Raw genomic sequence first — 72,089 nt, 5'->3', positions numbered from 1 at the left:
TAGAGGAAAAGGTTAGAGCATGAGAGGGCTCTTAATTGGTCTAAGCCCCCAGCTCTTCTAAGGGCTAGTTTTAGGCCAAATGATAATGTGGCGAATACCTCTGGCACACCATCTCTTCTCTCCTTTCTATGCTCAAATCCCTACCTTCTAGGCAACCAAGGCCCTCATTCTTTATCTGGCTTCCCAGGACCTCATTCTTTATTTACCAAAACCTGTGCAGTTAGCTAACATGATGATTTAGTCAATTAATATGATAAAGTAGTGCTAAGTGCAAACACCACTTGCGGTTTTTTTGAAAGATTCTTTGGAGTTACACAAACTATTTTGGAACTTTTTCAAGGAGAAAGATGGTCAATTGGTAATAGTAACCAAAAATATGTTCAGCATTTACTATGTTTAAGTGGTGAACTACTTGTCTTAGATCATCTTATTAAAGCATTACAACAACAAAAACAAAACTGTTAGGTAATCATTATATATATTAAAATTACATATGTAAAAATATATATTTTAGTACAAGAGGAGGCTGAGGTTTAAATATAAGTAATATTTCAGAAGATCCCTAACTGATACCTGTTGGAGCAGGGACCAAGTGCAGGTTGGTGTGAGTTCAAAGTCTGTCATTATGCTGATCTATGTGGTTATTCTTCAGGGGGATTTGCTTGAGTAAAGGAGATCATGACAGAAGTCCCAGAGAGTGCTCTCAAAATTCACATATATGAACGAAAATCTCCTGACTCATGTCATTGGTGCGACAGTCATGTATGTCACAAAAATTTCCTGGAGGATTTAAATACACACTCTGATTGAGGACACACATTCATGGGGTTATTGGTATGTGAAGACATGGGTGAACACTAGTGTCCTTTAATGCAGACTTTTTTTTTTTTCACAAACGAAAGAATAACTGGATTACAAATCTTCCAGTTCAAGTACATGCCTCCCGCCAGCAGGTTCAAGTTCATCACAGGCAGTGCTGGAAACTTTTGGGAGTTTCTCTGGATAAATTTCAGTTGTAGCAGGGGAGAAGCCCTTCAGGACCCATTTGGGACAGAATTTTGAGTAGGGATGAAAAACCCTGTGCCCCAGAGTGATTTGAACCTGTCTTTCACTTTCCAGACCCAATGTTTCCATCATAATTCTTTCTTAGCAGCACCTGCCAGCCACATTGTTCTTTAAGATGGGTGCTGAAGTGGGAAATCTGGTTCTCAATCTTGCCCACCCTTGATGCTCCCCCTTCTTCACCTTCTCCTTCTCCTTCACCTTCTCCCTCTTGCCTCCCCCTCCCCTTCTTCCCCTCCTTCTCTCCCTTCCCTCCTCCTCCCCCCTCTTCCTCCCTCTCCCTCTCTTCCTCCTCCTCCTCCTTCTCTTCTTCTTCTTCTTTTCTTCTTCTTTTCTTCTTCTTTTCTTCTTCTTCTCCTTCTTCTTCTTCCTCCTCCTCCTCTTCTTCTTCTTCTTCTTCTTCTTCTTCTTCTTCTTCTTCTTCTTCTTCTTCTTCTGTCTTACTGTCTTTCCATTTGAACAGCGACTGGGGCTCTGGGGTTCTGTTCTGGAAGGCTATATCAAAACAGCCATAACTAGAGCTGTGAGACACTCCAATTTGCAGAGTCTTTGAGAAGTTTCCCTTGCTCAGGACTCCAGCTCTATTTCCCTGGGTATCCAACAAAATATGTCCTCATTTTTGTTATTTTCTAGTTGGGTTATAATTGCAGTTTTGTAATTATGGTTGCCTTTCTGATATCAAGTGAGCGCTGTTGCTGGTTCCCTTAGATTTTGACCAGTGTGATTTATTAGTTCCTTGGACACAACTATGAGGAGCAGTGCCAAGAGTAGTGGGAAGTACAATGAAGTCTTCTGTTCCAGGCTAGTTATGGAGCAGCAAAAAGCCTTAGTGCCAATTGATTTAGGCTCCAGAGAAGGCCTCTCTGCCCCCTTACCTCCTTAGGGACACCCAGTCTCATGGAATGGCAGGGACTTAGCCCATGTCTTCAAATCTTCTTAAGTGCCTTCTGAGCATCGACATGCACTTCAGACTGCTGTAGACCTTCTTCCAGAGCTGCAAATGAGGGTACAAAACAGATACCATTCAAAGTACTAAAGAATATTCAATCATAATGTCATAGCTCATATTTGTATGTTGCATCCAACCACAACAATAATGGATTGAGTTTGTAGGAATAACGTTTTAAGACATTTGTCTATCTTTTACACTCCACTCTTTTCCAAGTTGTTCCTTTTCCTTTGCTTATTCAGGCATGAGGGGCCAAGACGGTGAGGGTGTGAAAGATGCAGAAGCGCCTACTTCCCTCTAGACTGCCCAAATGTGAGTCAAAGCTTAAGGGTCTAAGCTGTGTTTGCCATTGCTCAGCACTTTGGGGGAGAAGCAAATGTTTCCAAACACCTGAGGGCACTAGAGATTTAGACAATTGGGAAAAGATTTTTGGGCCATAAAATAAGAATACTTCATTAGTTGACCATTCAGGATCAGATGATAGAATGTTGACTACAGATGATGACAGAGTGGATAAGAAACAAACGCAGGCCCCATGTCCTTCTGCCCATTTCTTACATTCTGTATTTTCACAGGAAATCCTCAGTAAAGACTGATGAAAACTTAACTGGCTGATGAAAAGTTACCAAGAGCCAGTGACATAAAAGAAATTAGTTAAATTATACACTATTACATAGAGTTACATCTCATACACACTTGTTTTTCAGACTGGGATTGTTATTAGGAGACTGCTGTTGATGTTAGTAATGACATCACTCAAAAGAGATATACTATACCACATGCACTAAGACTGGATAGGTGGCAGTGATGAGCTTAAACTGCATGTAAGTTAGCGTCCAATAAGCTCTTTGGAGTCTGGGAATAACTTGAATATTATCCAGGAATCTTTGCCACCATGTTTGTTTGCTGCTAAAAAATTTTCCATTAGGACAATATCATCCAGGATTTTCATGTTTGCAATTAAAAAACTTTCAATATAATGTATTGTCATACTTCAGAATTAAAATTATTTTAAAATAATTATTTCATGTGGATTATATTTGTGTAAAGGAATAATTCATTTTCTAACATTTATGTATAAGGTGTGAACAAATATGCAAACACAATAAGTATAATTTATGAAAGTCAACTCATTATTTATGCTTAAAATGCAGAAGTAGACTACAGAGAAGAAATATGAATGAAAATTTGAGTTACTTAGAAGATGGTGATTTAAATTACAAAATGACTCTGTTACAGGAAGTTTGGTTTAATTATTTAAGAAATAGGTCACCGTTCTATTTCTTATTGTGGTATTATTCCTCATAAATGACTGAATGATTTTTTCATTTTTTTTTCATATTATTTTGTGTGACTGGCTTTTATTGACTATTCATAAAATACACTTAATAACTTCAGATATATTACAGATTCCTAGTTAATTAAATATGTACAATATAAATGGACTAGGAATATAAATATATCCTTCCAATTTTATTTTAGATTACCACCCTCATGGTATTATAAACATATTTTTCTTAATGAATAAATAAGGCAGGATGATATACTGACTTGAAGAACACATTAGGAACTTTTCCTTATCTTGATCTGTGATAAAATATCTGGGTAAAAAAGAGAAGTTATTTACATGTTTCCGATTGATATTTAAAGTACTCTATTATGTTATCTTCAATGTCTTATCTGTCCATCACATTGCATTAATTAGCTAGTTTCTCTAAAATATGGGTCACCTTTTACTTACATTGGAATTGCCAGCATCCATAACAGTGCCTGGAACATAGCAGGTATGCAATTATAACTATTTTCTTCATGAGCCTCAATGTCTTATCTTTGTCATTGAAATAACAATTATGATACATTGCATCACCATGTATTATCAGAAGGAATAAATAAAGTAATATACTAATTTAAAAACTTTTAACTTATAAAACAATACTAATCTTACTAGATTTCATTATGTAGATTCTATTTATCCTTTAAGATGCACCTGAAAACATTTATTCTCTCTGAAGTTGTTCTGATTACCTAATTTTACAATTATTCCCTTCTTTCCCACACTCCAATTTTCTTTTTGTTTTTTTAGGTAATAAATTTAAAATAGGGTAATGCCATTTTAGAAACAAGAGAGACCTTAGTCCAAAATATACATTATGTGGAAGAAGAGGCTGAAGCTCAGAGAAACACAGTGGGAAGAAATGGAATCTTTCGACTTGGGTGACTGCTCTTTCTATGATTGTTCATGATGAGGAACTGATTGACAGGTCGTGTTAAAAACATCTCAATCTCTTTATCTGTAAAATCAAACGACATTAAAAGAGACTGTCTAGAGAATGTTGTGTTTCAGGACTGATCACAATATGTATGCCATATTGATTCTGCAACACAATTGTTCATTCCTAAAGATGTTACAAATAAATTATACACCAGGGGAAACTGCCTTCAGAAAAAGGCATCTATATTAGCAGATGGCATTCTTCCATTTCATAAGGAAAATGAAGCTATCACGCATGACCAGCTTTAACCCTACTCCCTCAAGAAAAGAAACATCAGTACGTTTTCTTATGATACTAAGGTAAGGGGGAAAATCTGTATGTCTGTTCCAGACACAGTTTTCTTTCTCAGTGTTTAACCAAATCCTCCTCTGTCTTGTCTGGTACTTTGATCCATAAATTATTCCCACTTTCTTTTTTCTTTTTCTTTTCTTTTATTATGTTATGTTAATCACCATACATTACATCATTAGTTTCTGATGTAGTGTTCCATGATTCATTGTTTGTGTATAACACCTATTACCATATTTCCCATAAACATACTTCTGTTTTCTAAATAAGACTTCTTGATCCATGATCACCTATTGCTAGCATCATCTCTCCCTCTTCTTGCCTCTTGAAAAGGTGTCTTTTTTTTTTCTTTTCCCCAACTTGATGCTTACTATCTAACCCACTGCTTTTAGGCAATGTATCCAGGTTTGGCAGGATGTGATCATTGATTTTATGTGTCAACCTGATTGGATGTCAGGTGCCCAAATATTTGGCTAAATATTATTTTGGGGTATGTCTGTAAGGTGTTTTCAGACAGAATTAGCATTTGGATTGGTGAACTCAGTAAACTGGTTTACCCTCCCCAAGGTAGTGGGCATCATCCAATCCTTTGAGGACCTGAATGGAACAAAAATGTGGAGGCAGAAAGAATTCAACCTTTCCTGTCTGATACATCTGTCTTCTACTGTTCTTGAGGCTCTTGGTTATCAGCCTTTCATATCTGAACTGGAATCTACATCATTAGTTCCCCTGGTTCTTAGGTCTTTGAACTAGGACTTAATTACATTATAGGCTCTCCTGGGTCTCCAGTTTGCAGACAGCAGATGGTGGACTTCTCAGCCTCCATAATTGTGCAAACCAATTTCTTATAATACATATCTTTATACACACACACACACACACACACACAATCTCTATTGTTTCTGTTTCCCTAGAGAGCTCAACTGATATGCTGAAATTCAGGGTCTGAAATTTATATGCAGTTGTAGATCTTTAAAATCCAAGCTTCAGTGGCTTCATGATAAATCTGCCATTGCCTCCAAGCTTATTTCTCTTTTCACCAACTATCAAGAATGCTCTCATTAGGGTCACCAAATACTTGTCGGTGTTAAGAGAGAGGGCACACTTGAAAACTTGTGTGGATGAATTTCTAATTATATATTCAAAATACCTATCCCACAGGGCTTCAAAGGTGTTGCTTCTTCGTCATCTAGTGTCCAGTACTAATGCAGCATGACAGCATCTGATTTTCATTCCATGGAAAGTAACCTTTTTTCCTGCTCACCCAAAACTTTCCTAGGGTTTTGGCTACTTTTGTGTATGTTCATTATCCTGAAATTCAGAGAGAATGATCTCAGCGTGGGTCTGTGTGTATACATAATGCTCTATAGTTGGTGACTTCTTACCATACAAACATTCAGAAGTATATCTAGCTCTTGGCAATGTTCTTCTATTTCACCTTGAGTTTTTTCTTAAAATTTGGAAACAATATGAGGCATTTTATAAATACATATACATGTGCATGTATATGTGTGTATACAAAATTATTTATATAGATTTATTAAATATATCAATAAATGAGACAAAAACAATTAACCATGGTTATTTGGGGAGATTTGTATGAATGAGGAAAAGAATAAAGGGAAATGTTTACTTTCAGTTTTTTCTTAAACAGCTTGTTTAAGAAATAGATTGAAATAGAGTATACTGGACATATTTAAACTGTACACTTAGGTAAGTTTTGACACATGTACAACCATGAAGCCATCATCACAAACAAGATAATGAACATATCCATTACTGCTAGAAGTTTCCTCCTGCCTCTTTTTAATGTCTCCCTCGTTTTCTTCCCCAACCGCTTCCATTCCAAGGTTATTACTAAACTGTCTCCATCTATTAGTTTGTATTTTCCAGAATTTTATGTAAATGGAATCATAGAATATATATTCTTTTCTGTCTGGCTTCTTCCATGTCATTTAATTATTTTGAGATTCACCATGTTATACTAATAGTTAACAGTTCATTAGGTACTCTGCTGAAATTTTGATTAACTTTGCCTGTAATATATATATACAGATCAATTTTGAGAGATTTGTCATCTTAACAATATTGAGACATCCGACCAATTCTCATATTTAAGCCTCCTTTAAAATTTTAATGGCAATGGGGCACCTGGGTGTCTCAGGTGGTTGAGTCTGACTCTTGATTTCAGCTCAGGTCATGATCTCAGAGTCCTGAGATCCAGTCCCTCCTCATAGGGCTCCACATTCAACAGGGAGTTGGCTTGAGATTCTCTCTCCTCCTTCTGCCCCTGCCCCTGCTTGCGTGAGCTCTCTCTCTTTCATGAATAAATAAATAAATAAATAAATAAATAAATAAAATCTTTAAAATTCTAATGGTAATGATTTTTAGTTTTCAGTAAATAAGCTGGACACATCTTTTGCCAGACTTATCCCTAATTATTTCCTGTTTTTAATGTTATTTAAGTAGCATTACTTTGTATTTCAGTTTCTGATTATTCTTTGATAGTAAATTGAAGTTTAATTTTTTTATGTATATTGATCTTATATCCTGTAACTTGTTAAACTTCCTTATTATTTTTGGTAACTTTTAGGTTCCATTGTATTTTCTGCATGTATGAACATGTAGTCTTCAAATAAAGATAATTCCTGTAAAACCTGGATGAATTCTATTTTCCTTTTTTACCTTATTTAACTGGCTGCAATCTCCAGTACAGTGTTGAAAAAAGATAGTGAAATCAGATACGCTTTTTTTGTTTCTGATTTTACAATAAAAACATTCATTTATTCACAATTACATTTTTTTCGTGAAAGCCTTTTATCAGGATGAAAGATCTCCATTCTGTCTCTTAATTTCCAGAAAATATTAACAGGAGTCAATGTTAACTTTTGTGACACACTTTTTCTGCTTCTATTGAGATGATTATTTCTGAAATTATAATTTGTTAATATGGAGAATGATTGCTTTCTGAATGTTAAACCAACTGTACTTTTCTCCACTTGATTATAATATATTATCATTTTTATTATTGTTGGGTTTGATTTGCTAACATTCAGTTTAAAATTTTTGCATCATGAGGAGTCTTCACCTATAGTTTCTTTTGCTCCCTTTGTCTTCGTTTAGTAACAGAATGATTCTGGCTTCACAGAATAAGTTGGGAAGTATTTTCTTCTCTTACCATCTCTGGAAGAGTTTGTTCAGAATTGCTATTTCTTCTTTTAATGTTTGATTGAATTTTCCAGTAAAACCAATTAGCTCTGAATTTTTCCTCTTGGAAAATTTTTAATAAACTCAATTACTTTACTGATATTAATTATTAAAAGTATCTATTTCTTTTTGGCATTGCTTTGGTGGTTTGTTTCTTTTAAGAAATTTATCCATTTATTCCACATTGTCATATTTGTTGGCATAAAATTATTTACAATACTCATCTATTAACTTTAATAACTGCAGTCTTAGTTATATTATTTCTCTAATTCTTGCTGTTGATAATATGAGTCTTCTCTATTTTTTTCCTGATTCTTCTGATTTAAGCATTATAAATTTATTGATCTTCTCAGGGAATCAATTTGGTTTCATTTTTTCCTATTGTTAAACCATTTTCCATATAATTGATTTTTGTTCTATTTATTTTCTTTCTTCTTATTTTGGGTTTAACTTCTTTTTCTCATTCCTTGTGATTCAGGCTGAAGTAATTACCTTTCTTATTTCCTAATATAGGCTGTTAGTGCTATAAATCATCCCTCTAAGTATTGCTTTTGATACGTTGTGTTTTCATTTACATTCAGTTCAAATTTCTTATAATTCCCCTTTTGATTACCTCTTTAATCTGTGGATGATTTAAAAGTGTGTTATTTAGTTTCTAATATTTGCACATTTTCCAGAGATCTTTCTGGTATTGACTTCTAATTAATTACACTATAGTCAGAGAATATATTTTGTATTACTTGAATGCTCTCAGATTTATTGAAACTTATTTTATTGTGCAAATACAGTCTAAGTCCCTCTTAATTATACAGGTTAACCCTCAATAAGAGAGTGGGCTCATAAGGGCATGGCTATCAACGTGTGTATTGGCAATCATAACTGTTTATTATGTACTAGTCCTCATGCAACTGGGAACCCAACATGCTCTCATGGAACTTACACTGTATTCATGCAGGGGCCCTAAAATAAAAACATACATTAATAAGTGAACAAATGAACTGTAGATTATATTAATTACTATGAAACACGTAAGCAGGATATGGTGGTAAAACAAATGGGCTAGATGGTGCTGTTTTACTAAGGATAACCAGACTGTCTACAGAAGGACAACTGAGTCCTGAGGGTGGAACAAATCAGCCATTAAATAGCTGAAGAAGAAAATACCTTTTCTTTAAGCAGAGGGAATATTAGAAAGCAGAGAGAATACTAGAAAGAGCTTGGTGTTGGAGCATCAAAAGTGTGGATTAGAAAAGATGATATAACTTAAAGGAATATGGCATGTGCTTGTAGAAGCCAATAGAAACCATATGATTAATTATTTCAATCTTTTCCCAAGTGAACTAAAAAGTGAAAGAGTGACATAAACTTATTTACTGTAAAAAAAGAAAAAAAATAATCTGTCTGTTATTTGGAGGATTGGAGCCTAGGGTAAAGTAGGGATAATAGATATTTTGCTGATCAGAATAGAAGTTGACACAAAGATACCAGTTGGAGGCTACACAATTTTCTAAGAAGACTAGGCTGCTAGAAGTGAATTAGAGAGGTGGATAGATAGTAAATATATTTTTCGGAGGTGTAGAACCAACTGGATTTGCTGATGGGTTGGATATGGTGGGTGGAAGAAAAGGCAAATGAATCTCAAAACCATATGCTAAGTGAAAAAAGTCAAACACAGAAGACTACATTCTGTATGGTCCATTCATATGCATTTATAGAAAAGGCAAAAGTCTAGTGACATAGAGCCAATCAGTAACTATCTAGGGCTGGAGGTCAGAGAAGGGGTGAATTCGAAAGCGTCAGGGAAATGTTTAGGGTGATTGGATTTTTCTATATCTTGATTGTGATGAAGATTACATGACCATGTACGATTACTCAAATTCATATAACTATACGCCTACACTGTGGGAATATTAATGTATGCAAATTATGCCACAATACAACTATTAAAATAGTCAAATATAAATTGGGACCTATTTTCATCTAACATTATAGATAAGGAAATTACTTTAAGATACAAAAAACAGGTATAGAATTTTAGTATGCCAAAATGCTCCAAAAACACATCTTCTAGGAATATAAAATATTATAAAAATAGACTAAACATATAAGAACATGAGAATTACCAAAAGAAATTAAAATGGTCAAAACATAGAAAAGTAGTCTTCTGGTTTCAGTTATTATATGTAAAGTGACTGGAAGTCTTTGCTCTTTTCCTTACAACATGAACAGCCTGGACAAGAAAAACTAAAATCAATGCATTTTCTTAGACCTACCAGAGAATTTGGGTCACAGAGCAAACTATCTTGAAATCTGGAGGTATACCCAGGGAAATAGAGTACCTGAAATCAGCTCTCCTGGAGCAGAAATCATTAGACTCTGTAAAACAGTAGAAGAGCTTAAATAGTATTTTTTACATACTCCTGGGGGCTGAGTAGGGATTACTGTGTGAATAAAAAGCTCCTGAGGCCACAGGGAATAATACAAAGTATTTTCTTAGAGCATAGAACAATTAAAAACTAGAAATCAATAAAAAAGAAGTAGCTTAAAAATACCCAACTATTTGGAAATTAAATAATACATTTCTTAATAACATGTGGGTAAAAGAAGAAGCCTCAGGAAATTCAAAAAATATTTTGAACTAAATGAAAATAAATCTACAACTTACAAAATTTGTGGGATGTGTCAAAAGTAGTCCTTAAGTGGAAATATATAACATTAAATAATTAAATATATATATATATATTATATATACACATATATACAGAAGACTATATATGTATACATATGTAATTTATATAATTATATATATGTAATATTATATATATGTACATAATATCATACCTTAGAAAACTAGGCAAAGAAAACCAGAGCAAAGGCAATGATAGATTTTAAGCAAAGATCAATGTTATTGGAATTAGGAAAGTGATAGAGAACATCTCTGAAACCAAAATTTAGTCCCTGGAAAAAATCACTAAAATTAATAAAATTCTTGCCATGTAGACCAAGAAAAAAAAAAAAAAAAAGACAGAACTAAAAGAGAGGTTTTCACTCCTAATTCCATTGACATTAAGAGATAATAAGGTAATACTTTAAACATTATCCTATATTTTGATCTCTTAGATGATAAGGACTAATTCATTGAAAGATACAAACTATAGAAATTCACTCAAGGACAACTAGATAACTGTTGACAAAATGGTATTAATTGCCAAAAAAAAAAAAAATTCAAAACCCAAAAATACCAGGCCCAGATGTTTTCAACATGAATTACACCAAAGGTGTAAGGAAGAAATAATATCAAATTAACACAAAGTTCTTTCAGAAAACAGTGGAGGAAGAAACAGTTCCCAATTAATTCAAGAGACCGAGACCAGCATTATTCTATTACCAAATCTATATATTACAAAAAAGAAAACTACAGACTCATATAGTCTCATACCCATAGACACAAGAATCCTTAAAACATATTAGCAAATTCAATTCAGCAACATATATAAATATAATATATCATCACCAAATGTTACTCATTGGAATGCAAGGCTGGTTCAACATTTGCATATCATTATAGTCCCTCATATTAACAAAACAAATATGATTATATCTATAGATGCAGAAAAAGTGTTTTATAAAGTTCAACAAGCATTCATCATAAAAATTCTCAAAAAAGTAAACATAGAAGGAAAATTCTAATTAGTGTTTTTATATGAGAAACTGACAAGAAATATCACACTTAATGAGAGACTGAACACTTTCCATCTAAAATCAGAAACAAGGTAAATATGTCCTCTTTCACCACCTCCTGTTCAACCTCATACTGGACATCTTACTACTGCACTAATAGAAGAAAAAAAAAGACATATCATTGGAAAGGAAGAAATAAAAAGGTATTTATTTGTAGATGAAATGATTGCCAATGTAGAGAATGACAAAGAATATACCAAAAAAAAATCTTGTAACTAATAAGTGAGTATATAGCAAAGTCTCAAAATACAAAAGTCAATTGCCTTCCTATATCCTAGCAATAAACAGTAAGAAGTTGAAATGAAAGAAATACATTTATAACAGCATCCAAAACATATTCAGTGTTCTGCATCTGGCTAACTACAAAACCTGATAAAAGAAATAAATAAAATCTAAACAAATTAAGAGATATTATGTATTCCGTGGATTGAAAGACTCAATATTTTTACAATATCAATTCTTTTTAATTTGATCTATATTCAGTGCAATCCCAACCCAGCATTTCTTAATAGATATTGACAAACTGATTCTAAAATTTATATGGAAATGCAAATGATCTAGCATGGCCCAAATAATACTGAAGAAGAACAAAGTTGAAGGAATCATAGTATCTGATATCAATAATTACTATAAAGGTACATTAATCAAGATAACATGGAATTATGAAAGAATAGACACATAAATGAAACAAAATTGAGTACCCAGAATAGATCCACACAATATAGTACTACACAGCTATTAGAATGTCTAAAATCCAAACAACTGGTCAGAGTCAGTTCTGGTAAAAATATGGTGCAACAGGAGCTCTCTTTCAGTCCTGCTGAGGAGGCAAATGATAGAATCACTTTGAAAGACAGCTTTTCAATCTTTTATAAAGCCAGACCTAAATTAACATATGACACAGCAGTCATACTCCAGGTATTTGCCTAACTGACTTAAAAACATATTTCCATGCAAAAACTTGCATGTAAAAATTTATATCATCTTTATTCATAATCACCAAAAACTAGAATCAACCAAGACGCTCTTTAATTGGCGAATTCATGTATGAATGAGCTGAGGTACACCAATACTATGGAATGCTGTTCAACAATCCAAAATAACAAGCTATTATTTCACACAGTAACACGGATGAATTTTAAAGGCATATGTCTAAGTATAGAATCCAGTCTGAGAGGGTTATAGCTTGTGTAATTCCATTTACATGACATTTTGGAAGAGGCGGAACTCTAAGAGATAGAGAACAGATTAATGGTTGCTAGGAGTTTTGGAAAGGGGAAGCATTACTCTGGTGATGCACAGGGGATTTTGGGGATGGTGAAACTATTCTGTAATGGTAAATATATGACACCATTTGTTTCTAAAAACCCATATCACTTTGTAGCATGAGTGAACCTTAAAGTTTGTAAATTAAAAACAAATCTACTAGGAGGGTGGGGGATTTCTGGATGGGTTTTAGACTTTAGCAAAATTATCTGTCTTGCAAATACACAACACAACCACACTGAAGGTGGTAGGAAGAAGGGCGTTGACCTCAGTAACTAAAAAGAACTAGAAACTGTAATGCTAATGACAAAAGGAACTATATATAGCACAATAGTCTAGTTAGTAAAGTCGTTTCTCATGGGGGTATGAGTTAGCAAATTTGAAACTGCTGTACATAGATACTAGAAACAATCAAGTGAATGAATGGATGGTGGATGTCAGGAACCATACATGTATATTATGAATGTGTGTATATGTATACATATGTACTAAATATATGTGTATGTGTGCCCACATGTGTATGCATATAGACTAAAATTGTAGAGTTTTATAGATAGAGATATCAGGGAATTAATATTAGCCAAGTTTCAAAATATCATAACTCTTCTGAGTTTTACAGTAAGGATGGATCATTAGTCTATAGTATTTATTTCTTCGCTGCGATTGATGTTCCCAGTCTTGTTTAATAGCTGTAGTGATAGACTTTATGTTGTTATATGCTGAGCTCATTTTGAGAGGTTCGGCAGGGAAGTTATTTTGCACAGGCTGGTAATTAGGTTTAGTGACAGGCAATACAACAAAATGGATCTTTAACCAAATAATGCAGCGCACGGTGTGTTAATTCCAAATGATTCCTTTTGAATGCTAATTTGCTTCTGATTTTATTATTATTACCAGTTTGGGGTGTTGAGATTTTTTTAAGACAATTTTGAATAGCTTTAGGATCATGGCAAAACTGAAAGTAAGACACAGAGATTTCCCACATATCCTTTGCCTCACAAATGCACTGCCTTCTGCATTATAAATATCATCCACCAGAGTGGTACATTTGTTATAATTAATGAACCTACATTTTCACATTATAATTGCTCAAAGTCCATAGTTAACCGTAGGGTTCACTCTCAGTGATGTACATTCTATAGGTTTGGACAGATGTATAGTGACATGTATCCATCATTATAGTATCATATAGAGTATTTTCACTGCTCCTAAAAACTATTTGTACTCCACCTATTCATTCATGTTGGGTTTTATTTTGTTTTGTTTTACTGACTCTGCAAATTAATATATTTATAACTTATAAACCTTAATATGATGATCTCCTAGGAGTTTTTCTTCCACCAGACTGAAATCAAATTTACTTGCATCATTTTCAAATCCTTCTGGATATGGTTAATACCCGAGGAGTCATGTGGCTCACACCCAGCAGTATACATATAAAGCAAGAAAGAGAACAAACAGCCTCTGATTGAGAATAAGCAGATTTCATCTCTAAATCTGTGGTCTGGATTCCTGGTTTCTGGATTTCTTCAATTTGCAAACATCTATGTTTACTTCTTTCAGTACGTATATTTTAGCTTTTTTCTTTGTGCTACATGATGGCCCTAAGTCATTCCCAATTTGAATATCTTTCAGAATACAAAATACATTTGTTGATTTATCCAAAAGTTTAGGTTTTAGACTTGACCTAGAATATGGGACTTTGAGGAGTTCCAACTTCCTGACTTTATACTAGACTTTCTTGACTTGCAATGATCTATCTAAACGATAGTCTAAAATGGTAACATCTCTTTGATTTTGTAAACCAAACTGAAATCACAATATAGAAATTGACCTAGATTTTAATATGTCTCTCAGAAATGAATGGGGAGTTGAATCAAGTATTTTACTTGCGCCTTTTCATCTGATCTTACTCTGCTTCTAAAATATAACTGCAATGATAATTATGCATCATAAATTATGTTTTGTGTTTCATATGCTTGAGAAGTTTCCCTGCTTTGAGTTATTCTATAGCAATATCTATCTTAAATTGTGTCTTGTAAGAAGCTTAGAACCATGTCTCCTTACTTGATTGTATTCATTAAATCATGAAATATGTATTGTGTTTAAAGAATGATTCTAGATGTTAGGAATAAAATAATGAGCAGGAAAGACATAATTATTGCCTCACAGGTCCGATCAGTTGGAAAGACAGATCCTATGAATTGTCATGATAGAAAATTTCAAGGTTTAGGAATCCATTTTTGCACAGTACTTTGCAAAAGCATTACCAAAAATAGGGGTTACATAAAACAGATGCTGTAATCAAACAATAACCTAGATCATAAGCTGTCTTTAAAAAATCAGTTTGTAAATGTCAAGCCAAACTGAATTTATTAGACAGAATTGGAAGTTGAGTAAAAATGAACCTGAACATATATTATCTGTAATTAAAATTTATTCACTTTTAAAGATTAAAATATTTCCATCAAATCAAATCCCAAGTGAGTCTCAAAACACTCTAGTTTTCCTTAGTCACCTGTATCTTGTCACCCATGTATATATGAGAAATACCTGGCCTACTGTATCTATATTTTAGCCTTTAGAATCTCTTGGAAGTAATGCCTTTCATTGTATTGTTACCTTTTGTGTGAAATAGTGTTTGAATTTATTTTTCCTAGATTTATGTGTGTGAAACAGTAATTGCACTGATTTAGCATAAATTTATCAAGGGAATGATTCCCTTTGTACTGCTAACTTTTTTACTTGGCCCATATCCATTTTATCAGGGTTACACATTAAATAGAATTTATAAATATATAAATTTATAAAATACCTTAAGCACCAATTAGGTACTGTAGTAGATAATGTGGGATAAAAATAAAAATAACACACTGAGTTCCTATTTCACAGAACATTGAGCTTCATTTTGTTGGGTAGGGGGCTCTAAGTCAGACTTCATACAAATAATTAGACAAGTAGCTATATAATTGTGACAAGCAATATGAAGGATGAGTAAAAAATGTTATCAAAGTGGAAATAGAAATGTGTAAATCAATAAGGGGTGTCATAGAAATGATCTCTAAGTAGAGGAAATTGAATCTAAGACAAGAAATGTGAACAGATGTTGAGAGGACTGATTTGGGTGCAGGTGGTAGGAAGGGAATTGGATAGAATGGAACAACAGGTGGAGGTAATAATAAGGACTTGAACCTGAAAGGATTGGGTGCTGTCCAGAAACTCAAAGAACTCAACATCCTTGCAATGAAAGAGCAAATGAACAGAAAAATGTCTGCAACAATAGGTTAGATCAATCTGGACTTTGCAGGTTGTGCTCAGTATATTAATTTACTTCAAGAAACCTGGATTTTTAAGGGGTGGAGCTACATTCATTGATCATGTTTTCTTATCCTTTCTCTCTTTTTTTTCCTAAGTAATCTCTACATCCAACATGGGGCTTGAAATCATGACCCCGAGATCAAGAGTCGTGGGCTCTACTGAGTCAGGCAGGCACCCCAATTATGTTTTTTTAAATGTTAATTTTACTGCTGTTCTAGCAGACTGTTGGAGAGAGACAGGGATAGAACAAGACATCAATTAGAAGGCTTTTAAAATAGTTCAAATAACTTGTAATAAGAGAAAAGAAGGGGGCATTTGAATAGAAATTCATGTAAGTGGGGATGGACTAAGGTGGGTGACTAGAGAATGGTTTCTAGAACATATCCCAGATTTCAGCTGTGAGCACTGGATGTGTAGTGCAGTCCATCACTCACATGAGGAAGACAGAGAGAGAAATATGCTTGAGGGATGATGTTGAGGGTTTCACATGTTTGTGGCATTTACCAGACACCGGAATGATGATCTCAGATAGACAGATATGCATTGCAGAGCTCAGAAGTCAGGATTAAAATGATTGAGTCATCTGCATATTTATCATGTGTGGAGTTAGGGTAGTGGACAGTAACCAAAGGAGAGAGTATAGAGTGAGAAGGAAAGTGGCCTCATATGGAGTCCCAGGGAATGGAAACTTGAATTCAAGTTGAGGGAAAAATGACAATAAACATGTTAATAGACAGACCAGAGAGTTGAGCAAAACACCAGGAGAGTTTTGTGTCTCAGAAATGAAGTAGAATGTTTCCAAGATAGAATGATAAATTGTGCCAAATGTTACTGAGAAATCCAGATATTTTAAATATAATAATAAACTCTATTGCCCCCATTCACATTCACATTCATATTCTCCCACTATTTTTCCCTAACCTAGTCCAATTCTAAAACAAGATTTAAAACACCCAAAATATTTTTTTAAAGATTTTATTTATTTATTTGAGAGGGAGAGAAAGAGAGAGCATGAGCATGAGCAGGGAGAGGGGCAGAGGAATAAGCAGACTCCCTGCTGAGCAGGGAGCCTGATGCCGGACTCCATCCCAGGACCCTGGGATCCTGACCTGAGTCAAAGGCAGATGCTTAACCAGCTGAGCCACCCAAGTGCCCCAAACCAAAACATTTCTTGATCATTTTCATTTTGTGTTGTTTCAGGAAGGTTATTCAAGTTTCCAAATTGTTTGTTTGGACCTTTAGATTTTGATCCATTAGCTTAAAATATATTCACCTTAAGAAATATATATTTTTCACCATATTACAAAGATATTTCTATTTTAATACTTTAATACTTTTGTTTGTTAACTGTTAAATTCTTGGGAATCCAAATTCTTGAGAATCTAATCTAATTCTTGAGATGATTTACTGGAATCATCCGGTAATTTTGTTTGTTTGCTTCCAAAAATATGATGACGTCTGGTCCTCATTTTCAACTGCTAATTTGTATCAATCTACATTAAGATCTTATTATCCTTTATACTTCTTTAGAACATATATTAGTTTTGGCCCTCATTTATCCTATCAATTTTTTTTCTCCTTTTCTTTCACTGGACTTTTGTCTGTCTTTCAGAAATTTGTCAAAATCTTTATTCCGCTTATATCCATCCTTACCATCTGCAAATACACGTGGAAAATGTATTTATTCTGTCTGTTTTGTACCTATTATTCCAAAGCTTTCAGGAGATAACAGAGACAAATTTATATACTCAATCTTTCTGGAACTAAGAAGTTTTCCATTGGATTGGCAACATGGGCTGTCCGAGGGGGTTTAGGTACTAATGCTGGTGGGAATGTTTGAGTCCTGAGCAAGTGAGCTACTGAAGATGCAGGAGAAGGGTAAGCACAGAAGTGGGTATTGATCAGGAAGGAAATTACATGATACAGAGCACAGCCAGACAGAAATCGCTTTTTCCTTTGAAGTTTTCAGCTTTGAAGTTTCCCCTCATTTCTTAGGAAATTTTAGATGCTTGGAGATTTGGAGGTTCCACATAAATGTAGGCTTTCAGTATAGTGAAATGCAGAAGAGTATTGTTAGTAATTCTCTAAATAGCTTGCTTAATGATGGTGGGTATTTGTTATATTTAAATACAATAATCCCTCTTTTCTGTTGTCTTGGAAGGTATGGTTTATCACAATTCTAAGGTCATTAATCTATGTAAAATAAAAAAAAAAAAAAACTTCCAAGCTGAACATCTTCTGCCTACAATTTAGATTTTTTTCTAAGTCAACTGCCCCAATTTAAAATTAATTTGCCATTTGTAAGCCAAGTTACAAAATAATCCTGAGATCATTTAGCTCCAGCAAGACTTTGCATTATGCAGAAAAGTCTTCTACAAACTTTGAGATTCCCTTATGCATTTTTCCTCTAAATCATTTATAAAAATGTTAAATAAGGCATATGCTAGCACTGGTCCCTAAGGAGCATTGCTGTTTACACTTCTTTATTTAGAAAAGTGCCTACTTATTCCCAACCTTCCCTCTTGTCTCTAAGCTAGTTTTGTATCCATGACAAAACAGTTCCCTAGATCCCATGTATTTTAAATTTTTTAATACATTTTGGTACATAATTTTATCAATGAATTTTTTAAAAAGTCCCAGTAGTTATTATTTTTATTGACATGCTTTTGCGCTTTTTTTCCCTCCCCTTAAAAGCTTTTGTGATTTACCTTTTATGGCTTATTTACATATCCTTTTTTATGGGACCCATTAACTATTATACTAATACATTTTGTTTGCTCTCTTTACTAGATAATCTACTAGTTTTTTTGGAATGTCATTGGACTCTATTGTGTATTTTAGAACATCTTATTCCAGAGGAATGAGAAACCAATCACCTCAGTCATCTATAATAACGTTTTCTTTTCTTTCTTTTTCCTTTTTTCTTTTTTTCTTTTTTTTACTTCTCAGATATTTCCCTACAGCTCAGACAGAGCTAGACATGTCCAAAGTGTTTACAACATTATTTCACGGACTATTCCATATTTTTTATAGGTCCCATGCAAGGTATTTCCTTTTTTGACCTACCCTAAAAGCAGAAAATCCCCATTGAGAATTGTTGGAGACTGAGACAGATTATTTGGCATATCCTTAGCCCCTTATTCACTAGTCAACCCACTTGAGGAGGGATTGTCAGATAATTTCAACAGAAATGTAGTAAGTCTCACAATATCAAGCCCACGGATACATTTTGTCATATAATGCATATTACAAACCTACAGAGTAAGCAAAAAATAGTTGCACGTAATCCATTTCACACAATGTCCTTGATTCTCAAAAACAAAGCTAAACTGTTTTTATCATGCAGTTAAAGGAAACAGACTTGGGTGTTTGATATGCTCCTTTGTCTGATACTCTCACCAAGGGATTACACAACGTGGCTCATTACAGGTAAATTGTTCAGATTCTGGTTCCTTTAACCTCTCCCACAAGCTGCACGAGCTGCTTCACCACCTATCCCTTCTGCTTTGTGACACCCAAATTTTATGGGAACAGTAATCCATTTATGAAAATGAAATGTAATGAGAATATCTAGCCATTTAAAAATTAACAAATTTGGCTCATTAAAAATTAATAAATGCAGTAGAGAGATACTAAGTGAAGAGCGAGGTCTTAAGAGAACGGGCAAAGCAAAACTCGCTTTCCATCAGTTCTGCAGAATGGGGTTCCTCAAATGACTGCAAGCAAGCCAGCACTAGTTACCAACATGGAATGGCAATTCAGGCTTATATAATCTTATAAATAATGAAAGCCCTTCCTAGATTCTGGTTGCAGTTTGGCTTCTTCTATTGAGAGTCAGTTAAAGGTTACATATGTTTTTGAGTCTAAGTATTTTAAGGATATTTTGGGATCCTGAGAAATGATATTGAGCCAGAAAACTGAATGTGTGATTTTTGACATAGAACTTGAAGGATACCTAAAATTTCAACCAGGCAGAGATGGGAGATGAGTGAGGACATTTGAGGTAAAGAAAGCAGTGTGTGCAGAGGAGTAAAAAACAAGTAATGTTAGGAAGAAAATAGCTAGTTCTGTTTGAATGCAACATAGACTATAGATGGGCACTAATGGGAAATCAGGATAAAAATGGGGCTGCCATTTAAAAAGTGCATTGTGGGGGCTCCTGGGTGGCTCAGTCGTTAAACGTCTGCCTTCAGCTCGGGTCCTGATCCTGGGATCGAGTCCCGCATCGAGCTCCCAGCTCCACAGGAAGCCAGCTTCTCCCTCTCCCACTCCCCCTGCTTGTGTTCCCTCTCTCGTTGTGTCTCTCTTTTAAAATCTTTAAAAAAATAATAAAAAAAATAAGAAGTGCATTGTGAAGATTGGGGGTGTGTGTGTGAGTGGTGACAACAGGAAGCCATTAGAGGTTTTGAGAACAAAACTGATGATCAGAGGTGGGCCTTGGAAGTCCAAATATGATTTACTGTATGTTATGACAGTTGGAGCACAGAAAGGCTGGAGGCAGGTCATTCATGAGATCAAATATCGGCCTTGCTAAGAGGTTATGAAATACATAAAAGAATGATGTTTTGGAGGAAAAAATAGTCAATTGAGTTTTATTTCCTGTAGATCTTTTTACCCTGTAGGTTTCCACCTATTGACTATATGCCATGTATTGCTTCAGAGGGCAAACAGGTACGATCTAGTTAGAACAAAGAAGTCATTGCTCAACTTCGGGTTTCAAATTATAAATATTTTTCAGATGCAGTTTAGAGTTATAGGTACTTTTGTTCATTTTCTCTGAGAATTGATTGGGCAGCTAGCAGCCATAAATAATGTGGGTATGCATGCTCATCAGATTTCCTAAGGATGTGTGTCTACAGGACAAACTTTAGCAACGGTAGCCCTATGTATCTTTTAAAGAAGACTGTGATCTTTCTTTTGTTTTTCTATTCCAAATCTGATATTTTCTTTCAAAGGAAGTTTGTATTGGCTCACTCTCACCTTGTTATTTAGAAACAGAACTTCTGAGAACTACGCTCCCCAGAGAGTGATAGATCAATGTGGGAGCTCACATTTGTTTGAATGTATGTCAGGTAATCATCGTACAGCCCTTGACTATTGACTGAGCAAAGAGAAAGTGAAAAATTCTGATATTTTCTACTGGAATCACAAATTCTAAGGATATTTCTGAAATAAAATGAAAAGGTGAGTTTTTTGCTTATGTTCAAAAAACAACTTGTTAATCCATGACCCATAAAAATAAATTGTGTTTTGGATGACCGTTATACCTGAAAGGCTTTATTTAACATTGTACTACTTTATTTCTGTATTGTAATTTTCCCATGGGTAGCTAAAATTACTATTTAATATTGCTCATTTCTATGCTGCCAACTTCTCTAAATATGCATTACTTAAATATTTTGATATATACTAACACTACTGCTTTCGTGTTTATATATATATCCCAAAATGGAAACCTAAAAGATGACTAATAATAGACCATAAAAAACAGAGTGAAGTTATTAAAACATGAGATTTTGTGCTCTTTCTGATTCCCAAGGCCAAGTGTAAAGGCTCAATTATCAGTCAGTTGGTTTCCCTTTGATATGAGACAATTATTAGTAATATTTAACTAAGACTTGAATAATGCTTTGTAACTTTTAAAACACTTTCAAATGAGGCATAATACCCTCATGATAGCCCTTTGCACTATCCTTTGTTCATTGTTCCGTCAGTTCATTGAGCCCCAGTGGGATTAAGTTACTTTTCCATGATGACAATTAGAAACGAGGAGCTGGAACACGTTTCCTTCTTTAGCTGTGTCTGGGTTCTTTCCCTAATAAGACCTCCATGCTCCCTCTCTCTGTCCCTCACCCCATAGCATCACATGTTCTGGGCTTTTCTCCAATCAGCTGCATCATAATCACATCTCCTGGGCACAAATGAGCCGATAGGTGGGGATCAGTAAAGAGGAAATATCTAACAGCACATTTTTTTTCTTTCTTTTTTTTTTTTTTAGCAAGTCAGTAACATCATCTTTGTGGATAGCCTCCTGCCTGCGTATTTGTTTCATGAGTGAAAGCATCTCTTCAGCTTTCATGCAAAATGAAAGGATCATTATGAACACCAATTTAAATTAGAGTAGGCAGAGTAAATCTGTAAAAGACAAAAAAAAATTAATCACCTGTGGCAACTGTCATTTGAAGTTATCCTTCCCTCATTCCACTCCAGCTCATCCACATAAACACAAAGAGAGATCATATTGTTTACTGGTATCAAACTGCAGAATTTGGCTTGCCTTAGGCATTGCTCTAGCCCAGAATCCAAGCCGCCACAAATATCAATGTGGAATGCAGCTTCAGCTCTAGCGGAAAAGCTGTCACGGGCAAGTCTGAAATACTGCGAGTGCTGAGCTACTGACATTGCTAAAGATGATCATGAAGACATTTAACCAGCCTTTCCTGCCTCCCCTTTGCCCAACCCTTCAGAAGCTTGTGTCAAGTGTGACAGGCGAGGTGATGAATGGGTAGAAATTTGACAGGTGACGACAGGCAGCTGAGTAAGTGAGATCCTCTATCGTTAATTCTTGTGATTTTACCTTTCTGACACAATGAACTGATATTAGAATGTGTGACTAAATAAACCACACTGAGAAAAGTCATTCACTAAAAAATAGAGTCCAGAACAGAAAGCCATGCTCTCCGTTCGGTCAGGCTTCTTGACTGCTGGACTTTGGGAATACACTACATAATCAAGTCCACATTATTTAGAGTTAAGTGGGATGATTAGCTGTGTTGTTTTCCCAGGAATATATATCCAGCATACTTAGCTCAAAGTCATGAGTCAGAAAAATCCCATTTCTCATAAATCTCTTCTAGACTAGACTAAAAAAGAAATCAGCTCATTGGAATTCTGATTAATGAGAAAAGGAGAAAGGTTTCAGGGTGAGTGCTTTGTTCCATTGATGTCCATGAAATGTTGGTGACTGCCTGACACATCCCAGTCCAAAGCAATTGAAAATCATTTTAACTTTGCTTTGTTTTGAGAGGCTTAGGGGTTATTGAATTGAGAGAAATTGGACTGAAACAAGTAATTTTTTTGACACAGGCCACTAAACAGCTTGGAGACCAAGAGCCTTAAGGCCCCAAGCAGGTCATTTAGTACAGAGTAGTGCCTTTCTCAGGGGGTGCTTTCTCATATAAAAACACTGAGAAACAGAAGTATTGGTGATCTTCCAAATTCCTTTGTATGTCTTTATATTTGCAATTAGCAATTAATGGCAATGAAGTTTTTGCCTCTACCTCTCCGTCACAATTGGGGTCAGTATGGACAGAGGAGACGATAAAGTTATAACCCCTCTTTAGAGTAGGGAGCATAATTTCAGGATTCAAGTTCAAAAACATAAATTTCTATTCTAGATAACATATCATCCCTTTTGAGGACCCAAAGGAATTACATTTGCCAGGATTTTTAAATATAGTAATACTGGAGTAGAGACTAAAAACAATTCTTACATTTCTTCTCTACTTTTTAAACGCAGTTTTATGACCTTAGTGTTTTGTTTTATGCATTCTTTTATTTGAAAATTCTCATTCTATTTAAAATACATATTTCTACTACTAAAATAAAAGTGCCCTAATAAAACCAATTTTCAACTCTTTTCCTCTTTTTCCTGAAATTATGATACTATGACTTACATGCTGATTCTTATTGATTTAGGACATTTTATTTTTTTTAAATCCCTTAAATATTTTATTGCAGTTATATTGATAATCTATATATGCGATGTTTCCTATTTTGGGGGCTCCTGGAATGCTCCTTCTTGCAAAGTATATTTTGCAATATCTTTAGTCCTTATAGATTCACACCTTTTATAGTTAAAAATTTTTATGTCCGTTATCTGTTTTTCCTTTCTGTACCATCTTCTTGGGAAAATTATATTTCTTATTATATATGTTCCAATAATTAATTAATACTTTAATACTTTAAAAAATACTTTATACTTTAATAAATTACAGTATAATTTGTGATGGTGAGATATCTTATATATGGCTTTATAAACAAATTCATTTGTACTCACTGGATTTTTGTTATTACTTTTTTATATACCTAAACTTATTTTATGCTTATTTTAAACTTTGACTTTTTAAATTTTGTTATTTGCAAATCCTCATTGTTCTCCTGTTGAGGCAAAGTAGAATTTAAAGAATTACTCATCTTATGCTTTCTTGTATCTTAGAGGAATTTTATGATTTTATGATTCTCTTTATTCAAAGTCAAATCCTTACCCATGATGTCATAAACAGGTTCTAGATCTTAGAGTTTGGCCAAGAAAATAAATGACTCAGAACCTCAAGTTCCTTCTGGAAAATTAGCTTAATAATTATCTATAGTGAGTCTTAAATAACATGAAATATATCCAGTGCTTAAGAAATAGCATAGTAAGCCCTCACTAAAGAGAAATTTTTACTTTTACTCTAGATTCTAGGGATGATTTACAGACTAAAAAAGGAAATGTCTCTTCTCAGCTTAGTTTAAATAGTTTTATTGTGAACCAATTTTGTTTGGGGCATTCTGCACGGCACTGTGGATAGTAAGGAAAACCAGGAATTGTTTCTACTCTCAAGGAAACTTCAGACTACAGAAGAGAGAGGACACATTCTAATGAATAATATATCAATGTGAGGTGTACTTTATAAAAACATGTAGCATAAAGAAGTGTATAGGAGAAGGAGTGACCCACCACTATTGGGGGAGAGGAAAGTTGGAGGAACAAGCCACTTATCATGAGCAAGTTTGAGAAGAATGGATATTGTTTACCAGCTATCAAGGTGTGAAGAGGGGGAAGAAAACTCCAGGTGAAGTAACATCATTTAGATAGCATACATATAAAGCCATATAATATAACGATTTTATATGTAAGAGAGCATTATAAATATTACAATAAATCTTAGTCAAATGTGTTGGATATATGTTAAATATTAACAAAGACATTTCATTGGTTTATCATGCATTTTCATTATCTAAGAGATATACAGGCTGACAGTAAAACATGTAAAATCTGCACAGAAGAGCATAAAGTGTAAAATTAAGGTCACCTTTCACCATCAAAATATTGATCTCTGTTAAGAATGTTTCATGCAGCCTCCTAGAAGTATCCCATGAATATGGATGTCTATATCAGGATTCACCCACAGGCAGTTTGAGGCAAATTGTTCTTGGTTTTGTATGGACAATATGGTAATTTAAAAATTTAAAACTAAATTTGAATTCATTTAAGTGTGAAATTCATCCTACATCCTACCACTACTTCTTATTCTTTTACTTAGCTACAACAGATTCTGATAATACTTCCTGAGTCTTTGAAAGATGGCTGTGGAATTGAGATCCTGAAGCAAACATGCAAGATTAGAGTGTGAGTGTGTGTGTTCTGTGTGTGTGTTTTTATGTAAAGAATCAGGTTACACTTCTGGCTTCCACCTTGCTGTTTTTATTCATATTACCTCATATCAACATGTATACATTTACATTATGCTTTTAAAATAATTATATAGTATCTTTTTTTAAGGTTACATCATAATTTATTTGAACAGTCCCTGAATAATAAACATTGTTTTCTTTTGCCTTGTTATTACAACAGTGTTGGAAGCAAGATTCTATACATATAAATTCAGGCATTTATATGAATGGATCTATAGATAAACGTATAGAAAGGGATTTAATTGGAAGTATTTGGGATATCAACCATTTGTCCCTTCAGTGTGTTTTAACTCATGGTAAAGAGAAACACAGAGGAAAAGGAAAATAAAAAGAAGTGTTTATTAATGATGGGATATGCCCCAAATTCCACAAATTTGGGGTTCACTGGCAAAGCTATATTGAAGCACACAGCTAGAATCTGAAGCCAAATAGTCATCTTCCTTTGCCCATTACTGTCTAGACATCACACCAATCCATGAGAGAGTTTGGTCTTGCCAACTTGGACAAGCAATTAGCCAGATGCATGGTGGATGGCAAGTCCGTTGCACATACCCCACCCACCTTTTGTCTCTGGCCCTAGATGATGATCACATAAAAACAGGAGATTTGAACGAGAGCCAGCTAGGCCTGCTGACACACCAACGAACAGGCAGGCACTGGGAACTAGTGGAGTATGCTTCTAAGGGAAAATTTCTTACCTACTAATGAAGAGATTGCATGTTTCTTTTTTATTTGGATAGTAACCAATGAATTTCTTTCAAAAAGTTTATAGCAATTTAGGCTCAACTAAAAATCCTCAGGAATATCTGGTATTACTTAACAGTTACCAATCTAATAGGCAAAGGAGGCTTCCCTAATTGTTTAAAATCACATCACTTTGGGGGCGCCTGAGTGGCTCAGATGGTTGGATGTCTGCCTTTGGCTTGGGTTGTGGTCCCAGGGTCCTGGGATCGGGTCCCGTGTCAGGCTCCCTGCTCCTTGGGAGCCTGCTTCTCCCTCTGCCTCTCTCTGTCTCTGTCTCTCATGAATGAATGAATAAAATCTTAAAAAAAAAAAGAAAAGGAGATAGGAATTAAGGATACTCTGAACATTAGAGCATGATTGACTAGATGTAGAGATATATTAAAAAAAATAAAATAAAATCACATCACATCACTTTGAATATGAATAAAGTTGAGGAGTTTTTTTGCCTTAAGTTTATTAACCATTTATATTTTTCACCTCTATTAAACTTTTATATACATAAGTTACCCATTTCTAGGGAGTTAATATTTATTAAAGCAGCCATTAAAAATGGATGAGATCTTGCCATTTTCAACAACATGGATGGACCCAAAGGGTATCCTGCTAAGTGAGGTAAGTCGGACAAAAACAAATACCATATGATTTCACTGATATGTGGAAAAACCAAAAAAAAAAAAAAAATGAGTACATAGACAAACAAACAAAACCAGAATCAGACCTATGAATTCAGAGAACTGATGATTGCCAGAGGTGAGGGGTAGGAGAATGGGCAAAATAGATGAAGGAAAGTTGGAGATACAAGCTCCCAATTATGGAATGAATAAGTCATGGGAATAAAAGCGACAGCACAGAGAGTATGGTCAGTCATTCTGTAACAGTGTTTCTGGTGACAGATGGTACATACACTTGTGGTGAGCACGGCATAATGTATAGAGTGGTCAAGTCACTATGTTGTACACCTGCAACTAGTGAAACATTGTGTATCAACTACACTCAAATAAAGAACAATAAGTAAGTGGATCATCAAGAATAAAACACAGACTAGACAGATAATTGTATTGGGTCTTGAGTTTTCCTGCAAAACATTGGCCAAAATGAAATTTCACTATATATTCCATAGGGAAAAGAATGTCAGAGAAAAATGTCACACACTCCTTAGTTCACTGGTATTGAGTAAAATCTTCAGATCTTTCTAAATCTATTTTTATAAAATTGAATTTCATAAACATGGATGTTTGGAGTAAAAGGAATGAAATGGAGAAAACTTCAAAAAAAATCCGTGCTCCATTTCAAATATTGTTTATTATAAGGAAAATTATATTGTTTTCTGGCTATTCAGTTTTCCCAATATTGTGATGAATAATCCAAAAATTTTCCACTGATTGAAATACAATCTTTATGAGATACTAAATTCCCATATAAATTTGGAGACCCTTCTTTTTAAAAAAATATTGACTTTTCTGGTTATTTCTCTCTCTGTACCATACTCTTTGTAATAATGTAACTTTATTTTTTAATTTTTTAATTTATTTAATTTTAATTTTTTATTTTTTAATAATGTATTTTTATTTTTTAAAATGTAGATTCTGTTACATTGTTGTTTTCAGTATATTTCACAAAGAATAGTAAGGTAAATATGGTTCTACTTACCCAATTTTTACTAGACCTGCAGTATCAATTTTACTTCTCTATGTGTTATTGAGTTTATTTCTTGTCTCTCTCATGGTTGTATGTGTTTTATTTATTTTTTAAAAGATTTTATTTATTTATTTGAGAGAGAGAGAGAATCTGCACAAGAAAGGGAGAGGGGTAGAGGGAGAGGGAGAAGCAGGCTCCCTGCTGAGCAGAGAGCCCCACATGGGGCTTGATCCCAGGAACCTGGGATCCTGACCTGAACCAAAGGCAGATGCTTAACCGACTGAGCCATCCAGGCGCCCCAAGTTGTAGTATTTTAAACACTAGTTGTGGCTTTATTTTGTTGTTGGTGGTGTAATATGACTTAAATTCTTTTCTATGTCTGGTCCTAGGTTACTTTTCTTTTTTACGCATCAGTGCTCTTAAAGTTGCCATGATTTTTCTCATGAAGACCTCTGGAGATGTCACATAGGAAAATCGGGGAACTGCCTTGACATTCAAATAGCTCTTTTTATTTATTTATTCTGCACTCATTTAGAATGAATATATCTTAATCGTGTTTTCATATTTTAGTCTCTCATCTGCTGATATGACATTCTATAAAATATTCAGGGTTACATTTAATATAAAAGCATTCTAACACTAATACTAAAGTACTTTCGTGAACTTTAGGTGAGAAGATTGCTAATAAACTATCCTACATTTTTCCTTTCATATTACATGATTTTACAATAAGGCACATTTAATTATCTTGTTCTTTCTATAGAATAACCTCTCCTGAGCTCATCCAACAGTAAAAATAAGTGAACTGGCGAACAATTTGGGTGTCATATACTTTTAAAGGAAGATAATCCAAAGTATAAGGTGAAAAGTAATGTAGTTTGACGTATAAGATGAAGTCAGTACTAAAGTACATGGAACCGATAGGATTGTCTATTTTGGAACCAAGAGCACCTTCTACACAGAGTACACAGAGGGCTGGGAGCTATGCAACATCTTCAGGACTGTAGAAGTGTAGACTGCCACCTTTTCTTAGAGGATTTGTTGCAGTCAGCTTGTCCTATCAGGTCATAAGCCAGTCATAGGAGAGGAGGGAAGACAAGCAGCCTTTGGAAAGGATAATGAACATCTTTTAAAGCAGGGTTAGTAAACAGGCCAACCTCAGTGACCAAGCAAACAGGTTACTTGCTGAGTAGTGTACATTTACTCTGTGTATCATAAATACACACACACACACACACACACACACACACACAACTGTAGTTATGCAGTGGACTGAACTTCTTAGACATTTAAAAATTTACACTCTGTTAAGATAACATTGACCACCAATAATAATTTGTTTTGCTTCATATTCCCACAGGACTTTGCTGTCTATCCATTTAAGCCTGTTTCATGTTTCGGAATTATCTTTTAAAATTTCTGTCTCTTGGCCATGATCTCCTGTATAACTTTAGCACATAGGTGAGACTCTGAAATTGTAAAGCTCTAGAATTTTTCAGTTTTTCACTGGTGAGCTTTTAATGTCATTGGAAAACGTTTCTTGTGGAACATGTTAGACTTTGAGCCATAGTGACTGACCTGCTAACTTAAAGCTAATTTACACTGGATTTATTCTTGTAATGATGCTTAAAAGTGTGAGAGATGGCATCAGTCTGCCACACCTTAGGAGGGGGTCTTAAGACTCCCTTCCTAAGGGAATGGCTCGAGGTGCAGACATCCTGTACACTAAAAGATGCCATGGCATACCCAAGATAGAATTGCCCTGCTAGATATATGTAAAATTTATATACTTTATAGGTATTGAAGATTTAGAAATTTAACTATAATATTACTCTTTGCAGAAAATTCCCTTTGCACTATGAATAATTTTCTGTTCTAACTTCTTTGAACTCAATTGTAGACTTATATACTAATTTTGCACTCTACCCTGATCCCAGATGAAGTTAAACAAAAAAAATACCAAAACTGATCACTAAACTGTAATTTTAGTTGAGTGTAATTTTATGTCAGTTCTAAAAGATTTAGTAATTAAGAATGAGTTTGATTTCAACTTCATTCTTCATTTGCTCTTAATTGTTATAGCAATTTAATTCCAAAAATAGCATCTTTTCCTGATACACCTGCAAATTTTTTGATGTCTGTTCAACGTTTAGATAGATTAAGAAATAAAGGAGGAAATACCAGACAAAAATCATGATGTATTAGAAGACTACATTTCTGGCTCTAAAATACTGAGTTTATTCATTCCTGAAAAGTTGTATCAATATGAAACTGATCTATTCAAATGTCTGATCTTGTATCAAATAGGAAAACTGCCCCTGAAAGTAGGAAAAAATGTATAGTCATATTATTTTCAATTTATAAAATATCCCAGTTGCCCACAGCAGATACTTATCATAAGTAATTATTTCTATTAATATTAAATATATATAGATTTAAAGTGTTTTTTCAAACATATCCTTTTGTTCTGAAATCATATATCACTGCAAGAAAGGTTTATTATCTCCATGTTAGAAATGAGGCAATTAAAACACCAAGAGTTGAACTAATCAAGGAAACAGGGTTATTACATAAATTGATATTACAATCCACTTATTCTACTGCTTTCTCCACTGTGCTCTACTGTAATCTGCATGACATTTGGAATGTTAATTAAACCTTAAAATGTTCCAGACATATAAACAAATAAATGCAATAGTTTATTTAAAAAGTAATAGATTTTCCTAACAACTCTTTTTAAATTATTTGAGACTAAGATCTAACATTAGACCATAAAGAAAGAATTGCACAAGATGTTAATTAAGTATAAACAATAATAACTGTGCTAACTAGGGTTGTTACATAAACAACATTTAAAAGCTATTATATAAAATGAACTTTTGGTATTAAAGGAAATGGCAAAAACCTGGGGCTTAAAAAATGTATAAAAAATAAGTGGGTTACTTAGGGACTAGATAGAGCCAGTAGTTTTACCTGAAATGACCAGAAAACGTGATCAAATATCCTACATCTCTCCTATTAATTTTATTTTAGTAAAATACATACTATTTTAAATGATTAAAAAGAGACACACCAAATAAAAAATCATTTTATGGTAAAAATGCAACATGACTCATTAAGTAATAGTTGTCTCGATTAGAAAATACTTTTAAAACATTCTTTAAAGGATATTTTATTTTTTCTAAGAAAAATATTTTTCATTATTTTTACTTTTGTTTCCCTTGCTCAGGAGATATATCTAGAAAAAATTGCTACAGCTGATATCAAAGAAGTTACTGCCTGTGTTTTCTTATAGGATTTTTATGGTTTCAGGTCTCACATTTAGGTCTTTAATCCATTTTGAATTTATTTTTGTGTATGGTGTAAGAAAGTGGTCCAGTTTCATTCTTCTGCATGTGGCTGTCCAGTTTTCCCAACAGCATTTGTGGAAGAGACTGTCTTTTTCCCATTGGATATTCTTTCCAGCTTTGTCAAAGATTAACTGACCATATAATTGTGTGTTTATGTCTGGGTTTTCTATCCTGTTCTATTGTTTTCTATTCTGTGTCTATTTTTGTGCCAATACCCTACTGTCTTGATTGCTACACCATTGTAATATAACTTGAAGTCTGGAATTGTGATGCGTCCATTTTGCTTTTCTTTTTCAAGATTGCTTTAGCTATTCAGGGTCTTCTGTGGTTCCATACAAATTTTAGGATGTTTGGTCTAGTTGCGTGAAAAATGCTGTTGGCATTTTGATAGGGATTGCATTAAATTAAATGTGTAGATTTCTTTGGGTAATACAGACATTTTAAACAATGCTTGTTCTTCTAAACCATGAGCATGGAATGTTTTTCCATTTCTTTGTGTCATCTTGAATTTCTTTCATCAGTATTTTCTAGTTTTCAGAGTACAGGTTTTTCACCTCTTTATTTAGCTTTATTCCTCAGTATCTTATTATTTTGGGTGCAATTGAAATGGGATAGTTTGTTTAATTTCTCTTTCTGATGCTTCATTATTTGTGCATAGAAATGAAACTAATATAAGTGTATCTTAACTAACTGGAATTAAAATAAAAACTTTAAAAAATATACTTTTCATTTTATAACATTTTAACTCCCCATAGGGGTATATCTCAATGGAGTTTCCTGAAAGTCAATGGAGAATTTAAAAATGTTTACTATAAAAACAATTTTAAAGTATGAATCTATTCTATAATGTAATTGTAACTATATATTTATTTCTTTGGGGATATGAATAAATCCATCTCAGTAAGACAGGACAAAATGCTTGAGAGTTTCCCAGGGAATCAAAATTATTGCACAAGAAAAATTTCGGAATAAAATTTGAATATTTGGCATATTTTGATATTGACTTAATGGAACTTATTCATGATGGAAGGGAAGGAGAAAGATACATAAAACTCCCATATTAAAATCATCTTTCTACTTCAATTCAGCGCAGTTAATTTTTGTCATTCTGTCTTATATATTACGTCTTATTTTCAATTACATTTTTATTTTGAGATAATAGTAGACCCACGTGCAGTTGTAAGAAATAATACAGAGAGATCCCATGCATCCTTTTTCCAGGTTTCCTCAATGGTAACAGCTTGAAAACCCATAGCTTGATAATACTGACATTGAGAGAGGCAAGACACAGACCTTTTCTCTCACCTGAATTTTCCCTCATATAGCCTTTTAATAGCTACAACCAATTCCCTTATGCTTCCATCCCCTCTTTGATATCTGGTCTCCAATTATTCTCTATTTCTTTAATTTTATAATATCAAGAATGCTGTATAAAAAGAAACATGCCATATTTAACTTTTTAAAGAATATTTTATTTATTTATTTGACAGAGACAGACACATCGAGAGAGGGAACACAAGCAGGGGGAGGGGCAGAGGGAGAAGCAGGCTCCCCGCCGAGCAGGGAGCCCGATGTGGGGCTCGATCCCAGGACCCTGGGACCATGACCTGAGCCGAAGGCAGACGCCTAACGACTGAGCCACCCAGGTGCCCCAATATTTAACTTTTTAAAAATTGTTTTTCACTCAGCATAATTCTCTGGCAATTCATCCTGATAATTGTAGGTCTGAACAGTTTGTTCCTTTTTATGGCTGAGTATGATTCTATTGTATGGATATACCACAGTTTATCTAATTTTTCACTTACTCAAGGAACCTGGGTTATTTCCAGTTTGGCACTACTCCAAACAGAGCCATCATGAACATGTTTGTGCACAAGCTGTTGTGTGAACACAACTTTTCATTTCTCTGGGATGAAAGACCAGGAGTGCAACTGTCCAGGCTACACAGCAATTACATATGTGGTTTATTAAGACACTGACAAACTGTTTTCAGAGTAGCAGACCATTTCACATTTCCACTGGCAATATATGAGTGATTGAGTTTCTCCATATCCTCAAGAGCATTTATTGTTGTCATTATATTTTACTTGAGAAATTCTAGTAGGCACATAGTGATACATAATTGTTTTAAATTTGCATTTGCCTAATGAATAATAATGTTGAATATGTTTTTATGTGCTTTTTGCCATCGTATATCCTCTTCAGTGAAATGCTCTGTCATTTATTTTGCTCAGTTTATAACTGGTTTGTCTGTTTTTTACTGTCAATTTTTCAGAGTTCTTTATATATTCTTGATAGTAGTCCTGAGTCAGAGATATGGCATGGAATTATTTTCTACCAGTCCACTGCTTGTCTTTTCACTTCTAAATAGCATCTTTCTCAGAGTAAAAGCATTTAATTTTGGTTCTGACTACTGCAGTTATATAATAAAAGTTGAACCTGAGTATATTGATTTCTCTCATTTTATTTTTTCCCCAAAATTGCTTTAACAAATCAAATTCCTTTGGCTTTCCATTAAAAGTTTTGAATAATCTTCTCTAGAACTACAAAAATGTGATTTTCCTGGCTACTGTATTAAATCTGTCTGTCAATTTGGGAGGAATTAGCATGTTTATTGTTGAGCCTCCTGATCCAAAAACACAGTATGTTTCTCCATTTATTTTGATATTCTTCTGTTTCTTTTACCAGAATTTTGTTTTGTTGCCCAAATTGTTCCACCTTTGGGCACTGGGGGCTCTTTTAGTCAGTTCCTTGTCCCTTTGATATAGCCCCATCATTTGTGTGTGTGTGGGGGGGGTGCATGCACGCACATGCATGTGTGTATTTATAACTTCCTTTCTTTACTTTTCTTTTTTTTTTTTAAAGATTTTATTTATTTATTTGACAGAGAGAGAGAGACAGCGAGAGCAGGAACACAAGCAGGGGGAGTGGGAAAGGGAGAAGCAGGCTTCCTGCAGAGCAAGGAGCCCGATGTGGGACTCGATCCCAGGACCCTGAGATCATGACCTGAGCCGAAGGCAGACGCTTAACGACTGAGCCACCCAGGCGCCCTACTTTTCTTTTTTTAAATTTACTTTTTTTTAGTCATCACTACCCTTAATGTGGGACTCAAATTTATAACCCCAAGATCAAGAGTCACATGCTCCTCTGACTGAGACAGTGAGGTGCCCCTGACTTCCTTACTTTTAGACATTACAAATTGCTCCATGACCATCTTGTACATGTCCTGCTCCAGACTTACAATCAGCCATTTACCCAAGGATCGTTGGTTCCCTCAATTGGAGAATGGTATTAGTAACCAATATCAGATTACTAGGTATGTTTGTGGCTACTGGGTCTTGTTGCCTCTCTGCCCTTACAGTTGACAGAGTGAAGAAACACATAGTATATACTTACCCATGTACATACACATGAGTTAAATATTTCTGTAATTCATCCATTTTACTTATATTAAAATAAACTACACTTCCACTGACTATTGCACTCTAACCCATTAAACTACATGGGTTTAATGTAGTTAAACATTTTAGCCTTCTGCCTTGCTTTATCAGTAATCTCCCACACCAGATGAAAAACCTGGTTCCTGTCTCCCACCATCCACTTTTGTATTTGTTCAATTTCAGTTAACATAAACAATGGTTCCAAAATTGTCAACCCATTCCCTTACAAGAAACAACGTTACTACTGGTTCTTATTCACAGTTCCCTTTGTCTTTAATCTTACAGGAGCCCACCATTTCCAAAATAATTTAGGTCAGCTTAATTTTCCCATAGCCTCCTCAACAAGTTGTTTTATACATTGGTGATAAGTTGGTGTCTTTTGTCACAATCCCTGCCTTCTATTCTGGGATCTCCTGATCTTCTAGCTTGTATTTTACAGCAGAGCCTTCAGATAAGCATCAGAAAGAGTTAAAAAAGTGTTTGATATTGAAACTGCAAGGCTAGGGTTAATTTATTACAGTAACTGATGATATCAGAATGGAGGAGCATACAATTTCCTGTTGGAGTATAATCCATAACTATTTTATAAGGACTCAGTAAAGGTTTACCCTAAGGGTAAAAGTATTATGGATGATGAGGACATCTATAAATCTATATGTCCTTCTCATAAAACTTACAATCTCTGAAATATCTATATTAACACTATTTTGCCTCTACAAACTTAATCTTGGAAAAACTGAAATTAAACATCTCTCTTGAGTGGACAGTTCTTTCCATACAAATATTAACATGGTGCTGAGCTAATTGAGAAATATGGATCATACAGCATGAACCTAATTATTTCTACCAACTTTATTTTTATAAAGTGAAATATTAAAACTTTTCGATGTTCTAGGAGCTCTTTGTTAAGTCTCTAAGATAGTTTTCGAGGTAAAAGACATCATGAAGGGGTGAAGGTGTGGCTCAGTTGGTTAAGCGTCTGCCTTTGGCTCAGGTCATGATCCCAGGGTCTGGAATCGAGGCCCGCATCGGGCTTTCTGCTCCATGGGGAGCCCGCTTCTCCCTCTCCCTCTGCCTGTCATTCCCCTTGCTTGTATTCTCTCTCACTCTGTGTCAAATAAATAAATAAAATCTTTTTAAAAAAAGACTTCATGAATATGCTTCCTTTCTTTCTTTCTTTTTAAATCCTGATCTTGACAAGGTAAAATCAAAAGAGTTGGATCTGGCTCCAAAAGCAAAGGCAACAAAAGTAAAGAAGGGCTACATCAAACTAAAAAGCTTCTGCACAGCAAAGGATATCAGCAACAAAATGAAAAGACAACCTACTTGGACGCCTGGGTGGCTCAGTCGGTTAAGCGTCTGCCCTCAGCTCAGGTCATAATCCCAGGGTCCTGGGGTCAAGTCCCGCATCAGGGTCTTGGGATCGAGTCCCACATCAGGCTCCAGCAGGATCCCCCTTCTCCCTCTCCTTCTGCTGCTCTCTCTCTCTGTCAAAGAAATAAATAAAATCTTAAAAAAAAAAAGACAACCTACTGAATGGGAGATTATATCTGCAAATAAGGATCCGATAACAGGTTACTATTCAAAATATATAACGAATTCATACAGCTCAATAACCTAAAGACAAATGATCTCATTAGAAAATGGGCAGGGGATCTGAATAAACATTTTCCCCAAGAAGACACAGAGATGACCAATAGGTATATGAAAAGATGCTGAACATCATTAATCATCAGGGAAATGCTAATCAAAACCACAATGAGGTATCATCCCACACCTGTTAGAATGGTTATTATCAAAAAGAAAAGAAATAGCAAGTGTTGGCAAGGATATATAAAAAAGAAAACCCTTGTGCACTGTTGAGCATGTAATTCCACTATGGAAAACAGTACGGAGGTTCCTCAAAAAATTAAAAATAGACTTTCCATATTATCCAGCTATTGTCCTGGGTATTTATCTGAAGAAAACAAAAACACTAATTTGAAAAGATATATACACTCCCATGTTTATTGAATCATTATTTACAGTACACAAAATATGGAAACACCTAAGTGTCTATCAATGGATGAATGGATTAAGAAGATGTGGTATATATATTCAATAGTGTACTACTCAGCCATAAAAAAGAAGGAACCCTTGCCATTTGCAAGAATATGAATGGAACTTGAGGGAATTATACTTAGTGAAATACATCAGGGAAAGACAAATACAGCATGATTTCACTTATATGTGGAATCTAAAAATGTGAAACAAACAAAAAAACAAAAATCAAGCTCAAAGATAGAAAGCAGATTGGTGGTTACCAAGGTGGGGGCGGGTAAAGGGGTCAAAAATTACAAACTTCAAGTTTTAAAATAAATAAATCCTGGGGCTATAATGTACAGCAGGATGACTATAGTTAATAATATTTTATTGCATATTTTAAAGTTGCTAAGAGAGTAGATCTTAAAAGTCCATCACAAGCAAAAAAAGAAACTTTTTTTTTTTAAGTAACAGTATATGGTGAAATAAAAAAGAATTGACAGGAGATTTGACTGATAGTTTAAAATATGCTCATGGACACATGAAAAATAGTCACTTGGATATCTAATTTGTGACAATAAAATATTTTAAAAATGAATAACAGGGTTAACACAAGTGAGAAACTTTTATTATTATGATTTTACAATGTTTTAAAAGTTTATGTTATATTTTATAATAATCAAGCACTGATACAGTCACCACAAAACAAAGAAATCATTCAGGTGAGATTTGTTATCTCTTTGATAGCCATATATTAGTTAGGATTTAAGAAATACTTTTCATTCACCCATGTTAAAATTTCTAAGACCAACTTACTATTTTAACAAGAAAAAGACAAATTCTCTATATGTATCAACACAGCGCCTTCCAGCAAATATTTCATAAGTTTCTCCCTCAAATTTTTACACAATTATCTTGTGAATAAGCCCAAAAGTGGGGCATTTTTAAAAATTTAAACCTATTTCTTAGCCTTTTTTTCCCCCACAGGCTTATCCATTACAAATAAGAAAAATAAAATTACATTTCCCCTAACCCTGTATAACTTGAAAAAAAATCCAAGTTTTGTCCTTTGCTATGCTCTCTCATATTCTAGATAAATTGTGATTTTTGAAGGGGACAAACTTTTCCTCCTTTTCTCCTGAAAAATATCACTCAGTTATCATACATAAATAGTTGCATTTTCTATCACCTAGGATGGGCTCAATAACTATACTTGTAAATTTTAACAAAGTAACTTTCAACTTCTATTTCAGGGAGAAAAATGGAGGATATGATATAAACTGCTTGTCTTACATAAGCATTTTAGCGGGCTAGAAAATATTACAATAGAGGTAAAACTTTTGCCAGTCACATCCATCCCTTTTATGACTTCTTAAAGTGTTAAAAAGTGTGTCAGTATAGTAACACCTCTCAAAGTTATAGCCTTGTATAGCACATAAAAATAAGAAGCAAACATTTATGAACTTTTGCCTGTATTTGTTTTTGTAAATAGTTGTATTTAACATAGCCACACTCATTCATTTCCACCTTGACTGTGGCTGGTTTTGCACCACTACTCATATTTAAGTAATTGCAACAGAGACCTTATCCTTGGCAAAGCAATATATATTTACTGTCTGGCCTTTTACAGAAAAAGCTTGCCAACTCTTCCTTTAGTTATAGAAGGATTTTAAATGTGTTAATTCAATTATCCCATGGCTTTACATTATTATTTATGAATCTTAGAAATTATGTTCAAGAAGATAGGCAGTCAGTTCTGTTCCAACACTTGTTCTGAAAACATGGATTTGTTCCAATACATTTGCTATATTAGGGAACAATTTGAGCATACTGCAAATTTTGCTTTTGTTTCTGCACAATTTATTCTCCAAGAAACACTACTTGAAAATAGGAAGGAAAAAAAAAAAAAACTTCACCCAGTTGAACTGACCTGCATAAGAATACAGAGAATACATACACATGCCTCAAACATCTCCTAGCTACCTCTGTTTACTGTGGTGTTGTGAGCCACACTTCTCCAGCTGGTGTTACAACTTTCCGTCAGATGTCACATAACCATCTTTCTACCAATTCATAATAATCACAAGCTGCAATCCCTTTCACACCCACTTCCCCAAGCAAACTTCTGGTCTTTTTCAAGGAAAAAGTGCCAAAATTATTGTAATATTTATGTATCTGTTAATCATTCCATATATGAAAAACAGTGCATTATTTAATAGGCTTTTACCACTGTGTGTGTGTGGTGTGTGTGTGTGTGTGTGTGTGTGTGTGTGTGTGTTACTAACAAAGTTTCTGAGTGTTGTATTCTTAGCTTCACCTTTTCTCACAAGACTTGTGGTTTTTTATTGGGTGATTTTTGCACAACACAGTCATTTTTAGGAATACATATATTTCAGTATAGCAAACTGACTGTATCTATGCCTCTGTTTCCCTATTTATCTGATTTCTCACAGAGAATTCAAATTTAGGAAGTGTTTAATCATAGAATGTATCATATCATACAATGGATTCATATAATGTTCAAATTAATGACCCTTCAATATAGCTATTTTTTCAATAATATTCAAGAATATGTTACATTAAAAGCACATTTCAGGGGCACCTGGGTGGCTCAGTCGTTAAGCGTCTGCCTTCAGCTCAGGTCATGGTCCCAGGGTCCTGGGATCGAGTCCCACATCGGGCCCCTCATTCCACGGGAAGCCTGCTTCTCCCTCTCTCACCAGCCCCCCCCACCCCCACTTGTGTTCCCTCTCTTGCTGTGTCTCTCTCTCTTTCAAATAAATAAATAAATAAAATCTTCAAAAAGAAAAAAGCACATTTCAAATTAAGAAGTAATTAGAAGAACCTGATATTCTAGAAATTCTGTATTAGAACACTCCCAATGTCCCAATATGAATGCAAACTGAGATGGATTCTCATGAGGTTGTAATGTTTATATGCCCTTTGTTATCTCCCAAAGCAATCTAAATTACAAGGAGGCCCAAATCCCCATTTCATGGTTTGAAGTTTCCAAAAGAATTCTAGTAATACCTCAGTGAACTAACTTCTGGGATATTTTGGACATTGAGACTGTGGTATTACTAATATAGAAGGTAAATATTTCTTGTCAAGGTTTCTTTATTTCCTTATTTATTTTTGAGAGAGAGAGAGAGAGAGCAAGTGGTGAGAGGCAGAGGGAGAGGGTGAGAGTGAATCTCAAGTAGATTCCATGCTGAGCGTGAAACCCAACACGGGGTTCGATCTCATGACCATGAAATCATGAACTGAGCAGAAATCAAGAGTCCTGTGCTTAACTGACTGAGCCACCCAGGCACCACTGAAGGTAAATATTTTTAAAATTTCCTATTAGATACAAAAATGTTTGAATTTATAGATTTTATTTTAAGGAAATTTCAAATGTTGGATATTCCTAATTTTTTGAAGCACGAGTTAGGAAAACATTTGTCTCCAATTTCTTCATGTACAAGTTTTTTTAAACAATGTGTTTTTAAGCTACCACTGTGAAGATGTAAAATCCATTTTCCTATGAACTGTATCATGGAAGCCTACTGTAGGTATTGTTCAGTATCTTGAAAAGAGTGTCTAAAAAATTCTGAATGCTGAGATTTTGCACTCTTTTATCAAACTTAAAAAACAATAAGCACAGAATATTTTAGTTAAAATATTTTTAACTTGAGCTAACTTTGTATTAAATTATTTAATTAAGGAAACATGGTTCCCTTTGTGCACAGTATGTTTAAACTGATTATTTAATTGGTTGTCTCTTTTTTATTCTGATTACAAGTTAAAAAAAAAAAAAAGGCCAGGCTTCTTATCAGTATTCATTTTGTTTTGTGTTTAGTAGATGCATTTAAAGGATTAATAGCCACAAATACATATACATTCTCAATCACTTTTGTAGTTTCTATAGGTAAATTATTACACTATAACACTATATTATACTATATTACATTATAACACTAAATGTGTTAACAGACCTGTCAAGCATTAAAGTAGATTGAGTTAATTCTCTGATTCCAAAGAAAGAAATTTTAAAGTTTGGTAATTTTTCAACTGACTGAAGAATATGGAAACAAACTTCAAATTAAATGTGTAGTGAAAGCAGAATTCTTAGGATTCTTCAGAGGTGACTGATTTGTGTATATATGTGTGTATATGTATACTTGGTTAAAAAGAAAAAAAATAGGTTCTCAATCAATTTTGGTGTGTATTTCTTGGTCTCAAATGCCACAGATTCCAACAGACAGTGTAAAAAATAAGAATGAGTCTTTGTTTGAAATATATCCCATGATTTAAAAAATGAATAGACAATTGTATCAAATATCAGATTTTAAAAATTTGCTGTGTCTACAACCATATGTTTCCTTTGAGTATTCTAGGTTCACAAAAAACACAAATCATTCTGAGTTATAGCTTTTAATCAAGTTATTTATATAATGGAGTCAATGAAAGCTCAGAATTTATTAGAATGTAATGATTTTATTTTGCTTCAACCCAACAAATTGTGCTTTTGATAGTTGCATTTCCCATCTAGAGATTAGATTATTAAATCTGATATTTACTGTAATAAATAAAATATTTTATACAGTAAATATAGAGTAAACAATATAATGAAAAAGAAACATTGCTATAGAATGTGATAGGTAGGTTGTCTACTGCTTAAAGAATGACCACATATGCTATGCATTGATTGCCTTTAAAAGAGAAAAATTGAAAAAAAATAAATATAAAATAAAAGAGAAAAATTGAAATATTTGAATTTTTTGGATACTAAAATTATACTGGGACAATTTGTACTTTTTCTGATAAGTTAGAAGAATTGTTGAGTTCTCTTGTACTATAAGGGCACTTTTGGGAAAATGAAATATCAAAAATAAATTTGTTAAAAATGCTAGACAAATCAGCTTTGGTTGAATTACGTTTCTTAGATGCCACTGTTGGGAGATGGTGGGATGGGGACCTGCACTCTATAGTATTGCACAGAGACATAAATAGAGTAAAAGGACCATTTGCCAGCTATCAGTAATATATCCTTTTCTTACTGAATACTCCTTATCTATATATCTCTGATTAGGTAAAATATTCTTTTAGGTTTAGCTTCTCAACAAACTTAATAACATCAAATTAAAAATAAAATATAGTGGTATTTGTTTCATCTGCTTCATATTCTTGGTCTTCTTTCAACTACACTTTTAACTTTTTTTTTAATAAAGGCCAAAATTAAGAAAAATTCTCAAAATTGCCAAATGTGTGTGTTCTTATTGGCTCTAATAAATACTGTAAAAAAATAAAACCTCTGTTTAAATATAGTGATATACAAGGTATCTACTTGCATTGTTTGCCCTCATAAATGTTAATACAAACAAAGAGAAAAGGACATTTAGCCAAATGGTGTAGATAGTAATCACATTCTATTTTCAAAATAGAAACTTTTAAACTGAGAGTCAATCTCATATTTAGTGTTCTTAGACAACTAATTTGTTAATGGCAAAATTTATAAAAGGAAATCAAATTTTTGAATAGGAGAGACATGTGAATTAATATAATTTGTCTCATGCAACAGATGGATAATATGTAAAACTAGAAAACAAATCTAATTTACTCTATGATCAAAGGATAATTCAGAAAACAATCTGCCAAAAAACAAGGAATAAATCCAAAGCAATAAAATATAATCTATCAGCTGATGAACATTAAGTACAAGAACTGACCCTAGGAAAACCACCATCAGAACTTTCTTGACTTCTGAGGGGCTGTGGCATAGTTCTATATATATCACCACTAAACATTTTTTAAGTGTTCCTGAGTGCCAGGCAGAGAGAAGAAGAACCTAAGTAGAAAAACAGTGTCCTCAGAAAATTGGAATAAGAATGTCCTTTTTTCTTTCTCTAATTGTAAAGAAATCATTTTCACTTTACACTGATTTACAGAGATATCTACAATTAAAAAAGTCTATGACTATTATACAGAAAATGATCTTGGGTAAAAGATCTGTCAAGTCCATATTCCTTCTATTTAAACTAATAAACCATTAATTTGTCCTACCAGCTAGGCAGTAGAAGGAAATAAACATGTTTACATAACTGTTCATTTTCAACATGGGAAAAATTAGAAAATAATGTTGACTATTTTATCAACCAGTAATCATAGAAATCCTATCTGGTTGTAGGAAGGAAAAAAAAGAATTGAGGAATAGGGGTTTGAGTAGAGATGAAATTGTGTGTGTGTTTGTGTGCATGCGTGCATGCATGTGTGTTTTTTGACATAATGCCAGGCTGCTTTAATCATCTCTTTTAAAATCTTACATATTTCAAAATGATTCTGATGTCAAAATAAAGTACATTTCAGTACTGAGAAGCCTACCAGGGTCCGAATGTCTAAAAATGATCTTTTTTCATGATTTGGCTTTTAGACATGAATTGGTTGCTGCTAAATACACTCACAGTTTTACAAGGGCTTCAGCGTCTCTGATTGTCCTTTTCCTCATGGCTCTGCCTTGGCCATTTCTATTAAATCATGTTCCTGCCAACCTCTGTCTACAATGAATGCCCCCATTATTTAGTAATTGAATGTTTATGATGAGCTGTAATCCCATACCGCAACAAAGTGAAGTAGCTCTTGTTTTGATGAAGGCCCAGTTTTCATGCCAGAGACCCTGCAGACAAATAGCGGCAGTCTTGATTCACAACTCTTTACCACTTTGGGCCCCTTACACATTCTTTCTGAATTTCTGATCTAATTACATATCCCATGGACTGTTTGTATTTGGCATATCATCTTCTGCTTTTGCTTGTCTCTGGAATCTTTTTTTTTTTTTTTTTTTAATGTTCATCCTGTTTTGCTCCCACTTGAACCCACCATCTGATTCTTTCTTGTCACTGAGAGGTCAGTGTTGATTAAGATGGAACCTGGAGAGGTGATACCATGAGAATCACAAAGCGTCACTTTTCAAAGAGATGGTTCTAGTTTGACAAAGGTTCGACTACATTTCTCAAGCTCTAAATTGGTTTTAACAAGTCTCCTTTTCTTATAGTGGAGCCATAAGTAGGGAAATTTTCTCTTCTCTATTCGTTTATGGATCTAGCCTTAACAGGTCTTTCCTGATGACTCCAGGAAAGATTTGTGAATCTAACAGAAATCATTGAGATGCATTCTGTAATAAATGATGGAATCTTAAATAGTCATTATTCCTATAATAATTCATAGTATTTATAGAATCTTGGATTTTTCTCCCACCAGATCCTGGTTTATCCATCCCAAATTCATGAAAGAGGGGTTTTCTTCCTTCCATCCTTCCTTCCTTCCTTCTTTCCTTCCTTTCTTTCCTTCTTTCTGTTTTTCTTTTTTCCTTTTCCTCTTTCTTCCATTTCTATTTATCTATATCCACATTAGTCTGTTACCTGAAATCCATTTTGATTGTCTTATAAATGTTAGGTGACTTTTAGATAATAAATTCCTGTAGCAGCCACCAACTGAATTAGTACTGACCTCTTTTAATACAAAATATTCAAAAATATTTTAGCTTTTTAGTATTTAACAAAGACTTTTAGAATTTTAGCTTTTAGTAGAGAACTATGCTTGTTCATAGTATGTATGTTGGGATAGATATTGAGCTGTGGTTAGCTTTGTCTAGGCAAATGATCTTGGTGATGTGATGTGCGTTAATTATTTCTCATTCTGATTTTACAATTTAAAGGTGATAAATCATCGAGGTCTAAAATAGAGTGAATTATCTCTATACAATTTCCCAGCCAATCATTAAAATCCAAAACATTATTGCCATGAAAAACACCTCATACTATTCAAAATACAGATTATTTAAAACATAGAGAAATTCAAGGAGAAAATGGATTGCAGTCAACAATATTTTCAAACTGAGCATTAATGGTCATTACAAACTCAAACGAGGTTCATAATATGTGACTGAGTAGTGAAAAGCTCTTTATCCCATTATCAATCCCCTGAGGCAAATTAAAACAACTGGAAAAGAAACCCCACAGCACTATAAATAATGTGTGTATATTTGTATATATGAGTGAGGAGCCATCTAATGTGATTTTGTGGTGGTATATATTAGGGGTCTTCATGGCATATAAAGCGAGTTTAAATTCCGTGGTATTCACAGATTGTGAACCTTCATAAAATCAGTGGTGCAGGCAGTAGGCACCTCAAACGTTTCAAGGGAATTGGTGTTCTTATCATAAAGCAGTCACAGATGATAATCTGAAAACTCTAATTACAGGCTTATTGCAGTGTGAAATCTTTCATATTGAAAATAATGCCACAGTATACATTTAGGGGGTATGTGTAAATATCAATGAAAATATCATGAGATGGAACCTGTCCTCTTAATATTCCATATTCATTAGATACTCAAAACCACAATTCACCTTTTTCTGTAAATGATAAATATTTTTTGTTGTTGGCATAAGGAGCTGTAGAAAACCAGCTTATCTTAATTATAAACCCTCATACATTTCTTTGCTGCAGAAGTAGGTCACACTAGCACCTCAGTGTGATAAAATAATTTTGTATCCTATGGCTTTTTTTCTTTTTCCCTAACATGTGTTGGAACTCCCTGGCTACCATATGGGAGCCTGGCATAAGCTGCATTCAAACAAGCTGCACCTGTGTGCCTCTCCAGGCTGAAGTCACATGTTGCATGTGTTCATTTTCCAGAGATACAAATGGTACGGAGTGAAGGGAGCATCGCCTTTGGGTATTCATTATTCTGGTGATCACCTGGGAGTGGCCAATTTGAAACCACCTTGGCGGTAAGAAATCAACGAGATTTGTATAAGAGGGTGACAGGTGCAGGGCTTCATTTTTTGCTGGATGTCATTTCACATGGATGAACTGTAAGTGCCTAAGATGGGGGCGCTTATCATGGAGAAACACTGGGTTTGTACGGCCACACAGAAAGCTCAGTACAATATTGTTCAGCATAAAAAAGGCGGAAGGGCAGCAAGCAATGCAGAAAGTGACAAACCATTAAGCTAATCCTATAAAGATCTGGCCTGTCAGGCAGCACATTTCCTGAATACTTAGAAAGCATGAGAGAGGCTTATTAATGGTTCATCACAGTTCTTACACTGCTTACATGGCTAATATGCAAACACTGCCCTTTCTTAGTTGGGATTTTCAGCACATCAGGACGTCACTTCCATGGCTACTGTATTTTTTTCCCTCCTGGGTAATTGAAGCATTACCATAGAAGACAATGATTGATGATGTCTTTAAAGGTCTAAAAAAGCACAGGCTATTTTTGAAACTGTGCCATGTCTATATAAGGAGAGAAGAAGGGACAATCTGAATTCTACAGTCTGCTAGAGCAACCCCAACAGGGCGCTGAGGCTTCTATAGAGCACAGGGCTACTTTCATTTTTTTGTCCAGCTCTGCACCCTTTCCTTCCCCTTTGTGAATTACTGTCTACTGCCGGTTAGCGTGGGGATGGTCTGGAGTTTGTCAGATGCTCAGAGTAATTAGGTCATCTTGCTAGGAAAGTGTGACTCCTCACCTCATCCCTTGGAGCTGCAAAGCTCTTCTCACCTTTGAAAGCTGCTGGACTGAGTTGAAAACAAAAAATAGTGGTGGTGCTGGTGGGAATACCATCATTTTGCATTTAGCACAACAGCTTTCCTTGAGGTATTTACAGTATTTAGATACTATTACCTTATGCACACACTTACCTTCCCCTACTGATTATTCTTTTTCTCCACTTTAGCTTTTTCTCCATTTCAGCTCTTCTTTCAACCTTTTATGGGTGTGGATTCAATCCAATAAACATTTAGGAGGAATCTCCAACACCTTGCTAGCTACTGAGAATATGAAACTGTTTATTTTATGTGTGTTTTTATTCAATTCCTGGAAAAACTAAGTATTGTAAGATATGCACACATGGTAACAAATAAATTTCATTTTTAAAATTACTGTGTTTCCTTTTCTTCTTTTTTCATCCATGTGTAAATAATGGGTAAAGACACAGAGAGAGGACTTATTTTTGAGGGATAGAGTTAAGGGCAGAAACTAAACATCAGTTTAAGTCAATTTATCTCATTCACTCAAAATTATCTTCAAAGATTGAAAAGCTAAGGTCTAGTTCTTTAAATCATTTGAACTGTTCCCCAGTATTTGATTTAATACATATTTAGTACTTGCCAAATACGTAGAGTCATAAAACCTAAGGAAAGCAACAGGAAGCAGGCTATTAAAATTGGTTTTGGTTTCTGTTTTTGTTTGTTTGGTTTGTTTGGTTGTTTGTTTTCTTTTGTTTTGTTTCCCTCAGAGCAATGCGGGCCATGGGAGCTTGGGCAAGTTACCTAAATTTTCTAAGAATTCATTCCCTCATTTATACAATGAAAATTTTCATTTACACAATGAAAATAATAATACCTGGCTTGGCAATTGTTCAGGGTATTAGAAGAGACAATATGGAGCACGGTGTATGACACACAGTAAGATGTCAAGAAATTCACATTCCATTTGAAATTGGGCAGAAATTGTTTTTGCTCAGCATTATTCGTTGGAAGATTACATACAGATACATACAGATCTGTATTTTTTTTCCCTCTTTCTGACTATGGAACTTCTTGTAAACAGGAATGATATATTTTATTTCTGAAGTATTTTTTGTTGGTTGACTTTTCCATATTCCTCATGCATAATAGAATATGGATGTGCCTAATAATATTACAAGTGAAAATTAGGATGCAGAGGAAGCATTTGAAGTGATTCCTGTTTAGCAGAGAAATTAAGGTAAAGGGGGATTAAGTCAACTGCCTAGAGTCAGATTAAAAATAATGGAAGAGAGGAAAAATAGAGAGAGGAATAATAGAAAAGAATAGAGGACCAGAATAGAGGCCCCAAGACCCTATCAGCTGGTCAGTATTTCTTTTCAGGCTTGACCAATTTCACAATAAATGGGAAGGAGGGGCACGTGGTTGGCTCAGTTGGTCGAGTGTCTGACTCTTGATTTCAACTCAGGTCATGATCTCCCAGTCTTGAGATTGAGCCCTGTGTTGGGCTGCACGCCCGGCTTGCAATCTATTTGAGATTCTTTCTCTTTCCCTCTGCCTCCCCCCCCACCCCCTGCTCTCTCTCTCAAATAAATAAATAAATCAAAAAAAATTATTCTTGTCTGAATCATAAAATCCTGGAGTGTGGCTTCACCACAAATAAATCAGCTTACCATGTAATATATCTAAAAATACCACTTTGTATTTCCAGTTTTCTTCCTCAAAATTGTCTTGTGCTAATGCTCCTTCTCATATTTTTCTTTTCTTCTTATTGTTAGCCAGGCTTTTTCAAGCTACATGCTTATTACTTATTTCAAAAGCTGGTGTATGAGTTCATCTGGAATCCAATACCAGAAGTTAGCCCAAATCATCTCCTGACCTTCAGGAAATCAAAGCTAACTACAAAAAAAAAAAAAAAAAAAAAAAAAAAAAGTCTTCTCAGGTTCAAACCTAATTCAAATACATACTTAAGTGATTATTGTATATTCTTTAAGTCTCTGACAGTAGTGACTATGGAAACATTACCAGCAGATTCATATTAATCTCTCAGTACATTTGTTTTCCCATCTAGGCTGTAAACCTAGAATTAAATTTTTATATAATCCTAACCAAGCTGATATAAGGCATTCTTTCCATTAATAGTTTTATTCAACTGTCAGTATACCATGCTTTCCATGGCAATGGAAAGTTAATTTGATTCACTTGTGATGTGCTTTTAGGCTCTGAAGTCCTAACATAATGAGGTAGTTTCTCCTCTGTGTCAATGTACTGCACCACAGGGGGATCCTGTGGGTACCTCAGGGCTCTTGTTAAAAATGCTTTATCTGTAGACCCCATCTCCAGCATGTGCACATACCAACTGTGTCATTAAAACTTCAGAAAAAAAATGTTCATGGCACGGGGGAAGAGTGTCCAGGATGCCTTGGAAAGAAGAGCAGCAAATATGACAGTTGCTGTATATACTCCAAGCCTCAAGATATTTTGGCTATTTGGTGATATGTGTTGGATATAGGAAACTTCCTTACAAGCCACCTCAGAGGTCTTTCAATTTTTATTAATCGAATATTTACAGTGATAGGAATTGGATGACTGTTAGAATCCATCACATACAGAACAAGAAATAAGCCCCATAGTTGAAAGAATTTAACTGATAGAAAGGATGAATGAATAACTAGCTGATTACGAGTTTTCTGGGAAATCTGGATATATCCAAAATAAAATCATTCTTAGGGGCTGAATTGCAGCCCTCCAAAACTCCTATGTTGAAGCCCAAACCTCGGTACCTCAGGATGAAACTATATTTGGTGGTAAAAGAAGTAAGTAAGTTCAAATGAAGTTGTAAGGGTGGGCCCTAATCCAATATGACTGGTGTCTACAAGAAAAAGGGGAATAGGAAACACAGAGAGACCCCAAGGGCAGGTGTGCACAGAGAGATGACTCTGTGAGGAGACAGCAAGAAGGAGGCCATCTGCAAGCCAAGGCGAGAGGCCACAGAAGAAACCAAACCTGCAGACAACTTCACCTTAGACTTCTAAATTTCAGAAGTGTACAGAAGTAAATTTTTGTTGTTGAAACAAGCCACTCTATTATGGCAGCCCTACCAAATTAATATAATAAGAAACATGGATTTTTTTATCAACATCTACATGAGTTTTCGAATTACTTACCATATTCTTTAAACCATAACACAACCAATACAACAATATTGATTAATCTAACAGCTATTCCTGAACCTTGGTCTCTGTTTCATTTTGCATTTTTGTTGACCCTTGTATTCCTTTATTTTTTTTAACTATTTTAAACCACTACTATGCAACACTGAATGGCTTTGTAAATTAGATTTTACTGCAGACTTGATGACTTTTTTAATGAATTTAATCTAAAATTACAAGGCAAAACAGTTCTTATATGCAAAACGTACATTTCCGTAAAGTCATTTCAACAACCAAAGTTTTTTTTTGTTTTGTTTGTTTTTATTGAAGTATAATGAACATACAGTGTTATATTAGTTCCAGGTGTACACTATAATGATTTAACAATTCTGTACATTACTCAGTGCTCACCATGATAAGTGTACTCATCACCATCTGTCACCAAACAACGTTATTACCATCTTATTGACTGTATTCCCTATGCTGTACTTTTCTTCTCTAGTTCTATTTTTTTTTAAGATTTTATTTATTTATTTGAGAGAGAGAATGAGATAGAGAGAGAGCATGAGAGGGGAGAGGGTCAGAGGGAGAAGCAGACTCCCTGCTGAGCAGGGAGCCTGATGTGGGACTCGATCCCGGGACTCCAGGATCATGACCTGAGCCGAAGGCAGTTACTTAACCAACTGAGCCACCCAGGCGCCCTTCTTCTCTATTTCTAATTTTGTAACTAGTTTGCACCTTTGAATCCTGTTCATCTATTTCACACATCCTCCCCTCACCCCCCACCCCTGGCAACCACCAATGTGGTCTGTCTTTAAGAGTCTGCTGTTTTTGTGTTTGTCTTTTTTTTCTTTGTTCATTTGTTTTATTTCTTAAATTCCATGTGTGAATGTAATCATATTTGCCTTTCTCTGTCTGACTTATTTCACTTAGCGTAATACCCTCTAGCTCCATCTATGTTGTTGCGAATGACACAATATCACTCGTTTTTATGGCTGAGTAATATTCCATTGTAATTCTATTCCTTTCATTTCAAGATATGATTTTTCTCTATTTTCCAACTTTCACGCTGACCTTTCCCTCTCTTTAAACATTATAGTTGGTATTTCTAAGACATTGTGTTTATATTCCTTATCTCCTTCTATATTCTCTATAAAGGAAATTTCATGTACTCTCACATGTAAAATAGTCAACTCTATGTTTAAAACCTCCAAATCTGTGTATCCATCCTCATCTTCTTTTAAATCTGATGAAATATTCTCTTATAATTTATGTCATATGATATTCAAACATATGGCAGAACATCTGTGAGGGACATATAAATAATAAATTATAATAGTAAACCAAATACTCATGAAAGTGTACCTCTTCCAAAGACCTATAATATTCAGTTGAAGTCATGCTTTTCTGCAATCCCACCCTCCTATTTTCCCCCTTGAAAATAACCACTATCCTAGATGTTGTTTCTCATTGCTATGCAACTTTAAAAAAATAACCTACTTAGGGATTCCTAAGTAACATGTAATTTTTTTTCGATTTTTAATTATGAAATCATAGTGGATCTAGTCTTACATGTCTTATGCTTTCACTTCAAATTGAGTTGCTTCTAAGATGCATTGATGTTCCATGTAATGGTGGTTTGCATTTTCAATGCATTATTATATTTTACATCATTCACGCAGTGAATGTTTGGAACTACATACCTTGCACAAACACAAACCAAAAATGTAATAATCAAACCTACTGCTTTGAACCTAAAACCTAAGCACTATCTAAATTTTAAAATTAACTTTTCCTTTTTTTCACATATATTCAAGTAGCCACAAACCTTGCTAATTCAATCTACATAAAGTTAACCTCTGTTTACCCCTCCCATTGCCATGGTGTGAGTCCAAGCCATTAGCAGTTTGTTTGCTCATTGCATTAGCCTTCCAGCTGGTTCCACCCCACCACCTTTCCCCCAGTAATCCAGATGGTCACTCACAATCTTCTTAAGCTTTAATGATTTCCCTTTGCCTAAAGGATACATTTCAAACTCAAGATCTTTTTTTTCACTGTTCTTTTTTTTGCAGTCTTTTTGTTTTATTATGTTATGTTAATCACCATACATTACATCATTAGTTTCTGATGTAGTGTTCCATGATTCATTGTTTGTGTATAACACCCAGTGCTCCATTTAGTAAGTGCCCTCTTTAATACCCATCACCAGGCTAACCCATCCCCCACCCCCCCCAGAACCCTCAGTTTGTTTCTAGGAGTCCATAGTCTCTCATGGTTTGTCTCCCCATCCAATTTCCCTCCCTTCATTTTTCCCTTCCTACTATCTTCTTTTTTTTTTAACATATAATGTATTATTTGTTTCAGAGGTGTAGGTCTGTGATTCAACAGTTTTACACAATTCACAGCACTCATCATAACACATACCCTTCCCAATATCTATCACCCAGGCACCCCATCCTTCCCACCCCCCACCACTCTAGCAACCCTCAGTTTGTTTCCTGAGATTAAGAATTCCTCATATCAGTGAGGCCATATGATACACGTCTTTCTCTCATTGACTTATTTCGCTCAGCATAATACCCTCCCATTCCATCCACTACATTGCAAATAGCAAGATTTCATTCCTTTTGATGGCTGCATAATATTCTGTTATATATATATATACCACTTCTTCTTTATCCATTCATCTGTCGATGGACATCTTGGCTCTTTCCACAGTTTGGCTATTGTGGACATTGCTGCTATAAACATCGGGGTGCACGTACCCCTTCAGATCCCTACATTAGTATCTTTAGGGTAAATACCCAGTACTGCACTTGCTGGATCATATGGTAACTCTATTTTCAACTTTTTGGGGAACCTCCATACTGTTTTCCAGAGTGGCTGCACCAGCTTGCATTCCCACCAACAGTGTAGGAGGGTTCCCCTTTCTCCGAATGCCCGCCAACATCTGTCGTTTCCTGACTTGTTAATTTTAGCCATTCTGACGGGTGTGAGGTGGTATCTCACTGAGGTTTTGATTTGGATTTCCCTGATGGCGAGCGATGTTGAGCACTTTTTCATGTGTCTGTTGGCCATTTGGATGTCTTCTTTGGAAAAATATCTGTTCATGTCTTTAGCCCATTTCTTGATTGGATCATTTGTTCTTTGGGTGTTGAGTTTCATAAGTTCTTTATAGATTTTGGACAATGGCCCTTTATCTGATATGTCATTTGCAACTATCTTCTCCTATTCTGTCGGTTGTCTTTTGGTTTTGTTGACTGTTTCTTTTGCTGTGCAAAAGTTTCTTATCTTGATGAAGTCCCAATAGTTCATTTCTGCCCTTGCTTCCCTTGCCTTTGGCGATGTTTCTAGGAAGAGTTGCTGTGGCGGAGGTCAAAGAGGTTGCTGCCTGTGTCCTCCTTTAGGATTTTGTTGGACCCCGGTCTCACATTTAGGTCTTTCAACTATTTGGAGTCTATTTTTGTGTGTGGTGTAAGGAAATGGTCCAGTTTCATTCTTCAGCATGTGGTTGTCCAGTTTTCCCAACACCATTTGTTGAAGAGACTGTCTTTCTTCCACTGGACATTCTTTCCTGCTTTGTCAAAGATGAGTTGACCATAGAGTTGAGGGTCCATTTCTGGGCTCTCTATTCTGTTCCATTGATCTATGTGTCTGTTTTTGTGCTGGTACCATACTGTCTTGATGATGACAGCTTTGTACTAGAGCTGGAAGTCTGGAAATGTGATGCCACCAGCTATGCTTTTCTTTTTCCAACATTCCTCTGGCTATTCGGGGTCTTTTCTGGTTCCATACAAATTTTGGGATTATTTATTCCATTTCTTTGAAAAAAGGGGATGGTATTTTGATGGGGATTGCATTGAATGTGTAGATTGCTCTAGGTAGCATTGACATCTTCACAATATTTGTTCTTCCAATCCATGAGCATGGAACATTTTACCATTCCTTTGTGTCTTCCTCAATTTCTTTCATGAGTATTTTATAGTTTTCTGAGTACAGATCCTTTGCCTCTTTGATTAGATTTATTCCTAGGTATCTTATGGTTTTGGGTGCAATTGTAAATGGGATCGACTCCTTGATTTGTCTCTCTTCTGTCTTGTTTTTGGTGTATAGGAATGCCACTGATTTCTGTGCATTGATTTTATATCCTGCCACTTTACTGAATTCCTGTATGAGTTCTAGCAGTTTTGGGGTGGAGTCTTTTGGGTTTTCCACAGAAAGTATCATATCATCTGCAAAGAGTGAGAGTTTGACTTCTTCTTTGCCAATTGAGATGCTTTTCATTTCTTTTTGTTGTCTGATTGCTGAGGCTAGGACTTCTAATATATGTTGAATAGCAGTGGTGATAGTGGACATCCCTGCCACGTTCCTGACCTTAGGGGAAAAGCTCTCAGGTTTTCCCCATTGAGAATGATATTCGCTGTGGGTTTCTCATAGATGGCTTTTATGATATTGAGGAATGTACCCTCTATCCCTTTACTCTGAAGAGTTTTGATCAAGAAACAATGCTGTAATTTGTCAAATGCTTTTTCTGCATCTATTGATAGGATCATATGGTTCTTGTTCTTTCTTTTATTAATGTATTGTATCACATTGTTTGATTTGCGGATGTTGAACCAACCTTGCAACCTCAAGATCTTAATGATTAAGTATTGATATTTTAGTTGTCATTGTGAGAAATGCTACCTCCATTTTATGATTCTAGATTTGCAGAACCACATATCCAATATATGGGAGAAATAGCACTACACAGTGGTTGTTGGACCAGAGCACATAACATGACATGAATAACACACTGAATTCTTAGTGTGATTTCTTCTTTTTTTTTTTTTTTAACTAAAGATGTCTCAAGTACTGACAGTCCATTTTACCATTCTATAAGGGTGGTTGCTTTGGGGAATTCAAGTCCATAGTAAGACTAGTGAATCTATGAACAACAGTGCATTGTTTTACCTCTTTTGTGATAAAATTGGTTTTTGTTTGTTTGTTTGTTAGTAAGAGATATCATGACAGGGCTTTATTATAGTGAATAAGATATTCAAGGAAAGCACTGTTAGTGCTGCTGTCATCAGTTTTGTGGTCAGGAAGGAATATCTTTGTCCACCATAAGTGTTTGTTTCAGTGAAGACAAGTTGCTAACCCCTCCATAACAGAAGGATCCAGTGTAATCAACATGCCATGTAGGGCAGGACAGTTTCTCCTGAAGTATGGTGTTGAATTAGAAATTCAGGTTAGGTTCAGCTCTGACCAAGCAGTGGCTATATTCCGATTGTTTTAGAGAAGAGAAGTTTATAACACTGAGCCAAATACAACTTTTATCTACCATGGCCACTTTGTTATGTAACCCATGTATAAGCTCTATTGTGGTTTTCTGCCAAAACCCTGGAGACATTGCTGTGATTCTCTTAATGAGACATCGGCAGGCTCCTTAACAACACTCAGACACTTCTAGCAACATTGGATCTGCTGAGATTTAAGACCAAGGGGAAGAGTCATTCATATTACCACTTGGGCTAGCCAGACAACCATGTTCTTTGGATTTCACTAAACCTTAGAATAATATGGACTAGTCATCAAGAAGCAGGTGGCAAAAAAAAAACTTAGTGGCAAAAGTTACCTGGTGTAGTACCTTGAACTTGTAACAGGGACTATCCTATCATGACTCAGACACTGGACTCTAGAGATATCAGATACAGAATAGTAATGTGTGATTCTATGTGGATCAAGCTCAAAACCTGACAAGATAAATGGTGATTGATCAGGGTAGTCTTTGGCTTTGGAGAAGATGGGCAGTAGTGAATGAGTGGGTACATAAGTGGACTTTAGGATTTTTATAATTTTCTATTTTTCATACCTTGTGGTAGGTACAAGGGTGTGTTCACTTTTTGAAAACTGCATCAAGGAGTTTACTTATGATTTGTGCTTTTCTTTTAAGTCTGTCATATTGTTTTATTTTTTAGAAAGATCTCTAAAAAAACCCCACAAACTAAACAAAACAAAACAAAAAACTAGGTAGGTCTCATTGAAGAACTAGAAAAGCACAAGCTCCAGGCTAAGCATATATAATGAATACCCAAGATACTCTCCCAAGAGGCTCAAAGGGATCTAAACACTCCTGCTGCCTGGAAAATCCCAAAATTGTCCTGCAAAATGACTTTTTGAGGAAATGCCCACCACAGCTTCTGTTACCCTCTCATCAGTAGATTAGGGCCACGCACAGAACCTCACTTAAAAATCTCAGTCATATATTAGGTACATGAGTAACAAAATCAGAGCCACATGCTTTTAACCTCCTTGTAAGAGAAACTGTAAAATGTAGTCTGTTTTGTTTTGTTTCATAATTCTTCCTTGAAATGTGACAATCATGAATGACAGAAGATACTGCACCCATTTTGCGCTATTCATATCAACATACTCTTCAGTGTGCAGACTGGCTTTAGACTTGTATAGCTCCAGTTTTAATAATCCTACTTCTACTAATTGTATTATGCTATCCTAACATCTTAGTTGAGAAAATTCCTTTAAAAATTTCAAGGGCCAGCTGCTATGTCACCTATCTTATGAATTCTACTTTATCCCTACAAGGTAGAATGGGTTTTTCTTCCTCCTGTGCTGTCACTGTATGATACCCACCCAGTTCATGCTTCTCTTAACATGTTGAGTAATGTTTATCTCCTCTGCTACATTAGGAAGTCCTTTCAGAAACTATGCATTATTGCTATCTGTTATTTCCATATTTATGATCACATCTGGCTTTCAAAATTCACTTGATAAGCATTTATTAAGAGCAAGAATGCCAGTTTGCCAGTTGCTGGCTATTTGCCAGTTGCTGAGATAGATATGAAAATAAAATTATGACACAAAAGAAATTCTAACACATAGGTCTCATATCCCAGATCAGGAGACATAAATGCAAACAAACAATTAAAATAACGTGAAAATATTAAAATAGAAGTATAAACAAAAGTCTATGGGAGCACAAACAGGAAGCAGTGTTTATCATGATAGACTGATGTCAAGGAAGGTTTTACAAAGGTCCTGGACAAATATTTATAGAAAGTAATTGAAATTGGTTAAAATATTTAACTTTCCACTTTTTAGCTTTCAGAGAATTCCACTGCTCTTTTTCAGTCAAATGTAAAAGAAATAAAATGAAAAAGAATATTTACATACATTTATCAGCTATAAAGCAATATAATAACCTCCTGGATGGTAGATTTGGTTTCTTGCTTGGTATGGTTAGAGCAAGCTGAATCACTTCCTCATTTCCTAAAACATACAGATAATTAAAAAATAAATCAACTTAAAACAAAGAGTTTATTTATATTCTATTTATATATTCATTGTATGTGCATATTTGTGTAAATATCTACATTTGTATGTCAATTTATCTATAACATATTTTAGAGTGTACATGTGTGAATATATTGATATCAAGTGGCCTTTCTATAAAATAGATTCTACTTAAGTAATGATGGGCCAAGTGATTAAGACCAGCCTTCTGGCTTGGAAAAACTAAGAGCTGAACGAAGTAATTTTTAAAAATCAGTTTAAGAACACTGAAGAGTTAACAATATTTTGAGGTCAAAATCTTGGGGAAGAAATGCAAACAAAGTTGTTTGTCCTTTAAGGGAATTTGCCAATTAGTAAGAAAAAACTGTGAAGTTGAAATGTGATTTTAGTGGCCTCATTGGTTAGAAAGTGAAAATCAGAGCCTGAACTTTATGGAAGTTGAAAACTTTATTTATAAAATATACAAATTTGAATTTACTTAGTGAGTTAAATGGGGACAGTATGCTATGAGCACAAAGGGATAATCCTATAGGTTGAAGAAATACCTGAAGTGAATCAGTGTTTATTGCTCACCTTTGCTTCTCTAGTGGGTGAAGGAATTATTAAGCCTTGAATATGGATTAAAGTGAGGCTGGTAACATCTCCAGTCTCCTCACAAAAACAAAAGGTTACCTTTCCTGAAGGAGGAGTGAACTATATTAACTGTTTTACTCCTAGAACGTATTTTATATATTTTACTCCTACAATATATTTTAAAATAAAATAAATTAATCCAACAGGCAAAGATAACCATGCTCTTGTGGAAACAGGTACCACGGGTGGGACATAGAAAATACAACAGAGAAAATAACCATTTTTTGAAAAAAAATACATTGGGGCTCCTGGGTGGCTCAGTTGGTTAAGCAACTGCCTTCAGCTCAGGTCATGATCCCAGGGTCCTGGGATCGAGCCCCGCATCGGGCTCCCTGTTCCGCGGGAAGCCTGCTTCTTCCTCTCCCACCCCCCCTGCTTGTGTTCCCTCTCTCGCTGTCTCTCTCTCTGTCAGTTAAATAAACAAATAAAATCTTAAAAAAAAAAAAGAAAAAAATACATTAAATGCATCAGACAGAATAACAACCATCATTTCTATGGTTTAAGAAATAAAAGCAAATCTTAACATTTTTTTTTTTTCAGGGAACAGGGAAAGTAGATTTCAAAAAGAACCAAAGAGAAATTCTAATAATGGAAAATAAAATGACAGTAATTTTGAGTCAATAGATAGATGTCACTCCTGATTAGAAATAGCTAGGGAGAGAAATAAACTGTATAATAGGTCAGTAAGAAATGTACAGACTGTAGCCTGAAGCTAGCAAAGAACAAAAAGTACATCAAAAGAATGAGAAGACAAACCACTGACGGGGAGAAAATACTTGCAAAACACACGTCTGATACACAACTGTTATCCATAGTGTAAAAAGAACTCTCAAAACTAAACAAAAATAAACAACCCAATTAAAAATAGACCAAAGACCTTAACAGATACCTCACCAAAGAAGATATAAGGATGGCAAATAAGGACAGAAGAAGAGGCTCCAAATCTTATGTCACCAGGCACATGCAAATTAAAACAAGTTACCACTACATACCTATTTGCATGCTTCAGATCTGGAACACCAACAACACTAAATGCTCGCGAATATGTGAATGCAAAATGGTACACCTATTTTGGAAGACAGTTTGGTGCTTTCTTATAAAACTAAACATACTCTAGATATACAATCTACCAATTGTTCTCCTTGTTATATACCCAAAGGAGTTCAAGTATATTGTATATACTTATGTATATACAGCAACCGGCACAGTGAAGTTTATAGAAGTTTTATTCATATTTGCCAGAACTTGAAAGCAACCAAGACATTCCTCATTAGGTGATGCGATAACCTGTGGTAGACACTGACAATGGAATATTATTCAGTGCTAAAAAGAAATGAGCTATGAAGCCATAAAAAGACGAGGAGGAACTTTAAATGTATTTTATTAAGTAAAAGAAGCCAATCTGAAAAAGCTATACACTCTACGATTCCAACTACATTACATTCTGGGAAAGGCAAAACCATGGACAGTAAAAAAGATCAGTGATTTCCAGAGGTTGAGTGGGAGGGATGAATAATAGAGCACAGAGGATTTTTAGGGCAGTGAAAATACTCTATATGGTACTATATTATATGTACTATATGGCATATTTGTCCAAACCCATAGAATGTACGACATCAAGAGTGAACTGTAATGGAACCTATGGATTTTTGGTGATAATGATGTGTCAATACAGGCTCATCAATTGTACAAGTGTACCACTTTGGTGGGGATGTTAGTATTGGGGGAGGTTATGCATGTCGGGGGGCAGTGGGTGTATGGGGACTCTCTGCACCTTCTTCTTAATTTTGCTGTGAACCTAAAACTACTCTAAAAGATAAATCTTTAAATAAGAAAAAATGCAGAAGTCTAGTTAAGAGAAACGGGATATCTACTTAGAAATTCTAACTCCGGTTGAGAGAAACGAAATATCTACTTAGAAATTCTAACATATATTGATTTACAAAAGGAATCAATTACATACTGAGTTACAAAAAGGAAGAGATATTGGAGCACAGAACACTAATTCCAGATTTAAGTGAGATTTTTACAGATTTTGGAAGATATCAATTTATACATTCAAGATGCCTAAAAAGTCAAAGAAAGAAAGAAAAATACAACTAGAAATATAACTGGGAAACTACAAAAATATAACTGGGAAACTACAAAAACTACAAATATAATTGGGAAACTACAAAAATCAAGACAGAAATACTTTGATAGCATCTAGAAAAAAAATACAAATTTCAAAGGCCGGGTGACTCTATATAATGATGATGGAAGCCAGAAACCAGTCAAAGAATAGTACTAATATGCTGAAAAAAATAGCTGGTATGTAGAATTCTGTACTTATCCAGGTATCCTAAGGGAGAGGTCTGAATAAACATACTTTTAAAGCAACAAAACAAACAAAAACATTTTAGGCAGAAGAAAAATTATCTTTTTAATTCATTTTGTAGGCTTAGTTCTCATTTTACCAACACTTTCAGCAAAAACAAAAACAAATACTCAACATGAGGGAAAATCCAAATGACCTTTGGATATATAAAATAACATGAAATATCTCATTGGATCTTAAATATATGGAACTAAAATATATAATACCAATATCATATATGTTGGAAGGATAGTAAAATAACTTCCGTTTTACTACTAAATATGTTTCTTAGGCTATCCAAAATGAAATTAAAATCTGATTAATATTAGATTTTTAAAAGTTAAAGATGCATGATGCAGTTGCTAGAGTAATTACTAAATGGGCAGAAATAGAGTATATACTTTCCAAACAAACAGGGTAAAATTAGAATAAGACACACACACAAAACAAAAATTTCCAGAATTTTCTCCCCAGTTGATCTCTCTCCATTTGTTATAGATTTGGTCATTTACATTTATATTGTTAGAAATCCAATGAGGATTTAAATATAAACACTTATTTTCTTAACAAAATAATATATTTTATTTAAAATAATACAGACATTCTTACTTTTACTATATTTTATTATATTTTCATTGCAATTTACATCTTGGTTATTTCTTTTTTTTTAAAGATTTTATTTATTTATTTGACAGAGAGAGACACAGCGAGAGAGGGAACACAAGCAGGGGGAGTGGGAGAGGGAGAAGCAGGCTTCCCGCGGAGCAGGGAGCCCGATGTGGGGCGCCATCCCAGGACCCCGGGATCATGACCTGAGCCGAAGGCAGACACTCAACGACTGAGCCACCCAGGCGCCCCTCAGTTATTTCTTTATTAAGAAAAACCCTGAGATCTATGTCACTTTGGATACATAAGGAAGGGAAGAGAAGGAATTATTGCAACCTCTCGTAAGAGAATCACTTGGTATTTATTTTATCACTGTCATCTGTATATTACTCTTATCCTTACATCACTCTTGTCCTTATATCTCTCTACGTTGAGGTAAGCATAGTAAGATACCATTTAGATCTTTATTAGTAAAATAATATTATAATATAATATTGTAATATTATAGTATATATAAAATTTCTACTCCACTTATTTATTCAGTCATGCAGTTATTCATTAATTCATTTACTCAAAACTATTTGGGTGCCAACACCATTATAAGTCTCAGGTGTTGGGATATAAATAGAATAATCTTTAAAAAAAGTTTGTCTCTGTGAATATTGCATTCTAGTAAGAGAAGACATACAACATACAATGCAGATGATTAGGTAAAAATATAAAGTATGTTAGTTGGTGACCAAAAGAGAAAAAAAATTATGTAGCAATAAAGGAAGATGTGAGTATCAGGGATGGAGAACTTAATTTAGATAGAGCAAGACAAGTCTTCCCTGGGAATGAGACAAATGTGTCAAGACCTGAAGCAGATGAGATGTACCATGATGTGTGATCTAGAGCAGGATCATCTCTGGAAGAGTTAACAGTGTTTTTACCTTGTAACATTTGCTGTGAAAGATCCAAAACAAAACAAAAGCTAGAAATGAATTGTCCACTGAATTAAGAATATCATTTGGCATAACATGATTCCATTTATTACGTTAAAGAGATTTTAAATCCATTTAAGTTTATTACTACCTTTAAAATAACATTTTATCAGTGATAAAACTGACATGTTAACTGACGTTAAAAAGTAAAGTTTCAGAATACCACTCTATCAACATAATTCTGAGAAAGTTATTCGAGAATGGCATGCTGAGATATTTTCCCACAGCAACAGTGCCATTGCTATGCACACGATAAGAGATCCATTTGAAATTTTTCAAAAATATGGTATATATGCTACTTCATTTTTTAAATTTTTTTGACTTTTATTTTATTTTATTGTGTTATGTTAATCACCATACGTTACATCATTTGTTTTTGATGTATTGTTCCATGATTCATTGTTTACATATAACACCCGGTGCTCCATTCAGTACGTGCCCTCTTCAATACCCATCACCAGGCTAACCCATCCCCCCACCCCCCTCCCCTCTAGAACCCTCAGTTTGTTTCTCAGAGTCCATGGTCTCTCATGGTTCGTCTTCCCCTCCTATTTCCTCCCCTTCATTTTCCCCTTCCTGCTATCTTCTTCTTCTTTTTTTTTTCTAACATATAATGTATTGTTTGTTTCAAAGGTACAGGTCTGCAATTCAACAGTCTCACACAATTCACAGCACTCACCATGTACTACTTCATTTTATATGCAAAATGGTCATTGTCTTACATAACAATTAATTGCTGGATGATTATCCAAGTATACAACTAGATTGGTGTTTTATCATAATAACATTTATTTTTGTAGAATCCATTACAGTTTTGAAAATTATCTTGTATGTTAGCCTACTTGACCCTTATATTAATGTTATAAGTAGACAAAAGGGTGTCTGTGTTTTATATATCTCAAGCAGAAATTCCAAAAAAACAGGTTGCTCAGCTTGCATGTAAACAATATCAAAATATCAAAATATCAGAGCTAGAAACAGAGGTTTTCACATGCCTCATGTAGTGTTCTTTCTACAAGTCCTGCTGCTGACATATTTCAGAACTTCCAACAACAGAAATTCCTGATACAGGAGATAAATGAATCCAAAAGAATACATTCTTGTCAGTTGAAAATTATGAGGTTTTCATTTTCTTTTCTAATAAAGTCTTTGTCTTCATTAGAAATTGTCCTAATTACTTTAAGTAGAAAAATATACAATTTATTTTTATTGCAAAGGGAATGATTTTAATAGATTACATAAAAGGTGCTAAGTGTAACACAAAAATATGAATAAACTGTATAAAATAAATATTTATGACAAATTTATATTTTTATATAACAAACATTTTTAAATCCATGATCCATGATAGGGAATTTTAAAATCCCCTCATATTAAAATGCAAAAGGAGTATGTTAACACATCCATGTTTAAGTGTTTTTTTTTTTTTTCATTTTGAAATTGCTTTGGAAGATTGCATATGTTTTTTGCCCATTAATACAAGGTGAGCAATTTTGTGTTTGTCTTGCCTGGCTTATGTATAATTTTAGATCTGAAGTCTTATAATGATGTTTCCCGGGCCTTAGAACAAAAATTGCTAATCTCAATACTTCATCAAAATTTGAATGTGAGGTCCTATATTAAAAAAAATAAATGCAGTATCTTCTGGATTTGAATTTTAACACAATAAATGGTAGACAAGCCTAAGTTTGTCCAAAGGTTTATGAGTGACAGTAACTAGTGAATGAGATCCTTGTGGCTACTCTAACAAATACAACAAACTTGATCACTTGAAACTCCAAAACAATTTTCTCTCACAGTATCGGGAAGCCAGAAGTCTAAAGTCATTTTTACTGAGCCAAAATCAAGGTGGTGACAGGACTGTGCTCTTTCTGAAGACTTACAGGGAAACCTGTTCCTTGCTTCTTCCAGATCCTGGTGGTTGCCAACTTTGCTTGACTTGTGGTCACACCAAGCCAATCTCTGCCTCCCTGGTCACATTATCTTTGCCTCTTCAGTGTGTATCAACTCTCCCTCTCCTCAATTTTGTAAGGAATGCCAAATTGGATTTCGAGCTCACTGGAATAATCCAAGATAATCTATCCATGTCAATATCCTTAACATAATCACATCTGCAAAGACCTTTTTTCCTAATAAGGTAACATTTACAAGTTCCAGGTGTTGAGACTGGGTATGTTTGGGTGGTAAATATTCAGCTTACTACCAGTAGTTAAAAAAATAAACAATTTATGAGAGATGATGGACTCTGAAAAACAAACTGAGGGTTCTAGAGGGGAGGGGGGTAGGGGGATGGGTTAGCCTGGTGATGGGTATTGAGGAGGGCACGCTCTGCGTGGAGCACTGGGTGTTATGCACAAACAATGAATCATGGAACACTACATCAAAAACTAATGATGTAATGTATGGTGATTAACATAACAATAAAAAACAATTTTATATATACAAAAGAATGGAAACAAATTATTACAGGGCAATCCTAGTGGTGTTGTTTCTTTTTTTTTTTACTACTGTCACCGCAGTAGATGGCAGAATTATAGAAATGTAGCCCTCCACCCCCTTACCAGTGACAACTTAGTCTAAGAATAAAAACACTCAATTAAAGAGGATAGTATCTTTTATATAATCATTAACTGATGATATATTTTAATCACATTTGCTTTTATAGTTTAAAAACTCTGAAAATCAAAACGAGATTCCAGTTTTCATCTATTCACACTTAATGAGGAAATATGGTATCTAAACTACGGCACAACTGATAGTTACTTATGTTGCGCATGGCATTTTACATTAGCATAAACTTTTTGAAAATATTTTTTATTTATAACAAATGTTTATAGTTTTTGACATGCTGATTCACTTCTGGGAATGTTTCCTAAAGAAATATCCTTAAATATAGAAGATCTATAAGAATACATATACTTTTAATAATAAAACTTTGGAAACAACCAAATGACTTGAAGATAGAGTGTCACCCATGTTATGGTATAACCAGTCAGTTGAGTAAAATGCATCCATTGAAATTATGCTTTTGAAAATAATGAGGTAACAAGGAAGGGGATAATAATGAAATTGTGAATAGTGAGATGGTATAATAACTGAATTTAAAATCTATTTTTATTGTTATGTTTGTATTTCTATAATAAGAAACATTTTAAATGTATTTGCTTTTCTTTCTGATGTCTTAGCTTTAATTCATAATTTTTTAGGATCTTCATTACAGGGTTCCTAACATCATTATTATACATGCATATTGTTTTGGAAAAGTCGTTATTATATAGGTGATATTTTTTATTCCATTGCTGACACTTTTCCATGAAACTAGTAAGTTCATTTTTTTTTCAGCTCATATCTTGTCATTACAAGCAGAGAACACTGTGCATTCCTATACCCATGTGCGAACAGGTAGAGCTTTCTCAAACCGAAGACAGATACAAACTTTCTTTGGAAATCTAAGTTCACATTTTTAACTGCATACATATTTATTGCATCCATCAGTTATAAATAATAATTCCTAATGTATCCTTTTTATGCAATTGTATCCTTTTATACAAACTTTTTTACAAAGTTTTATATGTAAATACAAGATTTTCCTTATTTGTGTCCCCTGTGAATAAATTTCACTATCTCAGTGTTATTTTAAAAGTCACTTCATTTACTGTCTAACCATTTTGAGAGTCCTTGAATCATTGGCTTTTTCATAACTTAATCATTTTATTGATTTTTTTTATTTGTTGGAAGAAAGTTCTACCCATTAAATTCATAATCTGGCTTGACATTAACTATTTCTAAATGCCTCTACAAATATTTTGGGAGGTTTATTCTAGTGTTTGATCACACTCAGACATAGATTCTTTTTTCTTTTTATCTAAATTCATACTGAGGGATTCATTTTAGGGGAGAAGTTATCTCTTTTTCCTTCCTCCCTTCTCCCATAATGATAGGCCAAATCCCAAATTAGTAACTCTGAATGGTATGGGACTAGAGACAAATGGGACTCAGACAACAGAGGTCCCAAGCATTCATTGTCCAGTTTCTCCAGAGTTCTGAATGTCTTTTAAGCCTTCATACAAAGGACTTGAGACTTTCACTACTGACTGGTATCTAGAAAGGCTCCGTTTATACTATTGCTTAACAGCTAATGCCTATACAGGTTTCAAAAGTTCTTGTTTCTGTACACCCGTTTACTTTTAGTTGGCTTGATCCTTACTATTGTTCATGAAATTCTTAGATAAATAAGTTTAACCATTATAGACCTATACAGCTTGCAATTCTGTAGACTGTATAAAATAAATATTTATGACAAATTTTTTCTTATGAAAAAAGTCACATATCTCATGTAAATGGATCCCGAGGCCAAAACTTTCTGGATTCTCAGAAAATTAATGTCAGTTTCATGTTCCTCAGAGTTCATATTCACTTTATCTTCATCTTTTATCTTCAGTGTTAGTGTTAAAATGTTAGCATTAAGTAGTATAAATTTAATCATTCTTTCCAGGTTGCCCTTCTTAATCTATCCTGACAATATAAACTTGTTGCTTCCCCATAACTTCCTCTTAGTTTTAGAGGAAATACGTCAACACTTTCTCAGAAGAGAAAGCTTTCAAAGTTTTTCTAAGGTAGAAAATTGTTTCACCACTAAATGAGATCTTCAGACACCTCTACTTTTGTCTTTTATATTCTTCATAGCACTTGGTTTACTGCTAAGAGTGATAACCGAGTTCCTATGTATAAGATTATGAACCAAAATGAACAGAATTCTTGAAAATATAAAATGAAAATTTGGCATTATTTTAATTATTTCAAATGTCAACATGGAAAAGTCATGTACAAAAGAATGGATGGCAAATAATTTTTGTTGAGAGATTGAAGGGGAATATGTAGATAACTTCGTGGTCTTCTGAAGCTATTTGATCAACATCAGATGAATTCTTTTATAAAAGCACCTATTCCCATTGTTCAGAATTTCATAGATTTTAATTGTGTCCCTTCTTCTCTGCTATCACAATGGCTATTGTGAATGATTCTGTAATACAGTATCCTTTAGCTAATCCTGGACAAAGATCATTATTTTTGAGGTTTCCTCCCCTTTATTTTAGAAATTTGTGGCTCTAACAACTATCTGGAGCTTTATGATGTATTTCAAGCTACTGTAAATTTCATTTATACTAAAGATTAAAGACAAAAAAGATGCATGGTTTCTGAGTATATAAAAGCTTTAGGTTTTTAAAATTACATTTGAGGGCGCCTGGGTGGCTCAGATGGTTAAGCATCTGCCTTCGGCTCAGGTCATGATCCCAGGGTCCTGGGATCGAGTCCCGCATCGGGCTTCCTGCTCCTTGGGAGCCTGCTTCTCTCTCTCTCTCTCCCTCTGTCTCTCATGAATAAATAAAGAAAATCTTTAAAAAAAAAAAAATTACATTTGAGGTCCAAAAAGTTTGATATTTTTTGCTGCATAATATAGATTTACCTATTGTGATAAAACATATAGATGTGTAGGTAGGTAATAGATCAGCATGCAGATAGAGTTACTAATAGAATATACTTTACTTTCAAAAGACCCATGAGAAAATTTAACACGTATTAATTTGTTTTCCCCTTATTCATATTTTAGGTAAAAAATCTGCATTACTAGAAAAGTAGATGGTTATTTCTAATTAAAACACAAAGACAGTAATTACAGTTTATCTGCTATTATCCTGAATCTACACTGGATGAGTTTAAACAGCCAAACCACTATTAATTTTACTGTTCAAAGAAATGCTCATAATCTTTTTAAAATGTCATATAAAATATTCATTTCTAAATGCCCTACGGTGATTTTTGAATTTATTTAAAGTGGGCTGTTGATAGCTCTTTTTATAAATAAGCAATTACAGTGAATATATCATGGCCCATCACATTATACATTCTATAATTTCATGGATGAAAGGCCTACAGCTGATCTGCATAAACACAGTGCGTATCTCAGCAGGTGAAGGGTTTGATTACACAGGATAATCAGTGTTATTATTTATAGTAACTATTTATGTCTGTTATTTATTAAATCTCTACAAATCAGGTATCTATTTCTCTAGGAGATATATTTAAGGAATATATAAAAAAGATATAAACTTTTTGAATATTTTACAAAATGACCTGAATATGGCCTTTTATATCTGAATTTCCAGTTTCAAGTACTGTTAAGCTGGTCAAAATTAGGTTTTAAATAACATTGGCTTCCCAGGTATTTGGGAACTTAAGTGTGTTTTGTACATTCAATAGCAATAAGAATTTTCAAATTCAATGTATTCATCCAATTTAATAAGATCAAACTTGGTACTGGTGGAGTCCCCACCCTTACTTGTTGTGGTAAGTTACATTTCTCTGTGAACTTCCTTTGAGTTATTTGCTTAATCATATTAATGGAGACAGGCGCTGTGCTGCTCACTGGTAATGATGTTAAAGAGATAAAAGAGCTCCCATTTTTATAATATTTATCTAATTACAGTAGCTTTGCATGTCATGAGGAAAAGATACAATGAGAACATACCACAGTAGGACCTATATAGGTAGTGAGAGAGATGTGAAAATATGGGTAAGGACTATTCAATGTCCAGGGAGGTGAGGTGGATATGTGTGTGCTTGAGGGGCTGGGGAGGAAGGAAGAAGGTTGGAGGCTCAGGTCATTGCAAAGAGAAAGAGCAAAAAGTGCAAATCTCCTTAGGCTACAATGTAGTCTCATATTCTCATTCTTTCTCTGTCTTTCTGTGTGTGTGTTATGTGTGTGTGTGTGTGCAGGCATGTGCCCATGTATGTGTGTGTGTGTATGTATCTCTTTGCTTTAACAGTATAGCAGGCTAGTGACCCACAGGGTACTTTATTTACAAATGTATAAAGCATACCTCCAATGCATTGCTGGGTCTGTAAGAAGTAAAGAATACACTCTCCCCAAACAAACAAAACTTGTAAATTGACACCAGCTGACAATCTTAAGCAAAAGCAATACGCTGGTTGCCCTGAAAGCAAATAACGATATCAGCATCAACCTGATGAACAAGATCTGATAATGATTTTCACAGTAAACTTGAGACTCCAAAGGAGACTGGCAGCATACTCTACGCCTACTCCCCAACCCTAGCCCAGCTATCCTCTTAGAGAAACAGCTTCAATTTAGACCCCCAAGTCTCCCAAAGTTCAAACAACAAGTTTATAAACAAAGATCTATAAATATATAGGAAAATAAGCCACCTTGAATGAGATTCAGCAGAAACAAACAAAACAGATTTAGACTTTCAAGATTACAAAATGAAGTTGCCAGCTTAGAAATATGACCTAACTATGGTTTAAATATTTAAAATACTAAAAGTCAAATGAAATAAATAAGTGGATTATCAAGCAAAAGAATATTATTAAATAAATGACCAGAAAGATGTAAAACAAAACCATAAAGAGCATCCAATAAAAATATTCAGTATTGAAATAAAAATAAAGCTTTAGTAAATGAGATAAAAACAAAGCCTTAATAAATAAGATAAAAACAAATTAGCCCCAGCTGAAGAGGCAATGATACTAGAGTATAAGAAATATTCAGAGTATAGGGCAACAATAAGGAATTAAAAAATAGGAAAGGGATGGTAAAAGATATAAAGGTCAACAGAAAATTCCTATTATTTATTTAATTAGCATTCTCAAAGGAAGAAATAGAGTGAAGAGAAAAGAGGTAATATTTGAAGAGTTAATTTCTAAGACTTTTCCAGACATATATTTATAGATATAGAAAACTGAATATATACCAAAGAGAAAAACATTTAGACTCAGTCACATTTTAGTAAAAATAAAGTACATTAGGGCAAAAGGAAGATATTTAAAATAATAATGAGAGAGAAAAAAAATGAAACAACTGAAAGAATAACATGCTGATAGCAGTCTTTACAACATCCGTAATAGAGCCATAAGATACAGTTACACTTTCTTCAAAATGTTGAAGAAGTTAACCTAGAATTCTCTATTTAATCACCACAAATAATCTTTTAAGAACAAAAGGAAATTAAGGACATAGAGATAAAACAAATTGAAAGACTATCAACAACAGATCAACAACAGATATTACTGGAAGAATACAGTAAGAATGCTCCTCAGGTATAAATATGAGAATACTGAAATATAGGGAAAACATTCAGAAAATAAATTGGCAAACATTTAAGTAGATCTTAGCAAACCATATAAGGTTATAACCAAACTCGTGGCTAATATTATTGAGCTAAGAAAAGACAGAACAACAATGCAGAACATAAAACCATGTAAATTTGCAGAGGAGTAATTGAAGTAAGAAATGTTTCAATTCCTCATGTTGCTAAGAGAAATATAAAAATATTGTTCAGTTTTAAATATTCATTACAATTTTCAAAGGTACAATTACAATTAAAAAATTAGGCTGCAAAATTTCCAAGTGAGAAAAAGAAAAAATAGAAATAAAATGCCCCTAAATCAAAACTAACAAGGCAATAAAAGAAAGAAAAAAGAGTAAAGAAAGAGTTCCATAAAGGAAAACAAAAAGTAAGATAAGAGAAATATAAACTGACCATTATAATTAATGTAAATGGTTTAAACTCACCAGTTTAAGGCCAGAGATTGTCAGATTTTAAAAAAATACATCCAAATACTATTTATTAGAAGTCTAAAACATAAAAGTATGAAATTATTAAAAGTAAAGTGAAAAAAGATATACCAAGGAAATTCTAATCAAAGGAAAGTGGAGAAACATAGAGCACTTCACTATATAATGATAACATTCTTGACATCTCTAAATTAGTAGTCACATAATAAAATTACTTCAAATTATATTGAACTATATTCCATAGAATTACCAGGAAAATTTTTAAAAATCCATTGTCCTACTTAAAAGTTTCAATGTAGCTTTCTTATTTATGATTGGACTAAGACAAAAATTGTCAAAGACAATTTTTAACACTTGAACAACAGGGTGAATTAGCATCATTCAGTAGATATATATAACCCAGCAACCAACAATTACCAAATAAATATTGTTTTAAGGCCTACATAGTTATAAAAATCATATTCTATGAAATAAAAAAACTAGCAAATGAAACAAATAAAATAATTTAAGTAGGATGCCAATAAAAAAGACATACAAAAATATCTCCATGTGTTTGGAGATTACCAATACACATAAATAATCATGAGGTCAAGAAGAAATCATAATAGAAATCAAACCTTACTTTGAATTTTAATAAAAATATAATATAAAACTTTGGACACAGCAAAGGTGGTTCTTCAAGGAAATTCCTCTAGTGTTAAATGTATTTGGAAAATAATAATATATTTTTTTAATGAATGACCTGTTTTCAACTTGTCAGAAAAAAATGAAAATGCAAAAGAAAGAAGATACAGATACAAATAAAAAATAATGAAAAATTTCAAAGATATAACAACAAAGCAAAAAGTTAGTTTTTGGTAACGATAAAAGTAGAAATTTGGGCAAAACTGATGAGAAAAAGAGAGGGAAGAGAGTGTAGAGTGGGGAATACTAATAAATTCTATTAGATATTAAACAGGCTATAGTTCTAATTACAGCATAGTTTAAGAAGTTAAGGTAGTTTATATCAATAAATTCGAAAATTTAGGAATCCAGGAAATATAACTAACTAAAAATGGAAGAAAAAATGGAAAGATTGATGGGGCGCCTGGGTGGCTCAGTCATTAAGTGTCTGCCTTGGCTCAGGTCATGATTCCAGATTCCTGAGATCAAGCCCTGCATTGGACTCCCTGCTCCATGGGAAACCTGCTTCTCCCTCTCCCACTCCCCCTGCTTGTGTTCCCTCTCTCGCTATATCTCTCTCTGTTAAACAAATAAATAAAATCTTAAAAAAAAAAAAAGAGGCTGCCTTCAGCTCAGGTCATGATCCCAGGGTCCTGGGATCAAGCCCCAGGTCAGGCTCCCTGCTCAGTGGAGAGTCTGCTTCTCTCTCTCCCTCTGCCTGCTTCTGTGCCTACTTGTGCTCTCTTTCTCTGTGTCAAATAAATAAAAAATCTTAAAAAAAAAAAGGAAAAACTGAATTGAAGCTACCATTTTTTTTTTTCCAGAAGGAAAATAAAGTCAAAACTGCCCTACAGACAAGTCCAAAAATTTTGAAGGGGTATCTCATGGCCAAGTTATACAAACTTTTGTGGTGAGAATACTCTCCAAATCATTCTATGAAGGTACAAAAACCAGTCAGGGACAGTTTAAGAATGGAAAATTACAACTCAGAATTACTCATGTACATTTATTCTAAATCATAAATGAAATAAGAGCAATCTAAATCCAGAGATGTAAACTAAAGAAGAGTGATAGGTAATATGTTATTATGCTCAGGTTTGTACAAGTATTGCTTAATTTTAGAAATTCCACAAATATAATTAACAACTTTTACCAATTAAAGGAGAAAAAAATGATATCAAAAATGCAATAAAAGCAGTTGATAAAATTCCATATCTACATATGGTACAAAGGTTAAGATTAATAGACTTTCTTATCCTTGTAATGGTTGTCACCAAAATCTACACATCATTGTTAATGTTGAAAATTAGAAATAGTCTCTTTAAAACAAAGAATCAAACAAGGGTGTGCACTATTACCACCTTGAATCGACATTTTAGTGATGGTCCTGACCAGTTCAGTGAGATCAGAAAAGTAGATAAGGGGTTGAAAATGGGGAAGAAAAATTTAATTTGTGAAGAATGCATAATTACATACAAAAGAGAATGTGGATCTACAGAAATAACTAATCTAAGTGACTTTGTGTAATTAACTT

General features: G+C 34.2%; 1 long non-coding RNA gene across 1 annotated transcript; it reads left to right on the top strand.

Moving 5' to 3' along the window:
- Positions 1–24,424: 24,424 nt before the first annotated feature.
- On the top strand, positions 24,425–46,657 carry LOC113927771. The gene is made up of 3 exons (XR_003521730.1): positions 24,425–24,941; positions 45,437–45,531; positions 46,483–46,657. It is a non-coding gene; the product is annotated as an uncharacterized LOC113927771 (long non-coding RNA).
- The last annotated feature ends 25,432 nt before the right edge of the window (positions 46,658–72,089 follow it).

This window comes from Zalophus californianus, chromosome 7 (genome assembly GCF_009762305.2).
Source record: "Zalophus californianus isolate mZalCal1 chromosome 7, mZalCal1.pri.v2, whole genome shotgun sequence".
Lineage (NCBI taxonomy): Eukaryota > Metazoa > Chordata > Mammalia > Carnivora > Otariidae > Zalophus > Zalophus californianus.
Note: the sequence above shows the minus strand (reverse complement) of the source record. Positions and strands in the feature narration are given on the sequence as shown.